The sequence below is a fragment of the Protomyctophum parallelum genome (assembly GCF_964188405.1).
Source record: "Protomyctophum parallelum genome assembly, chromosome: 20".
NCBI classification, from domain to species: domain Eukaryota; kingdom Metazoa; phylum Chordata; class Actinopteri; order Myctophiformes; family Myctophidae; genus Protomyctophum; species Protomyctophum parallelum.
The window spans coordinates 11,613,546-11,671,674 of NC_139718.1; the positions used below are offsets into that span (position 1 = coordinate 11,613,546).

General features: G+C 40.6%; 6 protein-coding genes across 7 annotated transcripts; 1 reads left to right on the forward strand and 5 right to left on the reverse strand.

Moving 5' to 3' along the window:
- Positions 1-10,146: 10,146 nt before the first annotated feature.
- Positions 10,147-17,565, reverse strand: LOC310878026 (jun dimerization protein 2-like). The gene is made up of 4 exons (XM_083792076.1): positions 17,417-17,565; positions 14,528-14,745; positions 14,037-14,141; positions 10,147-11,561 (listed from the first exon to the last, which is right to left on the reverse strand). Exons 1-4 carry the CDS (start codon positions 17,505-17,507, stop codon positions 11,376-11,378), a joined length of 600 nt encoding a protein of 199 aa, XP_083648202.1. The 5' UTR covers positions 17,508-17,565; the 3' UTR covers positions 10,147-11,375.
- Positions 17,566-18,438: 873 nt separating this feature from the next.
- On the reverse strand, positions 18,439-21,880 carry LOC310877640 (protein c-Fos-like; the record flags this gene model as incomplete). Its single annotated transcript, XM_083791589.1, has 5 exons — positions 18,439-18,654; positions 19,281-20,363; positions 20,472-20,579; positions 20,926-21,156; positions 21,776-21,880. The coding sequence occupies 4 exons, from the start codon at positions 21,878-21,880 to the stop codon at positions 19,695-19,697; spliced, it is 1,113 nt and encodes a 370-aa protein (XP_083647715.1). The 3' UTR covers positions 18,439-18,654; positions 19,281-19,694.
- Positions 21,881-22,765: 885 nt separating this feature from the next.
- On the forward strand, positions 22,766-25,111 carry LOC310877942 (transmembrane emp24 domain-containing protein 10-like). The gene is made up of 6 exons (XM_083791954.1): positions 22,766-23,042; positions 23,186-23,306; positions 23,514-23,587; positions 23,839-23,965; positions 24,568-24,718; positions 25,047-25,111. The coding sequence occupies exons 1-5, from the start codon at positions 22,854-22,856 to the stop codon at positions 24,687-24,689; spliced, it is 633 nt and encodes a 210-aa protein (XP_083648080.1). The 5' UTR covers positions 22,766-22,853; the 3' UTR covers positions 24,690-24,718; positions 25,047-25,111.
- Positions 25,112-25,401: 290 nt separating this feature from the next.
- Positions 25,402-33,032, reverse strand: mlh3 (mutL homolog 3 (E. coli)). Of its 2 annotated transcripts, XM_083791950.1 has the most exons (12): positions 29,729-33,032; positions 29,446-29,547; positions 29,218-29,297; positions 28,989-29,093; positions 28,785-28,869; positions 28,615-28,683; positions 28,326-28,434; positions 27,304-27,463; positions 27,161-27,184; positions 26,977-27,055; positions 26,359-26,510; positions 25,402-25,748 (listed from the first exon to the last, which is right to left on the reverse strand). In XM_083791950.1, the coding sequence occupies exons 1-12, from the start codon at positions 32,796-32,798 to the stop codon at positions 25,668-25,670; spliced, it is 4,116 nt and encodes a 1,371-aa protein (XP_083648076.1). In that variant the 5' UTR covers positions 32,799-33,032; the 3' UTR covers positions 25,402-25,667. The 2 variants fall into 2 exon arrangements, with proteins under 2 accessions (XP_083648076.1, XP_083648077.1); XM_083791951.1 differs by lacking the exon at positions 29,446-29,547.
- A 2,325-nt stretch (positions 33,033-35,357) lies between these two features.
- Positions 35,358-36,572, reverse strand: acyp1 (acylphosphatase 1, erythrocyte (common) type). The gene is made up of 3 exons (XM_083791863.1): positions 36,488-36,572; positions 35,999-36,089; positions 35,358-35,700 (listed from the first exon to the last, which is right to left on the reverse strand). The coding sequence occupies exons 1-3, from the start codon at positions 36,535-36,537 to the stop codon at positions 35,485-35,487; spliced, it is 357 nt and encodes a 118-aa protein (XP_083647989.1). The 5' UTR covers positions 36,538-36,572; the 3' UTR covers positions 35,358-35,484.
- A 3,350-nt stretch (positions 36,573-39,922) lies between these two features.
- nek9 (NIMA related kinase 9) lies at positions 39,923-53,522 on the reverse strand. The gene is made up of 23 exons (XM_083791862.1): positions 52,869-53,522; positions 52,238-52,415; positions 52,091-52,146; positions 51,946-52,016; positions 51,651-51,756; positions 50,112-50,243; positions 49,889-49,999; positions 49,433-49,497; positions 48,150-48,200; positions 47,263-47,455; positions 46,341-46,485; positions 45,739-45,939; positions 45,369-45,415; positions 45,035-45,196; positions 44,808-44,916; positions 44,547-44,708; positions 43,995-44,162; positions 43,844-43,897; positions 43,450-43,637; positions 43,067-43,228; positions 42,529-42,633; positions 41,820-41,873; positions 39,923-41,723 (listed from the first exon to the last, which is right to left on the reverse strand). The coding sequence occupies exons 1-23, from the start codon at positions 53,052-53,054 to the stop codon at positions 41,550-41,552; spliced, it is 2,880 nt and encodes a 959-aa protein (XP_083647988.1). The 5' UTR covers positions 53,055-53,522; the 3' UTR covers positions 39,923-41,549.
- Positions 53,523-58,129: the final 4,607 nt, after the last annotated feature.

The window sequence follows — 58,129 nt, forward strand, 5'->3', positions numbered from 1 at the left end:
CCACAGCCCTCCTATGAGACACAGACCGAGTAGAAAAAAATTGCACCATTTTTTCATGATTATTAGTGAGGACCTATTATATGAAGATAGGTTGAAAAGTGGTGAAGTGGTCCTTTAAGTTTAAAGTTAGGCTTAAAGTTGTTTAAAGTTAGGCTTTAAGATTTGCTTTAAAGTGCTCAACGAAAATCATGTTGATTGAGGGCATAGGCCGACATGTTTTAAGGTGTGCTGAATCCATATCTGCTGTATGCTCAGCAAACAATGGCTGCGAAATGCCTCAAAGTCTACCATTTAAAGAGCCCACCACTATTCTGAAAAAAAAAAAAAACATATTTTTGACTGTAGAAACTTGATTCAACTTTGCTTTTATAGGCTAGGTTTTCATAAGGAACACACTGCTATTTTATAGCCTATAGGTTTTCATAGGGAACCCACAGCCATTTTCTGATTTGAGATCAAATTTGAGGGAAGTATAAACGTGTCTAGCAAGACAAGAAAGAAAGAAATAAAATAATGAAATTCATCTCTAGAGCAGTTTGTTTGTTGGTGTTTGCCAAACAATGGGTTGAGACACATTTTGGGTCACAGATCTATTTGCATCTATCACGAGTAAACATTTTTCAGAACTGCATTTTTCAAAAACTGTTGTTTTTCTTGTTGCAATTTGTTTTTCAGTTTGTCTTCTTAAAAAAAGAAAAAAATATATTCTGTAATTCTGTTTTTTTTTTGCCGTTTTTGTTTTTCCTGTTGCCATTTGTTTTTAATTTTGTCTTCTGTAATTCTGGAAATCTGTCGATAATGTTTGAATTGTCAATAAACAAAACAAATAAAAATAAAAACACTACTCCACAATGCCAATTGCCTCAGAAATCAAGGTCACCTATATATAGGGCATGGTACATCTGGAGGTGAGGGGTGGGTGCTGTTGTGAAGGTCAGTGATGGGGTCGGTGCGTAACTGTTGGGAGGGGTGAGGTGGCCCGCTCCAGGTGGATAGAGGGAAGTTGGGGTGAGGGGGATCTGTAAATAGAGGGAGTCCTGGGTTGTCTCTCTCCCCTGTACAGATTTGATAAGCTCCAGCCTCCAGATTATGGGGAATATACTGTACATGTCTAGGCAAGGTTGGAGGAGTGTGGAAGGGAGACCTTTGCTTGGAGCTTTTTAACAGGAATAGAGGGGAGAGGTGAACATGCAGCCCATGTCATGATGACGAGATCCTGTTGTATTCGTATAACCTCCAGGCCCATAAGGGGCCATGTCCCTGCTGCTATCCGACAGACAATTGCTTTCCGCATACACTTAATGCTCTTGGTTTTTGTTCTGGAGTTTTGTAACTAGGGGAACAGCAGCAACGAATGCCTGTATTCATTTCTTACTTCAATTAATAAAACGTGGATCCCAATGATGGATGTCTGTCTTAAATGTGAATGCATGCATCATTAACCTCACCTGATCCCCCATAACTCCAATGGCACAAGCAGTGGACACCTCCTCCGAGCCAAACCAGGTTGATGCTATGATCGAGGGCATCCCAAGGATGAACACTTGGGCGAGAGCAGCCATAAACTGTCCGAGCATCGTCACCCAGAACATGTTGGGTCTCACACGAGAGACCTTGATCCATGTTCCGGCGCAATTCACTGCAGTCGCCACAATCGCAATAACTCGCAGTCCTTTTTTATCAAGAATCCATGTGACAGGAAAAATGAATGGGATATAGGTAAGCATGTATATCATAGACAACCAATCTATGGTGAAAGAGCTGACGCCATAGAATTTCATAAAGATGTTGTTGATTATTCCATACTGGTTCCACTGGAATGCGTTGCACATATAGTATGCGGTGAACAGAAACACAATCACCCATCGCCTCTTGTACAGACGCACGGTGACCGTGGTGACCTGGGAGTCATTCTTAGCCTCTTTTGGTCCCAATTCCAAACCAGTCTTGACATCCTTGTGCTCAACGTCAGCGTTATCTGGCATCTTGAAAATTTTAGGTACTTTTTTTTAAAGGTAGTCTATTAATTAACCAAATTGAGGGAAAAAAAATGTTGTTTAGCAGACTGAAAAATTTACCGCAATAATGTCCAGACTTCAAATCAAGTTGTATCACTTTCATTTAGTTACCTTCCCAGTGGATCACTTGACAGCAGTGTCCTCCTTTTACCTTTGAGTGTCCGGATCATCAGTTTTTTCTATGGCTTGATCCCGTCTGATCCGTGTGAGCACCTTTTATATACTTTACCATAGTCACCTTTTTATCTCTTACTGTACCTGGTTACTCCTGTTTTTCTGGTCTAATGTCACTGTTGGCCTACAGCAAAGAGGAACAATTCAATATTTGTATGACTCAAGACTTTAGGTTAAACTGCTATACAATATTGAATCTTGACTGTATTATTGTAGCAGCACTGCATGTGAAATCCATTTTCTATAAGCATGAATAGAATCAATTGGCCAATGCTGCTATTGACCACTAGTCAATTCTATTATCACAAACGTCACTCAACAACCTTCTTCAAGTCGAAAATAAACTAAACTAAACATTTATTTCTTGCAAAAATACAAAATGCAACATATACGCCTACTGTATATGACATCATATACAAAACGTTATTAAAAAAAGTTGGAGTGCAGTGCCCTGCCTTGTGTCGATCACTGTTACTGTTGTCCAGAAGCGCCACAAAAAGCTCTGGCCAGGCTCTGCCAGACCTGTGCCAGACTAGTGGACCTAATGAGCCTAAGTCCCCTGACCTGTACAGCCAATTGATTGCCATGGCATCCCCACACACACCTGGCCTTTGATTACTTAACCATGCAGTCCACTTTTCACAGTCAGTGAAGTCAGCCGTCTTTCCGGTGATAAAATGGCCACCAACGTAATCAAAAAAGTCAACCAAAGAACAAGATTCCTTTACAGGATCTCCTCACTGGTCAACAAAAACACCTTGAAGACCTTAACAGGAGCCCTCATACAAGGTTTCTTTGACTATGCATGCACCTCCTGGTACCACAGCACCTCAAAGGCCCTTAAAACTAGGCTCCAGACTTCCCAAAACAAACTGGTCAGGCTCCTACTTGGCCTCACCCCCCCGAACCCACCTCACTCCTGCCCACTTTGACAGGCAGGAATGGCTTACGGTTGACGACAGTACAGCATCTTGCAATGGGTCTGGTCCACAATATTCGATACACCACCAAGATACCCATGTACCTGTCTAGATACTTCCTTAATGTTAACGAAGTCCACACCCGCAACACCAGAAGGAGTGCAACGAACCATGTACAACCCAGATTCGGCACAAACAAGGACTAAATTATTTTCGCTCCTATGCCACCAAAATGTGGAACGCCCTACCAACAGCCATTAAGACATGCGAATCCCTTGACTCCTTCAAAACCGCTCTCAAAGGGCACCTACGGACGGCTGCAATTCGAAACTGGCCCCCGTCAAATCTGAATCCCCCCCCACCCCCCCCCCCCTTTCCCCCGCACTGTATATGTTTATTTTCCCTTTTTACCTCCTTCATGATGAATTCCTGTTCCATTCTTTGACTATAGTATATAGAAGTGTCTATTTGTACGTCTCTAAATGTTTTGATGAATTGAACATGGTGGACCCTCTTGTAAAGAAGTGTAATGCTTAATTGGGTCGTCCACTCACAGTTAACAGTCTTTGTATTGAGTTTGTGCTTGAAATGTACTGTAATTCTGCAAACTGTTAATAAATATTTCAATCAATCAAGTTTGCACTATTCTAGATTGGCACTCTTCAGACACAGGCAGATAAGGGACACAGGCAGTCTGTTAAAACGGGCACCATTCTGGTTCCACTGAAAAATCATCCAGTAATTTTTCCCATAGAGATTTAAACAAATATTTATATCAATTATTTAGCCTAGAATCAAGCCATCCAGGATTGTGGTGAATCATGACCTAAAACCATAAAAAAAAAACATAAAACCTTTGATCCTGTGAAAATAAATAATTCAATATTTAATTATACGTATACAATTAATAAATAGCCTACCCTTTGTTTCGCGATTTCTTTTATTAAAATAAATCACAGAATCAAAGGTTTTATTATGGTCATGATTCACGGCATGAAATAATTAATATAATCATAATCGAATATATCGATTCACGCTGGGGACGCTGGGGGTGTGTTCTTCACGTAATCAGTGCCCATGCCCTAGGTGTGGTTGGCGAAAGGGCCTTTCTGTGTGGAGTCTGCATGTTCTCCCTGTGTCCCCTAGCCTAGGGTAGACCCCTCACAAAAAACATGGCCAACCGGGGAAACTCGCCCATGTCAGCTGAAAACGGCTTGGACTCCTCATGCATAGAAGGAAGCACGAGGTCAGTCCATATTCAATTAATAAACGTGGATCCCAATAATACGTAAGTAAACGTGGACAAACAATAAAAAAATGGGGAATGTAATTTTCTTATTTGAGAACAAATGTGAAGAAACTGCTTAAAAATCATATAGGCTATATTGTGTGAAAACTGTCATTTATTGGTGAATAATTCTTCCAACCAACTTTGTCCCATAAAGAAAATGATGCATGGAAAAACTTTACAGAATCATGAAAATAGCAGATCTATAGGCTCAGGTAGTTTACCTTTCTGGGGTTGGGGTGGGTGGGGGGGACCCTTTTCCCCAGTTTCTTTTAGCTGTTATTTGTTTTTGTTTTTCAGTTTGACTTTCTTACTTCAATTAATAAAACGTGGATCCCAATGACGGATGTCTGTCTTAAATGTGAATGCATCATTATAACCTCACCTGATTCCCCATAACTCCAATGGCACAAGCAGTGGACACCTCCTCCGAGCCAAACCAGGTTGATGCTATGATCGAGGGAATCCCAAGGATGAACACTTGGGAGAGAGATCCCGCAAACTGTCCGAGCATCGTCACCCAGAACAGGTTGGGTCTCACGCTGGCGACCTTGATCCATGTTCCAGCGCAATTCACTCCGGTCGCCACAAGCGCAATAACTCGCAGTCCTTTTTTATCGAGAATCCATGTGACAGGAAAAATGAACGGGATATAGGTGAGCATGTATATCATCATCAACCAATCTATGGTGAAAGAGCTGACGCCATAGAATTTCATAAAGATGTTGTTGATTATTCCATACTGGTTCCACTGGAATGCGTTGCACATAGAGTATGCGCTGAACAGAAACACAATCATCCATCGCCTCTTGTACAGACGCGCAGTGACCGTGGAGTCAGTGGTGACCTGGGAGTCATTCTCAGCCTCTTTTGGTCCCAATTCCAAACCATTCTTGACATCCTTGTGCTCAACGTCAGGGTTATCTGGCATCTTGAAATTTGTAGGTACTTTTCTTTTTTAAGGTAGTCTATTAATTAACCAAAAAAAAACTGGTTGTTTTGCAGACTGAAAAATTAACCACAATAATGTCCATGACTTCAAATCAAGTTGTATCACTTTCGTTTAGTTACCTTCCCAGTGGATCACTTGATAGCAGTTTCCTCCTTTTACCTTTGAGTGCCCGGATCATCTGTTTTTTATGGCTTGAACTTTTATATACTTTTTACTATAGTCACCTTTTTATCGCTTGATCCTGGTTACTCCTGTTTTTCTGGTCTAATGACACTGTTGGCCTGCACTTGAGCAAAGAGGAACAATATAAATATTTGTATGACTCAAGAGTCAACACTCAAGAGATGAGGCTTATCCCACCCTCCCAGTGTGGAGGGAAGGTTAAACTGCTACAATCTTGACTCTATTATTGTAGCAGCACTGCACGTGAAATCCATTTTCTATAAGCATGACTAGAATCAATTGGCCAATGCTGCTATTGACCAATTCTATTATCACAAAAGTCACTCAACAACCTTCTTCAAGTCGAAAAGAAACTAAACTAAACATGTATTTCTTGCAAAAATACAAAATGCTACATATGTTGTGATAGCATACGCCTACTGTATATATGACATCATATACAAAACGTTATTAAAAAAGTCATAAACATAAGGGAGCATATGGAAATTCAACTAAATTATAATGTAAATGTAAACTACTGATCAATCAATGTACCACAAAAGGCCACTAAAAAATCTAAGAATAGTTGTGACTATGCCTATGGGCTAGAGAAATCGTGCATGAGAATTTGGTAAGTTTCTTTTTGCAATGGTTTTCAATGGAGTGTTTTGCTCTTTGCTACCATTGCACGGCTTTCCACTCTGTTCCCATTGAAAACCACTGCAGAAAGACAGCCACAGACAGAACAAAGTTAGATTGACTGCACCCTTAGGACATGGTCAGGTCACACATGTGCGACAGGTGAGTGACCATTGCCTGTCGAGGCAAAATTCCTATCATATTGTGCTGAATGTGGACAGTGCAGCATATGACACATGGAAATCAATTGACTGGTTTGTAGTTCTTTTGAGTGGATGTGTTGGTTTGTCACACACAGAGCACTCACTTAGAAAACAGCAGCCAATGACAGTCAAGTAGGGTCATCCACATACGATACTTCTTATCTATTGGTTTACAGATCTAGGTCATATGCGTCTGTATGGTATGCGTGTGTGCAAATTACCGCATACAGTAGGTGGGTTCTAATCTAGATCGGATAAGATTGGTTAATTCAAAATAGAAAATCAGGCTTTCCACAACTACTGCGGAAAGTGATGCGAGATTAGAATGAAAGTGAACAGGAGGAGGATATTTTGTGACCGTGCCCATAGCCTGTTGACCCAGGCTACTATTGACAGTGGGTTATGTGACCCAGACCCTGAATGGCACACTGAACAGCAAAAGAAAGAAAGACATTTCTTCAACTGCCAGTACAGTGTCCAATCTCATGTGGTTGGCCTCCTCTGTGGCCTCCTCTGTGACCTGGAGATAAGTGCTGCTTTATAGACTCTAATGTAATGTGTACAAGTACATACATTTATTTTGTATACTGACTACCACTGCTGTTTTTGTTTGGGTTTTATTGATAAGATTTATTTTAACTTTAGTATTTGGTGGCCATTATTATAGTGCAACTTACTTTTACACATGGTTTATTCTTTGTAACAATTATTGTATTTCCCCCAAAAAGTATTTAAACTCATTACACACTGTTGTATGTCCTATTACAGTGAATATAACCTTGTTTCTTTTGCATAGACACATACAAAACAGAAAAATACAAAACTATGTCACTCCATCTTTAAGCTTTTCCTCTTAAGGTGTGTGTGTATTTCCCCTCCCTTCCTTTTGGCTACAGCCTGCCATCCCGTAGTAGGCCACTCCCTTTCTCATTGCACTTTTAGAGTAGGCCTATATAGTATTTAGAATATATAGATTATATGGCTTATATATTTTTTATATAATAAAAAAATAATCTCTATTCTATGCACAGTGTCCTCTTCTTTGCAGGGGCTTGTTGGGACAGGTCAACACAAGGGATGGTAAGGAAGGCTATAGCTCATAGTTGGAGTTAAACTGGACAGACTGGAGGGGAGGATAAAGAGGAAGCATGCAGGACCCTAACCTAGCTAGTGGGGACATATACTGTACATTCAGCCCCCTGAACCATGACAGACACACGGCATCATGCCTCTCAATATTACGGGTAACTGTTGTGAGACACATTCATTGTTGGTATATTGTCTTAAGTTATTATGCACCGTTTATAGGTTCTACAGTACAGACATTATCCACAGCCACTGTTGAAATCCGGCTGACACTGTACCTAATTAGTGCACTGCTGATAGACTGTAGATAGATACATACATAGGATATCCAAATATTAATTGGTGATGAAAGTATATGAATAGGATATTCACTGGAAATAGTAGGCTACATTTTTACTAAGGCTATTATTAGGCCTATAGCCTATTGAATAATAGTTGCGAGGTCGCAACTAGCCCTCCAAGCAGAACCCAAATGCTACTGAAGTTTCTGACATTTGTTCGACCCAGTGCATTGGGTCCTGTTCCACGTCGTCCATGCCACCTGATTAAAACATTTACTGGCTCATGTTTACATGTTTACCGCCTCCCCGCGCTCTTTGACGATATTCTTCAGTATGAGGCTTTCTGAATATGTAAAGTATAAGTACCCATACATGCCGCTGCGAATATCTCCTGTGGCGCGGAAGCCGTTAAGTATTTTTAATATATGTTTGCCCGATTTGGAAGCTTGGATTCTTCTTTTCCTTCCTTGTTTATTGACACCTCATTGTACCGCCTATCTGGCTAGCTAGTGGCGCTATAGCTATGACACAGCAGATCAGAGGCAGGGACGTAGCCTCACAAGCCAACCGCACACCGGGAGGCGGTACAATAAACGGTAAACAAACAAGAAGAAATAAAGCGACCAAATCGGTCAAACAAAGATTAAAAATACTTAACGGCTTCCGCGCCACAGGAGATATTCGCAGCTGGATGTATAGCTACTTAAAGTTACCGAATTCAGAATAACTCAAGGAAAATAATGGCGTCACATGCCGCGGGTCCTATTTTAGAGAGAATCTCCACTTCCGCATATAGGAATTTCCATACGAAAATACAGTAGTGAGCAGGGACCCAACGTAAAACTCAACAAAATATCAGAAAAGTTTTACGTAGGGTCCCGAAAGGGGCTAGGTCGCAACCTGCAAAATATGTCAGTCAAGATTGGCCATCACCGTTTCAATGGTTTTACCCATTTACTCAGTCGTATATATATATATATATATATATTTGTGTTTTAAGAACACTTAGGCCTATAGCAATTTACCCATTTCAAATTATTTGATATACGCTTCTCACACAAACTATGGCATGCGTGCGTAAAACCGGGCGCATAAAGCCAACAAGCCGTCCACATGCGTATACTTCAAAATCGGTCAACGAATGCCTGAATTCATTTCTTACTTCACATAGCCTAATAAACGTGGAATCGTGGATCCAATGTCTTAAATATGGATGTATCATTATAACCTCACCTGATTCCCAGAAACTCCAATGGAACAAGCAGTGGACACCTCCTCCGAGCCAAACCAGACTGATGCTATGCGCGAGGGCATCCCAAGGATGAACACTTGGGCGAGAGCAGCCATAAACTGTCCGAGCATCGTCACACATAACATGTTGGGTCTCACGCTGGCGACCTTGATCCATGTTCCAGCGCAATTCACTGCGGTCGCCACAAGCGCAATAACTCGCAGACCTTTTTTATCAAGAATCCATATGACAGGAAAAATGAACGCGATATAGGTGGGAAAGTATATCATAGACATCCAATCTATGGCGAAAGAGCTGACGCCATAGAATTTCATAAATATGTTGTTGATTATTCCATACTGGATCCACTGGAATGCGTTGCACAGAGAGTACGCGCTGAACAGAAACACAATCACCCATCGCCTCTTGTACAGAGTGGTGACCGCGGTGGAGTCATTCTGCCCTATGATGCTGGCACTTTCAATTTGTTCCTTGACATCCATTACTGGCATCTTGGAAGTTTTAAGTAGACCGTTTTAGCTATTAATCTTACAATAAAATGCACCACGTATCTCTGTGTGTAGCCTACTGTGTACGTCTGTAGGTCTAAAAATCCACGTAACTCGTTACTCGAGAACCGTTCGCCCCACCGACTTCAAATCTTACACACGTGTTGTTCCACACCAACACACGGAGTTGCAGTGCAATGCCCGGCCTTGTATTGAGTCGATCAGTTACTGTTGTCCAGAACCGCCACAAAAAGCTCTGGCCAGGCTGGCTCTGCCAGACTAGTGGACATAATGAGCCATAAGTCCCCTCACCTGTAGGCTACAGCCAACACACCTGCCCTTTGATTACCAGCCCACTTTTCACAGTCGGTTAAGTTTGCACTATTCTTGGCACTCTTCAGACACAGGCAGACAGACAGACAGACAGACAGATACAGAGATGGGCACAAAAGGGACACAGGCAGGCTGTTAAAACGGGCGGTTCCACTGAAAAATCGTCCATTCATTTTTTCCCACATTTAAAAAAATATTGTATTATATATTATATCAATTATTTTAAGCCTAGAATCAACATAAAACCTTTGATCCTGTGAAAATAAATAATTCAAAAGCAGCACTGTATGTGACATCCATTTTCTAAGCATAAAGTCAATAGAATCAATTAGCCAGTCAACAACATCAACAAGTAGAAAAGAAACTATATACATTTATTTCTTGCAGAAATCCAAAATGCATCACATCTTGTGATAGCTTATACGCCTATATGACATCATATACAAAAAGTATAAAAAAATCATAAACATAACTGGGAGCAAAGATATGGTAACAGGAATAAATTCTACTATAATGTAAACAGTACATACAGTATGTGCATAAATGACGCCTGCGTCATTCAAGATAGACAAAAAACAACTGATCAATCAATGTACCACAAAAGGCCAAAAAAAAAGACTGACTGACTGTATGTCTAATAATAGTTGTGACTGTGCTTATGGGCTAGATAAATTGTGCGTGAAAATTTGGTATGTTTACTGAGTTAGGGTATGGTCACACCTAACTCTGTACCTCTGTCCGTCTTTTTGCAATGGTTTTCAATGCAAACAGAATGTTTTGCTCTTTGCTACCATTACAAGGCTTTTCCGCTCCGTTCCCATTGAAAGCCACTGCAGAAAGACGGCCACAGACAGAACAAAGATAGATGTGACTGCACCCTTAGGACATGGTCACACATCTGCGACAGGTGAATGACCATTGCCCGTCGAGGCAAAATTCCTATCATATCGTGCTGAATGTGGACAGTGCAGAATATGACACACGGAAATCAATTCACTGGTTTGTAGTCCTTTTGAGTGGATGTGGTGGTTGCTCTCACACAAGGGCGCTCACTTAGAAAACAGCAGCCAATGACAGTCAAGTGGGGTCATCCACACTCTTATTTGCTATTGGTTGACATGTCTAGATGTGTCTGTGTGTGCAAATTACCGGATACAGTATGTGGGTTCTAGACCGGAACAGATTTGGTTCATTCAAAATAGAAATCAGGCTTGCCACTTTCCACAACTGCGGAAAGTGACGCAAGATCAGAATGAAATAGCCCGTTGACTCAGCCTACTACTCAGGCTAAATTGACAGTGGGTGAAGTTATGTGACCCTGAATGAGAACCACACTGAACAGCAAAAGAAAGAATGACATTTTTCAACTGCCAGTACAGTGTCTGATCTCATGTGGTTTTAGACCTGTGTTTCAAGGCTGGAGTGCTTACAGTAGCTGGGCCTCCTCTGTGGCCAAGACCTGGAGATAAGTGCTGTTTCTTGACTCTAAACAGAACCTGTGGCGAATTGTCGCACTTTAAAGCCTGATTCATACTATTAGTTGTGTGATGCCATCATATGATGGAGCAAAAATAAAGCATTACTTGGCCTCCAGCTGTTCCAGTAAGGGGTTTACTTCGCTCTCTGGGGTTTTGACGCTGTCCGTCCTGACAATACATGTGGGACGATGGCGGTTAAGCAGGACGATCAACTGCTGTCGCTCGTGCTTCAACTCCTCAATCTGGGCTTTTAGGTCAGAGTTCATCATCTCTAGTCGTTCTGACTCCTAACACATGGCAGAGGAAAATAATTATTGAACCAAAACTGAAGGTAATTACTTGCGCAAGCAGAGTGCGCAAGTACTAGTTTCGCCCAGGACGATGTTCGATGCGTATGCACCGTCACAGCATATGACGTAATGACTACTTGTGCCAGATACGGCAGTGGTGCCAGATTACATACATGTATACATAGGGGCATTACCTTTAATCCTCCCGACACTAAAACATAGCGTCATTACGTCACCATCGAAAACCTATTACACCCCGGCATTGGTTCTTTGAATTCACATCTTTATTACGTCATCATTGAGAGCTAGTTATACGATTTGATTTATACCCTGACGTCATATGCTGCTACGATACATACGCATACGCAAAGTAACCACAGTATACCGCTAATCAACTTACAAATTACATATACATATACATAGAGGCATTTTCTTTAATCCACCCGACACTGATCGACATATACGTCACCAGTATTTGCGCGCTCTGCTTGCAAGTAGGCACTCGTCAGAGTGCAGTTCTAGTTGGTTCAATGTTTGTTTTGTGACGCATTGACAATGAAGCGAAAATTTACGTCATAATGTGTCATTTACGTCATATTGTCTCTTTATTGTTAATGGCGTTTAATGTTTGTGTTTGCACCGTTTGTTTTACATCACCATTACATCACCTAATCAACATGAGTTAGACTTTAAAGGTATATTCAGTGATTTCACTCAAAAAACCTTAGGTTTCGTTTTTGGCTGTGGGACCCAGCCTTTCGTCCAATCAGGATAGAGAGTCAAAAACGAAACCTAAGGTTTTTTGACCCCCAGGGGTTAACTGGGGACAGGGAGGAACTCCTTATATGGCCAGCACACTCTATAGTAGGGAGGATTATCACAACAAAACAAAAAAATAAGTGATATTTGAATTAAGTGAAATCACTGAATATACCTTTAATATATTAGCGGCGAGCGCCCCTCACTTTACACGGGGGTGATCTTTAGAGTAGAGTTGCCTAATGCTCATAGGTGTAATATATCCACTGACCATGGGGATCTGACTGGACCTTTGGGAGACCCAAAGACTGCAGCTTTAGGGCACAGTCACACCTCACTGTCCATATTCGTTCAATAACATCTTTTCATTTGTTTAAAACTGTGCTGTCCTCTCATCTTGAGACTACCTGTTCATGTTTTCACTAATTATCACTGTAGCAGATCCATGATGCAATGATCCATGTGTTATGTCTACGTTATGTCCATGTTATGTGAAATGTTGTTAACTTTTTTTTTTATATATTTTTTTGCGGCTTACGCCTTTTATTGATTTTTTAAGGGACAGATAGTAGGCTGACAGGAAACGGGAGAGAGATGGGGGGATGACATGCGGTAAAGGCCGTGTCGGGTTCGGGAGTCGAACCTGCGGCACACCGCGACTGGATCACCAGTCCGGTGCCCAGACCGTTACGCTACGGCCTGGGCCATGTTGTTAACTTTTGTTGCAGTTTTTGTTTTGTTTTTTGTTTTGCTGTTGTTTTTCGTTTCTTGTTTATCTAGGAATTGTTTTGTCTTGTTTTGTTTTGTCTGGTTGAATTGTTTGTAAAAAAAGTGTCTATGTATGAAGTGTACTTTGTGAATTGCGGACCCCCTTGAAAACGAGATGGTTCCTAATAAAGAAATTTCAGACTGTTATTCTACCTATGAGGACGGATTCTGCCATTACATTTCAATGGAATGGAATGGACTGGAGCGTCTTTTTGCAGGAATCTGCAAATGGCAGCAAACCGCTCCATTCCCATTGAAATGCATTGGCAGAATCCGCTCTCATAGGTAGAATAGATATAGATATAAACGAGACCACATCACCCCAGTTCTGGCCTCTCTCCATTGGCTCCCTGTTAAGTTCAGAATAGATTTTAAGGTGCTTTTATTTGTTTTTAAATCACTTCACGGTCTCTCTCCCTCCTACCTCTCTGACCTAATTGTGCCCTACGTCCCATCTAGAGCATTAAGGTCTGCGGACAAGCTGCTGCTGGTCGAGCTCACGACTAGTAAGAGGAGCAGGGGTGAACGTGCTTTTGCGGCTGCGGGCCCCAAACTCTGGAACATGCTGCCCCTCCATATTTCTGCCGAGTCAATCAGGGCTTTTAAATCCCTCCTCAAAACTCATCTGTTCTCCCTCGCCTTTAACTGCAGCTGATTTACCTGTATATTGATTTCCTGCTCTGTGCTATTGTATGCACTGTTTTATATTTTATTGTCTCTCTTTTCATTGTTTTATATTGCTATGCTCTACTGTCTTGTTTTAATCTGTTCAGCACTTTGGTCAGCTTTGGCTGTGCTATACAAATAAAGTTTGATTTGATTTGATTTGATGTGACCAAGGAGGTACGGGGGGAAAAATACATCAACGGGCAAATAAAAGCTGGTTAAAGAGGATAACAGAGGGAGCAAAATGGGAGCAGAAAGACAAAAATATTAATTTCTCACCTTTTGTAGATAGTCTGTCCTCTCCTTCTTTTTGTTTCGACATCGTGCTGCAGCCACCTTGTTTTTCTCTCGCCTTCGTTTTCTCCTATCTTCCTCCTCATCTCTCTAAAAAGAACAAATAAAATAGTCACAAGATGTAATATATGGGTTGGCTATATGGGTTGGATAAAAAATGTTAGTTGCAATTCTCCCTTTGCCCAGTATGTGGTGCTATTGGTTCATATCAGACATCTCTGACAACAAAGATTTTCACATAAAACAGAATAACTGTCACAGTAGGCCTAGTTTTAATAGCATATTGTCTGTGAAAGACATATGTTATTTGGTATTAACATCAGAAACAATGTTAATATCTACTGTGATTTTTGTTTTGTTTTACAGTTATAATCTTGCAGCCATGCCATTAACCCAGACTTGATTTATATTCCCAGTGTGCAGGCAAGGCTACTCTGCTACATGCACTAGAGGGAGCTACAACAAGCACTCCTCACCTCTGTCTTGATGGCCAGGGGTCTCTTCCCCAACTTGCCCAAGAAGTGCAGAGGGGAAAGCATGGTCCCAAATTCCTGGAGGTCACCAAATTTGAACTGGTCAGTCAGCGTAGTGGCTGAGATTCCAGCCAGGGGACCCAGGCTGGGCAGAGAGCCAGCTGTTACAGATGGATCTGGGATTTGTCCTGGCATCGTGTCAGGCTCGGTCGTGACCACAGCTGGAGGAAAATGGGAAGAAACTTTCAGTAAGGCACTTAAACCAGCAACGTGCCAAATCAAAAAGGTGTGTTTCTGCATGCTCCCCTTTGACTAACGTGTCACTGTCAAAGTTCTGTACTGTGAACAATATTGTTATTAATGTACACCTTTATCTCTATAGCATGCATGTACATGGATTAGACATGGGATTGGAGCCAGGTATAATCGCCCCCTTCAACTTCACTCTGTTAAAGGGCTTAAAGGAGGTTCTTTCCAAGGTACACTCAGTCTTCCTGGCAGTCGGACTGGCCATACTCTAATGAATCGCTGTCCTGTTGTAGGAGCAGCAGGCAGAGGCTGTCTCCCATTAGGCCATTTCATTATTTTTGCCTCTCTTTTTTCTGGAATGGATGTATACTTCCATTTACAGAGATCTTGGCAAGGTTTACCTTTTTTATCCCCAAAGAGGCCCAGACAGAGATGTACAGCACTGCACAAAAGTACACTCAGACAAATTCCCCTATCCCATAGAGGGCTAAAGCTGGTCCTTGCCAAGAAACAACCGTCACCCATGTTTTCCTCCCTGTGAGGCCGGCTCTTCATGTCAGGGAAGGGGAATGTGGCTGCTGGAATAAAGGATAATGGTTCCAAAGCATAATATGCCCTATTTAATACCAATAAATTACTCCTATCTAACAAGTTGAGTTCAGTTCAACAGGCTCTGCTCAAACCTATACACACATAATTATTAATTACAGCGTTTATAGCACCTGCTTAAACTTACACACATTGGCCTACTTTATCTGTGAAATGCCCTAATTTCAAGACACTAATTCCTTATAACCAAGAGGTCCAAGAGTCAGACCAGAGACAGTGAGAAATGTGTGAAAACTAAGAGGTAAACAGGATATAGGAATAAATTATGTTTCCTGTTTCGTAAAAAAATAAATATACATATAATATTATTATTAGTAGTAGTATTAGGTTATAATTAACCATTCGGACGCTTGTGCTACAGTTCAATGTGTTTTTCAAATATCACTTGATACACAACAAAGTCATTTATCTTGATTTCATGTCAGATTTAGTTTTTACTTTACTTAATTGAATTGCTTATAACTCTTAGCTGTAAAACAGTAGCCAAGATTCGATACACCACCAGGTACCATGTACCTGTCTAGATAGCCTACTTCCTTAATGTTAACGAAGTCCACACCCACAACACCAGAGGAAGTGCAACGAACCATGTACAACCCAGATTCGGCACAAACAAGGGACTAAATTATTTTCGCTCCTATGCCACCAAAATGTGGAACGCCCTACCAACAGTCATTAAGACATGCAAATCCCTTGACTCCTTCAAAACCGCTCTCAAAGGGCACCTACGGACGGCTGCAATAAACTGGCCCCTGTCAAATCTGAATCCCCACCGCCCACCCCTTTTCCCCCTCACTGTATATGTTTCTTTTCCCTTTTTACCTCCCTTATGATGAATTCCTGTTCTGTTCTTTGACTATATAGAAGTGTCTATTTGTACGTCTCTAAATGTTTTGATGAATTGAACAAGGTGGACCCTCTTGTAAACAAGTGTAATGCTTAATTGGGTCGTCCACTTACAGTTAACAGTCTTTGTATTGAGTTTGTGCTTTAAATGTATAGGCCTACTGTAATTCTGCAAACTGTTAATAAATATTTCAATCAATAATACAGAATAAAATTATCTGACATAATAACATGTCTTTTTAAAGTTCACCAAAATAAAGGTGAAGCAAACCCAGTGAAATCTTGGTCAAACTGGGGTGGCAGGCGGGAGGAAATATTAAACATTCAAATTAAAAAAATGTAGTCTCTCTCTCTCTCTTTAGCTGATTCTTGATTTTCCCCTAGTCTACTTCGCAAATAATTTCCACCTCAGTATTATCTTAAAAAGTTAAGGACAACGAGTCAACGACAATACGACATACTTAACAGTCCTATAATAAGGATAACAGCACTATTATAACGCGCCAGACTTGAGTCATGGGTCAATTTCAAAGCGGAAGTTTTTCTTCAGTGCTGCATTCATCTGATCTTACGTAACTTTAAATGCTTAAGTCATACTTCGTGTCGCGCCGGTGTCGCGCGCTGAAAATAGCCGATATACAAGCTCACAACACGTCGCACCGCGACGCGTTGTGAGCTTGTAGATCGGCTATTTTCGTCACGCGACACTGGCGAGCGACGAAGTATAGATCGGGCTGTCTTTCCCTGCGAGAGCTGATCTGCAGCCATAAACCCGTCAGAGGCTCTTGTTTCGGGGGATTCTTTTTTTTCCTCCGTGGCTGATCGCATCCCGAAAAGCGACTTCCAAATACCACGACACATAACACATACACGGATAAGAACATTTTGTACAGAATATAGTGTGAGTGAGTCATGCACATGTAACAGCTTGCAAACAAAAGAAAATGCAACACTCCAGCATGCTCCAAGATCAAGAGCTTGTTGTTGCTGTAACGCCGAAAATTCACATAGATCAGATGAATGCACTGAATGCAAAACAAGAGATCGGTCATCGGTGCTGTTTTTAATATGGGGCTCAGTCAGTGGGACCCGTGCATGCGTGCCGTGGCGCGCCAACATGCACTGGGTTTTTCTCAAGATCGCAACTATTTTAGTTGCAGCCAGACAGTTGAAGTTTTTGTCACCGACCTGACTTTGATCCCAGGTGCAACAGATGTCCTCTCTTCTGGTCGGATGAAGAAGGTCGAGAGTAGATTTTAAAAAGTGGAAATCGTTGCATCAGCGCGTTTATAAAATGTGATCCCAGCCTGGGAGGATTTGGGAATGCGGAAATTCGGTTAGTGATGCCAACCAAACGTAAGAGAGAGGGGATGTTAAAGTACAAGAAGAAGTGGGGGCAGAGAAAGAAAGTAGGGAAGTCCTACCGCTCCTCCTCCCATAGAAACACAAAACAAACGCACCCACACAATGTCACGCTAGTCTAGGATGATGAACCATGCAGTGCCAGCTCTGGAAGACATGGAGTGAAGATGTATTTAGACCTACAGTAACTGTTTTAAGCCTCATTGTGCAGAAAATCCCATCATAATAAATTGTTTATAACCTAATTTGATGAGTTGGATTCCAAAAAAGGTAAAAGGGGCAGCCCACAAAGTGCACAGTGAGCACATGCTCATATCTGATCTGAAAGCCAAGGTATAGACATACATTTTATGAAGCTATATGTTCACAATCAGATATGCACTTCTTTGTGTGATGCCTGAAGGACCCCAATTTATACCCCTATATTAACTTACCTCTGAGATAGTGAATACAGTATAAAGACAACTAAATACTCAAGTAAAATTGTAGTCCAGTATTTGAGTAAAATTATTTGTTACCTTCCACCACTGAATGCCTGGTCTGGTGCAACCTTTCCCTCGTAAGCAAGGTAATATGTTATTATTATTTACCTAAATAGACAAATGGTGATAGTTATAAAGCTATATAAAGATGGATATACTGAAAGAAAGATCAATATTTGAATAACCTTTATGGAGGGAGGGGTGCTATGCTGGTTCATTGTCCCTCCACCTATTATACAAGTTTAACAAACAGCATTTGCCTAAAGTTCTAAACCATCTATAATGTAATAGAAGCTATAATGAATATAGCCTTTAACTGAAACTGAGATTGCAAAGGCCAGCATCAAATGCATACATCACTCAGAATGATTTATTGTGATTATTCAGCATAAATAAGCAATCAATGCTCATTTGACATTTTTTTGTTGTAATTTGACAAATAAGTCAAAATCTGAAAGGTAAAAAAATAAATCATCATAAATTACATCTTGATAGATATAGCACTGGATGTTTTCATGGAAAACTCTAAACATTTTAACAATGAGGTAAAACCACAGTCGATGACATTGAGGTATGCATGTACTTAAAGGGTAAGACCACTTTTTTTGAGGTTTGGGTTGTGTAGTTACTTTGCCATGATGCAACTCCAAATGTGGACAAGAAATTAAAAATAACTGCTCCAGTGATTAGAAATTGATAATTCAAAATATGCTCCTCATTGACTTACATTGTATCTAAAACAGCTCTCAAAGTCACTCTTTTAGTATGTAAACAAACACAAACAAAGTTGATTCAGACAATATAGAGCATCACCAAAACTCATGCTGTTTTATTTTTTCATAAAAATGTTTTCTTCCTGTTGATTTTACTATTTGAAGATCTGGATCCAGATCCACGGATCCAGTCCGGGTTTTCTTCCCAATAAAATGGACAAATCAACAGGAAGAAAACATTTTTATGAAAAAATAAAACAGCATGAGTTTTGGTGATGCTCTATATTGTCTGAATCAACATTGTTTGTGTTTGTTTACGTACTAAAAGAGTGACTTTGAGAGCTGTTTTAGCTACAATGTAAGTCAATGAGGAGCAAATTTTGAATTATCAATTTCTAATCACTGGAGCAGTTATTTTTTATTTCTTGTCCACATTTGGAGTTGCATCATGGCAAAGTAACTACACAACCCAAACCTTAAAAAAAGTGGTCTTACCCTTTAACATGGGTTCTTTAACACAACATCCACAAATATCAATATGTTATTGACATCAATACACAAAACCATACTATAACATTAAATTCCACAATACAGCCTAGATCTCATAATAGATCAAATATATAGATATATGAGCTTTGAAAATTATTTGAATTTCTCAGCATGCGATCAAAACCATAACTTATTTCAACCCCATCTGTCAAATTAACTGCCATGCTTTGAGCTACATCGTTCAGTATGTATCAGGAGAAACTTTATACTTTGCTTAGTCTCAAACAAGACATTTCATGAATGTATTCCTTGAAGTGTTACAGCATACTGTGTGGCATATATGATCAATATAATCTCAAAGTTAGGAATCGGAGAGAAAAATAAATCACAGCGATAAGACCAATAGCTTCCCTCTGTAAATTATAAGGCAAGGAGAGTTGGAGAGTTGAGGATATCAACAGATTCAGCCTTGCCGCCTTTATGACTGTCTAATTCCTCTGCAAGGGAGTCCAGTTCGGAACACGAAAATGTGAATACAGACAAGTAACTGCTACAGGTGGGGGTCGAGGTGACCACAGGAGTGCTCAGGGGCTCCAGATCACCTGAAACAGACTTGTATAAGGTCTCCCAGTCCGAAAGCCCGAGAGAGCTGCTCAAGTCTATGTCTGGGACAGACCGGGCTGTCTCCATGGGGGTTTTCTCCTCCACACTGGCTATCAGATTGTCCAGCAAACCCTCCTTCATGTCCAAAGACGGTTCGAGGTCGCAGATGTTGATTTCGGCACTGGCACACAGGAAGATGTTTGAGTTCCCAGAGATGGCCGTGGACGGGTCGCTGGGGATGTCCATGTCCTGGAGTGACGGGGCTTCCTGGGTGCCATCATCTGGAGGCTTGTCATCATCTTGATTAGGCTGAAGCTCTGGGGACCCAGTGGGATCCTGGAACATGGACTCCAGCTCTTCTGGGATTTGACACACAGGTTTGTGTGTAGCGAGGTCGAGGACATACTCGAGCCTCTCTTTCTCTTTAAGGAGGTTGGCTATTTCTGTCTGCAGGTCTGCCCTTTCCGACTCAAGCTCGTCTGTCTCCTTCAAAAAGATTAGTATCCAAATTTAGCCAAAAAGGAAGTATAGCTAGTACAGTTCAGTAATATGAAATGACAAATAACAGCTGAACAAACAGCTTTGTTTACTTACAGCCTGCAGTGTATCGGTGAGCTCTCTCCGTCGGTTGCGACACTTGGCTGCAGCCATTTTATTCCTCTCTCTCCGTATTCTCTTCTTCTCCTCCTCCTCTGGAGAGAGCTGGGAGGTTTAGGAAAAGCATCCAGTCATTACCTTGATAGATCTGGCCATTTTGTATCTGTTGGTCCACCACATTCGCTGCCAATTCACCCTTTGAAGAGTGGCAAAAGCATCTTTCTCTGCAATGCATCTAAAAATAGACCATTGTTGCAGACTTGCTGTGACCTGAATACAAATTGACTGCCTGTGAGGAAGGCACACCACCAGCAAACAGCTCCTGAGGAGCATGCACAGGAAAGTGCCACTGTACACATCAAACTGAGACTATAATACTTCATGTAAATGTGCTCTGTGGCTACAGCAAGCGAAATGCTTCATGATGTGTGAGCTGTGAGCTATAACCTACCTGCTCTGCTTTCCCTTTCCTGGCAGTATTTCTGCCCTTGCTCCCGCCTGCTTTGGGTGTTGCCTGGTGACTGCTCTGTGCTTCATTGGCTTGTTTGCTGCCCACAGACGGGGAGACAGATGTAATGATGGTAGGCTGGACCATCCACTGGAAATCTGGGGTGGAGGAAATCGCAGTAACCGTTGGGACAAAAGGGGCGTCCTGTATGTTCATAATATCTTGGCAGAGGTCCTGAAAAAATAAATACAATATATATATATACAGTATATATATCACGGATCATTTAATCACCAAACTGTTGCTCCACAATAGTGCGCTCATATAAATCCTATACGATAATGACCCATGAATCAACCTGCTAATATGTAAATCACAACTTACAGGAAAGACATGTTGTATAGGCTATATGGATAGCTTAAAAATACATCCATCCCAAAATAGCTTTCTCCGGATCAATATTTGACTTTATCATAGTTTCTGACGTCAACACTGACGCAGAGATGCTGTGGAGTCTCCTGAATGGATTTATTTTTCTCAATGAACCGCTGCATCGACAGTTCGACACGCTACCGTTTGGTCCCAGGACGCTGAAATCACAACAATCCGAGCCGACATTTCCCCCTTACGTCTGTCCGAATCAATCATCCAATACTCAAACAAATAACATTTAGATTGGGTAAAAACTAGGACATTGTCATTTAATCGAATTGCGTATTCCCACTTTCAAGATATACAGCATTTATGTTATTCCGCGTTAATTTAAGACAAAAACAGACCCCATGTGCTACATCGATTTGTATCTCTCATTGATATTTTATTATAATGATCCAAGATTCCAAGCCATCCATACCTTTGCATTGCTCTCCGAGGAGGACGCTGGTGAGCTTGCGTCTGGAGTCTGCTGGCAAGAGTCCCCGACAGGAGATTCAATACTGCAGGTGGAGTCTGTATCCATGTCAGGCGTCAGGTTTTTGGGGTACTAAAGGAATAATGCTATCCTCCTCTTTTGTTAAACAAAATTATGAGGGTCTTTCTCCAGGTATATACCTGGTAACTGGATGACAAGAATGCAAGCCCCTCCTTTTATACTCTGCTAGAATTTTATGAATGAACCGAGGCTGTACCATCTGCAGGGGGGGGGGGGGGGGGGGGGGGTGTCGCATCATCGCATGAATGAAATACAGAAATATAAAAAAAATAGGCCTTCATCCTGAGATGCAAGCATTTTTAGTTTCCTAGGAAATTCTCTGCCGTGTACAGCGCGACCAAACACCATTGGCTATAACAAAACTGCTGAGATCAGATCTGACAGACAGCCCATGACAACAATCAGGTCAGCTTCATTCGAAATTAAGTGTACTATAGTATACAATGAACGTGGGCGTATGAAAAACAAATGGTTTCTACTACCAATTAATAGTTGCTATAACGCCTGTTTTAGTGCACATTATACTCACTTCTACAGACAATTTCGCATGACCATATCATGAGAAGTTATAATACATTAAAAAAGTGAATATGCTTTAAGTGATAAAATTATAATAAAGCAATACAGATTAGTCAGCATCTGAATATTCGTAAATCTAAACACAGTAAGCAACGGCATTTATAGGGCGATTTCGCCACACCTGCTCGTGTGCCATGCAATCAAATTTGGGATATTATCTTAACTTCAGGCATGTTCAATCTAATGTCTGCTTTACGACGCTGCCGCTTGCCCAACAACAGATTTACGAACTAAAGCATGCATGGCAGAGCAGGCAGGCTAGTTACAGCCTATGTGTAGATCTGTTCTTTTTGACAAGCAACACCCACTCATCCTCGTGTGGGCGGTGAAATCACGTGATACAACCCGGAACTGAACTATGTATTAAGACAGCGAGTGTGACACTGCCAACGCGTCTGCTGCTGCTGACAACAATACAGCAATGGACAACATGTCGAGGATGTGTGTGTTGATTTTGATTCCTGTTCTTCTCTTTGACTTTGCGCTTCCCATCACATTCTACCTGCCGGCTAATATTCGGAAATGCGTGCAAGAAGAGATCCACAAAAACGTGCTGGTTACAGGCGAATACGAAATGAGCGAACAGCCAGACACAAGAACCAATCTGAAGGTAACACGTCGCTCACCCAGTGCAGTATCTCAGTGTACCCTAATGAAATCTTGGATTATTAACTGATCGCCGTTGTACATGTTATGTGTGCATGTCAACAGATTGTCGTTTCCAGATAACTAAACAGCTGTTCTCTCCTCCAGATCACAGATTCGGCTGGCCACACTTTGTATTCCAAGGAGGGCGCCTCAAAGGGAAAATTTGCCTTTACAACAGAGGATTATGACATGTTTGAGGTTTGCTTTGAAAGTAAATCTCAAATGGGTGGGTTTAACTTCATATTTGTTTGTGTTTGAGCACTTAATGTGATTCAAATGGCACTGTATAGTTCACTTCACAAATGTGCACAAAATAAACATTTTCTATTTGTGTGTGTTGTGGCCCATTGGAGAATAGAGATGAGGCTACTACTAGAACGTATGCCTACTAATTTCCTGTGTTGTAACTAATTACATAATTTCGTGGCATCAGGCACAGTAAAACCTCCAGACCAACTGGTCAATTTGGACATGAAGCATGGAGTGGAGGCCAAGAACTATGAGGCGGTAAGGGCGAATTGAGAAATTATAGAAAAAATAGAACGCTTGCACTGTAAATCAGTGCAATACAATACAGCACTTTATCATTGGAGCCCTACAGTGTGCGAGCATTTTGTTATTTCTATAATTAAAAAAAAAAATCCTGAACTGACCTCACTCAGCACCTGGGCTGTGCATGTCTGTCTTTTTGGTCATTCTATAATCTATTAACATCTGGCATAATTAATTGAACTCTTCTCTTGTTACATCTTTATCAGATTGCAAAAGTAGAGAAGCTGAAGCCCCTGGAGGTGGAGCTGAGACGTCTTGAGGATTTGTCAGAGTCGGTCGTGAATGACTTTGCCTATATGAAGAAGCGAGAGGAAGAGATGCGAGATACAAACGGTGTGGTTCTTAACATGCCCAATGGCATCAGGTTCAATAATAAATTAAAAACAGATGTAGATTATCATCGTTGCTTGAACACAGGGGTCCTGAGTGGCAAATGCCAGATGGTAGTTTATTACATAGTTCATACCCAACCCTTATTTACAGACTACAAGAAAGTTCTGGTTATCAATTTAATTGAATGGATCAATGTTGGTCAATAAGCAGCAATACTAGTGGTCATCAATGTAATTGAATGTATCAACGTTACCGTCAAGCAGCAATACTGCTGTGATTCCCCACCAGTGTGGGTGAGTTGGTTAAAAATGCCAGCTATTCTGTGAACAATTGAAAGTCACTCTTTACTGCAGTATGTTCTAGTTCCTTTACGCCTGGATAAACGCCAGGGTCTGTAATTATTGTAATGCCCATACTTGTATATTAGTTTTATGTATGACAGTAAACCTACAACTTAAATGGTCAGAGGGGGAAAAGAAAGACATGGTCTTCATTTGGAATCAAACTGGGGATGTAAATATGTAGTTAACACACTATACAGTCATCTAGTGGTGGCCCAAGGTTTACTGATATTAAGGTGTCAATTTCTGTCTGTCTTACAGAATCCACCAACATTCGAGTGCTGTACTTTAGCGTCTTCTCTATGTGCTGCTTGATTGGTCTGGCGACATGGCAAGTTTTCTATCTGAGAACATTCTTCAAGGCAAAGAAGTTGATCGAGTGAGATTGATAACCAAGTCGACTGGAGATTCGGTAAACATTTTACTGGACAATTTGAGGCACACCTTTCTATTTTTCAGACCACCCACCCCCTTTAACAACTTTCAACCTGGTGTCCCTATTTATGGCATGTGATAATTATTTGTACAAATTAAATTAATAGTGAAAATAGCTAATCTACAGGCTCAGGATGTGTAGCAATGCAACACGTGAGCTTGTAAATTAGCTATTTTAGCCATTTCTGAAATGCATTTTAAGTGGTTAAAAAAAGAAAACCAATGTAATTTATTGCAATGGTTGCCCGTTTTATTCCAGTGAAGTTGTACTATTATTTAATTAATGCATTTTCTTTTACTTAAAGGCAAGTGTATGCTCAACACAGTGACAATTCTCCTGTTGTACAATGGCAAGAATAATCTGTAATTTTTAGGGCTGTCAATCGATTAAAATATTTAATCTGATTAATCGCATGATTGTCCATAGTTAACTGATTAATCGCAAATTAATCGCATATTTCTTATCCGTTGTTGGCCAATGGTACCATTACGAGAGATAACAGGCCATGTTGATCAAAATAACATGTTTTCTAATTGTGTAGACTTAAATTAACTTAAGTAATGCAGCTGTTTAACAATTATTCAACTCAATTCAATGGTCTCTCAACCATTTTGTCAAACTTCACAGTGTGTTAATCGCGCGTTAAAAAAAATAGTGCCGTTAAAAGGATTGTGAGTTAACTAGTTAATAGTGCGTTAACTTTGACAGCCCTAGTAATTTTGTATATCTACCAAGTTTGTCAATACTTCAATAATTTCCAGTTATACGTGTAAAATAAGATTCACATTGATTAAAAAATATTCCTAAATATGTGCCAGTCTGAGTCGTCTAAATCACAAGGAAAGTAGAGATTTTAACAAGTTGTCTCATTTAATGAAGGAAATTTAATAAGTTAAATCTTGACCAGACAGTATACAAATATATACTAAAAATGTTCTTTCATTCCATAAAGTTCCCACGCTCTACACATCCTTCTCAATTTTAGGAGGTTTGGTTTTGGTAATTCCTGTGGGGATAAAGAATACATAGTTTTGACTAAGTGTTACATGTGTTATCTTTTGCACAGACTGAGACAAACTTTGCTGTGGATATTGCAACTTAACCTGACGCTGCCAGATGAGGGCGGTATTGGGTAACCATGTATCCCAACACAGCATTCATCTGGGATCTCTCAGACAGTTGAGCTGACAAAAATCCGTTCCGTACCGGACCAATCAGCGTGAGCTAAGGGCGGGACATGGGCGAAACCGGATGTGAAGCTATATAGACACGTCAATATGATTGGTTGTGTTTGCACGCCCACACGGTGATAGACAGACGGTCCCATCCAATCATCTACCAAGTATCTTGAAAAAAAGGAACAGCCCCGTCATCGAATTTGCTGCCGCGATCCCAGATCCCAATAAGCTGTGAAACAAATTTGTGTAGCAAGCTTCTTGGATCTGGCAGCGTCAGGTTAATTGCAACTATCTGTGTGCCAAAAACAGGCAGTCTACAACAAAACACATTTTAAGCTTGTAGATAAGCTATTTTTGTTGAACTATCAGGCCTAGTTTACTACTCCCTTTAGAGAGAGAATCAGAGTTACTGAGTGAGGTCTTTTCTGTGTGATGTACCTTTTGGTCGTTGTCCAAGTGGAGGACGTCCACCAGGGGGACGATGGACGGACGACCATGTGCACACTGGAAAGGCAACTGGCAGGAGGACAAGGATCCTATCAGGCTGCAACACTCGTCTTTACTCAGACTGTGGTTGAATTTGATAGCACCTGTTCCAATACGCAAGCATAGCAACTGGTTGTATCAATATATGTACACAAGATTGACACAGTGTAATTTCACTACATAAAAGATTCATTGAGTGCTAGTTTGTGGTCTTAAAACTGAAATGAGTTCACAATAGGTTATCAAGATTGAGATTCAGGGTTTTCAATTTATGCTGAAAATAAGGTTTGTGATTAACATAAGCTTAAGAGAACATTTTGTTCTACAAAAGAAATTACATCCAGTAGCTAGGTGCATTTTGTGTGTGTGTGGTTCAATAATCAAAAATCACGTATTGATTTGTGGAAATTTTGTTGAACAAAGGTAACATAAGCGCTACTTATTTTCTTAATGAATCCTAAACTGAATGCAAATTCACTAGCATCTCATGGTGGGAGTAACTTCCATTTAGCCTACAATAAGACATACCCGTAGTAGCTATTGGAGGATAGCGAAGTATGTGAAACCTACCGTGGCATGCCAGAGAGGCGAGGACTTTCAGGACCGTGAGCGGCAGTGTTCCCCTCACTCTGCCAGTTGAGCGGAGAAACTAAGAGAAATAGGCCAAAGAATTACCCATATCTGATCGATAGACATTTCTCCTCACATTAAGTTAAGTAATTAAGAGTTAAGTGAGTAAAGAGAAATGACTCACCTCAGTCTGCTCTTGAAAATACTCCTAAAGGGAATTTTTTAGAGTGAAATTTTAAAAGACAATACATTTGTTAGGCCAGCCGCCATATCATGATTGACTGATAAAACACCCTTTAGCCAGAGGCTTGTATGTGACTGACTTACCTCAACTATGGACTTGATGATGGACGGTCTCCCTCGTTTGAGTTCATTGCTCTCTTTCTCTATGAAACACAGTGGGACCTTCCCCACTAGCACCCGTGGACCCCCGTTCTCTGTAAAGTCCACCTCCAGGCCTAGCCTTCTCAAACAGGACTGAAAAGACCTAGAAACACATAGACAATACATAACACAGAAGATTCATTCAGCACAGCACAGTGCACATCAGTGACATCTGCTGGTGAAATTGATAGATTTAGCGTACATAAGTTTGAATTTCTTTGTGAGAAAGTTGAATTTGTAATGTTTGAAATAATGTATGTAAGTTAGCAGGTCTGATTCTGTAGGCTAGGTTTCAATTTCTTTGCTCTTCAAAGAAAGCTTGGTTGATTGACCGACCAACAAGGAGTATCACATTTTTAGAAGTCTACAACTGCTCTCAGACTCATAGAACCCTGGCATTCAACGCCCCTGACCGATCAAATGGTTATAGCTTACAGATAGTTCAGTTAGAAACACCTGTGATCACGGTACTTATTTGGTGCCTTCAAGAGATTTATTTTTAATATAAATTAATGATTATGAATAGTTATTATGGGTGGTCAAGTTTACATATACGGTTTAATTTTCTTTCGTTAGAGATTGTTACGTTTAGGCAAAATAATCAATAAGCTAAAGTAAATAGACATTTCTAGGAGACATTTCCTTGTGCAGCTGATCATTCAGTTTGAGAGATTGATCAGCCTTTTGTGATGTCATACTGCTTCTGCTATATGTGTAAAAACCCACAATAAGATATTATTGATAAGGTAATAAATTTAATTTACATACAATAGGTATGTTTTCTAGAATAAAACCCCTATGATTAGTGCACAGCAATGACTAGGATATAAAAGCTAAAAGAAAGTCCCAAAAAATGTAATCAGTCTCAGATTTTACCATTACTTTACTACAGATATTATGAGTAGATTCTTCCCTCTCCTTTAAGCTATATTATATTTTCTATGATTGGCATGTTTGTCACAAACCTGAGCAGTCTCAGCTCCTCCGCTGTTACACTGATCTCTAATGGTGGCAGAATGTTTGACGAACACAGACGTTTCTCCCCCGGTGCCTCTGGGTCATCCTCATAGGAATCTACAGTAAACCACAGTCAGATCTAATTTATTGTCACATCACAGATTGACATGTGTAAAACAGTGGGTTTGTCGTTTTGACGACCAAGTTACGACTTGATACAGCTAGGACAACAGCAGCAGTGTGACTGTCCACCGTTGTTGACATCAACAACCCATGGTCTGTGTTCTTCTTTTTTACCTGCGACTAGATTCTCAAGTCGAACCCTCTCGTGGGCCGCATGTTGATCCACCAACACCAGAAGATTTCCTAAAGTTCAATGGATATGAATTTTGAGCACATCTTTAAATGTACTGAACATAAAGTGTGGGCGAACAGTTGATGATGCATTTTGAATAACATAAACGTACCCTCACGTTCACCGTTTGTTGCAGGCCCTTGGTCTCTTGTATCGATTAGACAAGCAAGGAACTTCTGATCAACTTGATTAATAACCTACATGGCAATGGAACCATCATGGCAACAGACTTTAGTGTTTGTAACAAAATGTTTTTTTTGAGCCAGAGCTTTAAAAAGAGAAATGTAGAGAAATGTACTTGGAAGTTCAAACTTGCCTTCATTGAGTGCACCATAGCCTTAGAGAAGCGATATGGAAACAGGATGTTGTGAATTTTCACTGCCAATCCATCAGCTTGTTCACTTGATATATCAACACCAACCTAGAGAAACAATGACCCATGTTACATTTATTTAATGATTATGCCCATTGAAAAGCACTATCATTTAAATAAATTATGCAATAACATTGGAAAGACAAAAAGACAAAAGCAAGATTTTTTTTACCATAGGAGGTCGGACGAACACAGGATTATTCCATTCTGAGTACATTGAGGAAAGCGAGTTCACAGTCTGAGCATCATCCTCTGAGAAGACAACATAAAAACATTACAAATACATGAAACATTCACATGTAAATATGTATTCACGTACTAGAGTGTGTGTGTGTGCACGGCTGGCCCTAACAGTATACCATGTACTGTAATTCTGATCCAATACTCTTGCTAAGTGTACCTCTGTTGTCAGGCCCTGTACTAATCACTCTTTCTGCCCTGGATTTAGGAAGGAAGGGAAACACTAGATCCATCTGAAAAGGGTAACACCTGTATTCCATCCCTACAATGCAGGAAAGAGAGCAAGGAAGAGACACACATGCACTTACTAACATTCACCGCAAAAAAACTATATCCACTGTGTAGGTTCAGGTTGGCAATCATTCTTCTATAGCCATTTCCTGTTACCATCAAGTCTACTGTCTCTGTAAGCACAAACAAACTAGAAGCAAAGCATCACTTACCTGTTTTAGAGATGACACTGACCGCCATGTTGGTGATGTCTGATGTGCAGCGCACCTGCGTCTCTTCCGTCGATGGGTCCTCATATCGGCTGAGACCGGTCACTTTGTTAACATAGACTGTTTTCCCTACAGAATCATCATAATGATGCAGCCAGTCTCCCCATGCTGTGAGCTCTTCTTTCTCAGCCAACTGAGGACTTGCATCGCAGTTTGTGACACACTTGTTGTTGCCATCTTGGATATTGTCGTCTGCATTCATGAAACAAACATCATTCACTGGTGTGCTTTGAGTGACACCGGTCTTCTGTCTCTGTTTAAATTGACAGAATTTTGATGCCAAGGATGCTCCACTGTCTCTCTTCTGATCCGTGATTGGCTTTAGCCTGGTCAACATAGAAAGAGACAGGGGGCTTTTTAACTCTCTCTGTTGTTCTTGTGTGTCTGTGATATGACTCTCCTGTTCCTCTTCCTGGCTGACTGGATTACTCTGGGGTTTCAAATGCAAATTGTCTGTCTGTGGCACGGCGGGATGAGTTATTAAGATACTACAATTAGCCTCCTCAGAGGATGGTTTCCGTTCAGTTGACTTTCCATATATTCTTCTGAACTGATCCAGACTCAAACTGCAACTTGTTACACACTCAGCCTTCGATGCCATACCACAGACTTGATCATTGTTGTTGCCATCATGGATATTGTCATCTGCAATCCTGAAACAAACATTCTTCTCAGATGTGGTACCTGCATTATGTTTGAGGGCACTTTGTTTGACATTGGTCTTTTGTTGTCGTTTTAAATTACAGAGTTTTGCTGCTAAGGATGCTTTACTTTGTCTCTTCCGATCTGAGATTGGATTTATCCTGGTGAACATAGAAAGAGACATGTGGCTTTTTGAGTCTCTCTGTTTTTCTTGTGTCTCTGTAATATCACTCTCCTGTACCTCTTCCTGGCTGACTGGAACACACTGTAGATTCAAAGGGAAGTTGTCTGTCTGTGACACTCTGGCATGAGATAGTAAGCCACTGCATTTAGCCTCCTCAGAGGATGGTTTCAGTTCAGTAAACTTTCCATATATTCTTCTGAACTGGTCCAGAGACCCTGGGTCTTTAGATAAAGACAACCTTTGACCCAATGTAACCTTTGGTATCTCGGAGGTCATGCCAGGTGGAAGGTCCTCACAAACTTGTTGAGCTTGACTATGATTTGTGCCTTCTATAAGGGAGAATTTGCGTTTTGATGGGAAGGAATTTTCCATTCTTTCCAATGCTGAAATGTGCTGATGAAATCGTGGTCTACTGTACTGGCCCTGGTCCCGAGCCTGCAGAATATCATGCACATATGGATCTGATAAACTGATCTTTTTGTGATCTACTGAAGTTTGTCCATGTCCATTTGTGTTCTGACAATGATGTCGAACTTGTGTGAAAGAGCTTGAATTGGGTTGAATTTCCTGCGTGACAATATTGTTTATCATCATCAGTCGGTCTTTATTTATTTTCTGCTGTTCACTTTGCTGTGCCCTGCTGACTGAACTAGGCATGCATTCAATACTTTGTGACTCTTCCCTCTTGTCATGGGAATTTGACATATCGATGTTAGTAATGTTATTGTCAGTTAGTGTGACTAAATCGTACTGCATCCCTTCTTGGCTAGTTTCATCTGATTTTGACGCACATTCCTTGTCTATATAACTATGATCTTCATGTTTCCTTTCCAGATCCCTCAACAGGATGCTTTCTGCTCCAAGCCTTCCTTCATCAACCTCTACTTTGGGCTCGATTTCACCATATGTCAGGCCGATGTTGTTTTCAAGAACAGAGACTTCCTCACATTTGCGATGAACAAGTACAGATGCTACTGTCCTCCGAATATTGCATTCCAATGGGGACTCTGCTAAAGTTGCTTGGATGCCTTGGTCACCATTGTCATGCTCCTCTTGTTCTGTGCCTGCTATCCCAAACAGTTTTGGAGCTGTATATTCCAAATCCTCTGGTGATAGCTCACTCACCAAGTTCTCTCTGCTGAGGAATATTTTCACTGCCTCTTCGATGCAGAGTGAAACACCATCCCAGTCTTTGAATTCAATGAGAGTTTTGGAAGGCTCAAGGCAAATGTCATACTCTGAGTAGGGGCATTTGATGTCGAGTACATACATACCACATTGCAAATCATGGCCTCTTGTGTGCTTAGGACTCCTGGTAGACGACTGCACATCTGGACTGTCATTCTTTTTAGTTGAACTCCTCACTTTGCGAAGAACAACATTCAGCAGTTTGTGGATCCGTGTTTTAAGGAGGAGCCTGCCATTTACATATAAGTACTGAACACTGTTGTTGTAATGGCCCTCTCTTCCTATGTAACCGCTCACTTCAAACTGTCCACGAGTGTAGCTGATTTCTCCAAGTCTCTGTGCTCGCCCTAAGCCGTGTATTTGAACAAACCTGTTATAGGTGTCTCTAGCTTTGGACAGCTGCACCACCATGGCTCCAGTGCAGTCATTCTTCAGTGTGAAGGAGACAGAAGGGTGCATGAGGGAGATGGCCTCCACGCGCTGCCTGATCCGCTCACCTTCCAGGACAGGGTCCATCCTCTTCCTTCTGACTGGCATGTTGTGGAAGAAGTTACAAATCACAGTGGTGGTCCCACAAGAGGGTCGAGTGGCGTCAGCCTCGAACACATCTAGCCCCTTGCCATCCTTGAAGACCTTCACGTGTGTTTTCACGGACCGTTTGGTCCGTGATGATATTTCAACAAGCGTGGCAAGGGAGGCTATACTGGCAACCGCCTCACCTCTGAATCCATAGAATCTGAGGTTATCCAGGTCTTCCACAGAAGAGCATTTGCTGGTGAAGTATCGGTTTCCAACCTGCTCCATATCCTCCAGGTCCATCCCAGAACCGTTGTCAATCACCTGGACTTTGAATGCCTCCAGGTCCATCCTCACGCCCACGCATGTCGCCCCTGCATCAATGCTGTTGAGAAGAAGCTCTTCAACGCATTGCTGAAGCGAGCAAATAGCGACCCCGGAACGAAGTTTCCCCTGTACCTCTTTAGACAGACGCTTAATCATTGTTCAGATCAGATGGAAGTAATGTCCTCGATCTCAGTCAAAAGGGTCCCTGGCTGTCTCCTTTTTCGTAACGTAACGTTACCCAACCGACAGAACTGTTTTGGTCGTCAGTGGTGTTGGACAGATCAAAATGGCAAAACATTTCGGTTGAGCTACTGCGGGTGACCACGTCCAAAGTAGTTGTATGATCATGAATTTTACTATTTTCTACAACGTTTAACGAACCATCCTGCATGCCCACGGTGCTCCAGTGTTTACCTTCCGTTCTAGGTTAGTAGTAGGTTCTACTTCTACAGTTGAAAGACAAAAACAACTTGTTAGCTTAAGACGCTACAGTTAGCAAGCACTGCCACCTTCTGGCGTGGAGTGGTCAACGATGACACCAGTCAGCCATTTAATCCGAGTTCACATTTTTATTGATTTAAATTAAAAGGACATAGGTTGAATGTAAAAAGAAAAAGGAAACTACTTTCAGCCTGGGGTCCTTATTTGGGGAATTATGTGTGAAAATAGTTCATATAGTTTGGCTATTTTCACTATGAATGTTTTTCTTTGTCATTGTAAATTTGCTCATAATGTGAAAGTTGTCCTCTGCATTTAACTGTCCTATTCTAACTGTATGAGCAGTGGCTACTATTGTACACTGCCGCTGGGGAGCATTTATGGGTTAAGTGTCTTCCTCACCGATACTTTGACACAGACTTTGTGTTGAGTTGTGCTTGAAATGTACTGTAATTCTGCAAACTGTTAATAAATATTTCAATCAAAATCAATCAATCAAAGACTGTGCAGGCCCTGCTGGATCAACTTCGTTTCCTTTGTTATGTGGACATGTAGAGCCCTTTGAGACTAAAATTAATTAAGCACTAATAAAGTTCTATTCTTTAACATTAAGAACTAATACAACTTATATTCTTTAAAAATGCCTATTATGCCTCCAAAGGCCTTTTATGCCTGTATGTAAATTTAAAGCACTTAAAATATATGAATGGTTTTTCTCAGTGGAGTGCGAGACCCAAAATCCAGTATACGTATACAAAATAAATAAAATGCTACCATATTTTGGGATTTTTTTCTAAACTATTCTGAATATGTTTGACATAATCGTAGACAAATGCAAGTATTATGGAAAGGCTACAAGATTAAATCTAATAACTTTGTCATGTCTATAAAAAACCCCCAAAAAACCTAATAAAAAGGCTACAAGATTAAGGTGTTTGGAGCACAGGATCAACCTGCTGTGACATACGGTGACAGCATCATGCTGGACAGCCAGCCTGTGTCTGCTGTCTCTTTGTTGCTACGGCAATGTACATTTTGCACAGAAAAGACATTTTGCTAGAAGGACAATAAAGTCAGTAAGGTAAAGAATGTTCACCATTCAGCTGGACAATGATCCCAAAGCTCAGTCAAAGTCCTAAACTCTATCCTATTAGGACATTCTGCACATGTTCGCCTCAGAATAGGGACGGTAGGATTACTATAGTACTGGTTCCCAAACACTGTGTCGAGACCTATTTGTGGGTCGCAGACACATTTTTATGGGTTGGTTAAGTAAATATCCATTTATTTTTGTTTCCCTCAAGATTTTCTAAATGAACATTGTACAAAAAAAGAAATTCCAAAGAAATTCCATAAAGAATGTCCATCCATCGCCCAGGCGGTGGCGTCTGGGTACCCGACTGGTAATCCAGTCGCAGTGTGCCGCGGGTTCGACTCCCGAGCCCGACACGGCCTTTACTGCATGTCATCCCCCCATCTCTCTCCCGTTTCCTGTCAGCCTACTGTCTGTCCCTTCAAAAACCAATAAAAGGCGTAAGCCGCAAAAACATATGTTAGAAAAAAAAAAAAAAAAAGGCCATCCATCCATCTTCAACCGCTTATCCGTAGTCGGGTCACGGGGGCAACAGCTCCACCAGAGAACTCCAGACCTTTTCCAGAGCAACATTAGTAACTTCATCCTGGGGTGAGTCGATGTGATCCCTCCATCTGCGCCTTGGTCTGACCGGGGGTCTCCTCCCAGTAGGAAGGTGCCTAAAGGACCTCCCTAGTAGGAGACGCCCGAGAGGCATCCTAACCAGATGCCCAAAGTCCCGAACCACCTAAGCCTGCTCCTTTCCAGGCGAAGAATCAGCGACTCTACTCCGAGTCGTTCTCGCGTGACTGAACTTCTCACCCTATCTCTAAGGGAGATGTCAGCCACCCATCGAAGAAAACTCAATTCGGAAACCAAACTAGTGAAAATAGCAGATCTAGGCTACAAGCTCACAATGTGTCGCATCATTACGCGTTGTGAGCTTGTAGATCTTCTATTTTCACCGCTATTTATTAACCAGTCCTAGCATCCCGATTCCGGGGCAAACATTCACAGAAAATAGTAGATAATAGCTATACAAGCTCACGTCACAAGGCGAGCTTGCCTTGTAGATTGGCTATTTTTTACAAAGAGATTTGATGTAGATGGAAAAAACGAGCTGACCAAGTATAGAGCCCAAAAATGATGCATTTATTGATGTATTATTGCATTTAATTATATTGAATTATATTTATCCCCCCCCCCCCTTTCATTTTGGCTATTAGCCTACCGTATATTTAGGCTACTATAAGAACCATAACAGTCAGCAAATGTGATACAGTACATTCCATTCAATAAAAAAGAATAAATAAAAATAAATAAATAATACATCTAGCGAACTATTTTAAAGGTTGAATGATCAAGAGCTTGAATTTTCTTTTCATTCTTGAACTCTGCCTTTGTGATTTTTGAGCTTGGGCTCCCAGTGGATTTCAGCCATTCCTGCATCTGTTTCACCTTACAGCTTGGGCCTTGCATCTGCCCTTGAACGGTCCCCTCGTCCGTATTTTGCACCCAGCCAACCAAGCCTAGCTTTTTCGCTTCTGCCTAAAAAAATCAAACAAAGTGAATTAGACATAAAGATCATGACAGATGGACTTTTTCTGTCCTTTTTTCTGCTGAATTAAAGATGTCCCAATGACAAGTCAAAGATCTACAATCATATTTTAGTCCTGCTTTAACTCAATATAACGTGTGTGTGTGTGTGTGTGTGTGTGTGTGTGTGTGTGTGTGTGTGTGTGTGTGTGTGTGTGTGTGTGTGTGTGTGTGTGTGTGTGTGTGTGTGAGTGAGAGAGAGAGAGAGAGAGAGAGAGAGAGAGAGTGAGAGAGAGATAAGATAACTCACATGTGTGAATTTTCGGAAGAAGACCCCTTGCACTCTACCAAATATTTCATAATCTACTGAAATTAGGTCTTCCTCACAGGACATAATGGACCTAAAAAAAAGAACAACACAAAAACATGAATGATGTGTTTTTGCTGCTGGTGATATTATAATAATAGTGAGTGACAGTGTTATAAAAACTAATATCTGACCTAACAACCATGCACTGCACACAGCACAGGCTTAGCCCTAGAATCAATGGCTGTGACATACATCACATGTGTCATTGGAATACATACATGAAATGTATGTCATTGTAATATCACAGCCATAATCTAGGGCTAAACACAGGCTATGCTATGCAGTTTACATTAGCCATTAGCCGCCCCCTATATCAAATGACTCGAGTATACTGTATAGATCACTTCAAAAGCATCCCGAGCTAAAGAAAAATGACTTTGTATTAATTCATGAAACGATTATATTTCGCTACATAAAACAAATCCTTACCTAAATGTGAGGAGTAAGAACAGAGTAGTAAACTGTGTAATGATGACCATCCAGATCTTTCTGTCACTCTGACACTTCTGTTTGAAACATACGGGACTCTGCTACCGGAAGTGATACGTAGACCAATCAGAAGACGGCTTTAAAACGCCTTGTCTCTAGGCAACGAACGTCAACAACACAGGTTGCAGACGCAGTTCATAAGCAAGCAAGATTTATTTGTTATTCGGCACATTGCAATTAACAAAAACAAGTTTTGGTATTTTTTTCCTAATGAAAAACATTGGATTCCGTTTAACAGTGGACATGCAAGCTGAATTGTACAACTGAGAACAAGTGTCAGAGGGAGAGCTCAGAGCTGTAAGTAGATGAGAGACACTGCAATTGAATGGCTATTGCTAGCTACAAACTACCTACTTGAATATCTGTGACACAATTGTGAATGTATCTATAAGTTGACATAACTAACAACATTAATCACTTACAGCAAGCCATGTCACGTTATATAACGATATGTTATACTTTAGCTATTGAAAAATAGCAGATCTACAAGCTCATATTGCAGCACCAAGTGCCAAGCTATGAGCTTGTAGATCTGCTATTTTTGAAAAATTATATAAATGTGGCGTAAATCTTGGAATATATATTCTTTCAGAGCGAACATTTTTAACCCCGAACCCCATTTTCAGATGGGGTCGGCGGCTAATTACATATTTTTTTGGGGTCCTTGACATGAAATATTGAGCACCACTGATATAGAAACATAGGTAGGCCTATTTCAGAAAACTATCATGATTTAGAAGACATTTTTTAATTTTGACGTCAGGTTTTTAAGTGGGTTAAAACTTATTTTCTTTTGTAATAGGAGTGTTCCTGGAAAAACTCCAGCAGTCCCCAGAGTCCAAATAGGGCTCAAGTATCTCCTACCAATCCATGGAGCACCAGGGCAGCTTCATCTCGGATAACAGACACCAAGAGATGATGGGAAGTAAAAAATGGCAGCAACAGCAAACAGATGAGAGGTCTGATCAGTCACATTCTAGTCGTCAAAGGCAGCACAACTCCGTAAGACAAGTTTCCACAGAGGTACCAGTTCATAAAGCACACAGAGTAGACATGCCATTTCCAGTGAAGCCTGTTTACCACAGAAGAACTCTCTGCCTCGGAACACAAGGCTCACTCAATCCACATCAATTAGTAAAACCCTCTCCACAGCCAAGAGGTAACAATGAGTACAGTGGCAAAACCTGCAACAAAAAGCCCTTGGAATGTCCTTTATTGTCCAAACAAGGAGAGCTTCTTTCAAATTACAGAGATGTCCCTATATCCCAGCAGCCAAAAAGAGACTTGCACAGGTTGTCTACTGAAGAAGAAATACTTAACACAAAGGTTATGATGTACGAGAAGCTATGCCGAATTGGGGGTAAATTGAGAGAAAATGTCCAAAGGGAGAGAGCTGCCTCAGGTGAGGATATAATGAGTCAGAGGCACAATAGCGGACAACGAGAGCAGGACAAGGGAAGGCAGAAAGTGACGATGGCACCTCCTGCTGAAAGAAGGAGTAGAGAATCAGTCAGAGGCACAGAGATGTCCAGATATGAAAAGACACCAGAGATGTCCCGATATGAAAAGACACCAGAGATGTCCAGATATGAAAAGACACCAGAGGACTTGAGACGGCAGGGAAAGAAGGAGCAAGTGGAAAGGAACGGAGATAGGAATAAGAGTGTGCGTGAAGAAGAGTGGAACAGACGAGGAGGCAGAACAGAAGAGAGGGTTACTGTGAAGAAGCAACAGCCAACAAGAGACAGGAGAGCTGAAGAGGAAAGGGAAACAAAGCGCAGAGATGCGGAAGAACAGAACAGAAAAAGTAGTAGGGGGAAAGAAAAAAGTGAGGTAGGGGAAGGAACGAGAGATAATTCACACAGTGGAAGACAGAAAACAAAAGGCAGAGGACAAGCTGAGAGGATATCAGAGGAAGACGAGGAGGACACCAAGTTGAATGAGAGGAATCAGGACAGGTCACGGTACCACACCAACAGAGACGAGGTGGAGCACAGCCTCAGAGAGAGACCAGACACGTCCAAGCAACTTGTGCTTGTCCCTTGCGAAATCTGCAGTAGAAAGTTTATGGCTGAACGATTACAGAAGCACCTGACAGTCTGCAAAAAGCTTCAACAGTCTCAACGCAAAGTTTATGACATGTACAGTGCCAGGGCCAAGGGAACACAAAATGAGGAGTTCTTGAAGACCAACACAAGAAGCAAGACGCCAGAGGTATTGTTAGGCCAAGAAACTTTCAGCTGCAGTTATTGAACATACTGTATTACACTTTCTTTATATAGGCTATTATATATCATTTATTTAACCAGTGTAATACCACATTGAGATTTCAATCACTTTTCAAAGGGGGCCTGGCCAAGAAGGCAGCATAGACACTACATAATAGGGTCAAATTTAAAAACATATAATTTGTTTTCCATTTAATTCATGCCTTTTCAAAGGAAAAGCTCAACATTCAATCTTGATTCTTTTCCAGATGAAGAGCAAGCGGAGACAGAACCATCAGACCATGACCCAGATGACCCCCGACTACGTAGTCTACGTGACCTGCCCTCACTGTACACGCCGGTTTGCCCCAAACGCAGCAGAACGACACATCCCAATGTGCCAGAACATCAAATGTCGCCCCCCACCTCCCCGTTGTCGCAAATAGTGTTTTCGGTTATACATTTATCATTAATATGGTAAAGTTCAGTTAATTTAAGTTATGAACGCGCATTTTTTGTTTTTTATTTTGCCCCACATTCTTCTTTGGTGTGTTGTGTAACTTGTGTATGCCTCCATCAGCAATATTATTATTGTTATTATAGTCCGTTTGTCCATCTGTCTGTTTGTCTGGCCAGCCGGCAACCATGTCCCTAACGCAATGTCAGAAACACACACCTTGTGGAAATCATATATTTGGTGCAAATGTCTACTTTGACTCAAGGCTGAACTGATTAGAAGTAGTGAGTGGCCAAACGTTAAAGGTCAAGGTCACTGTGACTTCATGTCTGTTCCAATCTTGTGAAAGGCGATGTCTCCGGAACACGTCGAGGGAATTTCATTACACAACTAGTTGGTGCATGGAGGCATACACAACCATGATGTGGTATTACTAGTTTAGAAGCTATTTTAAGGTCAATATTGAATAGTACTATAGTTAATTTGTATTACATTAGTATCTTGCAATTGTCTACATCGCTGTAGTTTTGTCTATTAATGTTTCATGGTTATGTGTAATGTTCTGTTTGACTTCTGCGAACACCTGTTCATCCTGTACATTAAGTCAAATTCCTAGTACGCTATACTGTATATGCAAACACATCTGGCAAATGGCAATAAAGACATTTCTGATTGTGAACAACAATCAATGAATTTGACGCAAATGTGGGTTTTTTTATTTGTTTTTAATGAAAGCATAAAATAGCATAAAAGAACAATAAAATAATTTCTTTGAAATGGCGATCATTATAGACAACTGCAACATATACTCAATATTTGGTTTAAAAGGAAATGCTGAGGCTGAAAACAAACAGTAAAAAAAACATCCATACCGGTACATTGCCATACTTGCACTATATAGTTTTTTGTTTAAATGGGATAATGCACTTTGACCATGAATACATTTGCATTGTACTGAATGGAAACATTGCCAGAGTTCTAGTGTCTGGTATTACAGCTGTGAACCAAGACATGATAGCTTATAAAATACTGTTTCAAATTTATGTTTGATGTTTACACTCAAGCCTAAAACCAAATAAGACACTGAAAATTACACATGTGATTAATACTATGGTTTCACAAATGATGCAAAAAGGCCATACACATTTTTCAGAAACATACACAGGTACCAAAGACAAATAAAATTGTAAAAAACGTCCACACAGTACAGAAATATGGTTGACTACAATATACCATGTCTCACAAGGCACCATTTAGCACAGTCTAAGCATTATTTAAGTGTTCATACAACCATGTCACCAAGAAGACATAATTGATTTAAAACACTAATTAAGAATTTAAGGCAATGATAAAATGTGTCAGAAATTAGTCAGTAGTCTTATGCTTCACGTAAACGCCTTTTGTAAATATAGCAACATGCAAAAACGTTAATATTGGCAAAGGAAAGTTAAAATATGGCTTTGTATCGAAATAAGCTATATTTAATATCAATACAAGATGGTTTGTAAGTCTATACTGTATTTGGCATTTTGACTCATCACATTAATTGTAAATCTAAAATAAAGTGATTAAAAAGGTAATATTTTCACATGACGGCATTGACATGAATAATTAGATAAATGTGAACATTTTGTCGGTCACCCAAGCTTTTGTCATTCTTATAGTATGATACATTATTCTTATTTCAAGAGCCGAATATAATAAACCTACTCTGTATTAGCCTATATATATTAGTAAAAATGCTTCCCCTGCTATTTTGATATCCTGTTAAATTCACATTGCTAAGTAACACTAGTCAGATTGCCTGTCGCAGGTGTCAGGGTCACTTTAATTAATGTTGAATCCAGCCAACATCTGTCTGTGAAAACTACTGCATAGCCAGATCACTGCACCCATTTCTATAGTGTACAAACGTGACATACGTAAAAGTATTGTCTTACATATTTAAATAAAACATCATGCATTGAGTGTGTATGGTGTAACGCATTGTGAGTGGACATTAGCCTACCTTGTGTTAAGTAATATTTGAGTACTAAGTTCTGCACCTCATCTCCGACATCCCTAAAACATGACAACTTAGGGCTAATTTATACTGTGCTTCATGGCACTACCTTGTCACTCGGCGAAAACAACGGATTCTCAATAGGAAAAAACATGCGTTGTTATTCAAATCTGTCATTTTTGTCAAGCTACACGGCCATTCCGTATAAATTAGCCTTTAGTCCTGCCCAGACTGAAGCCCAGTCTCCACCACCCAACAGGCATATCCTGTGTGGTTTGACACGTGCAAAGAGCTCTGTCTTCTTCTTCAGTGATCAGAACATCTGCAGGTTTAAGCTCACGGACTAGCCCCTGCCGATCTGCCCCCATGGTTTGTAAATCCCCCTCCTCTTCCTCCACCATCATCAAGCGCACGACCCGAGCGGTACAGCCCGTTACTGTCCGATTCTCTCAGCGTTAGATTGCCAATGGCTGCCCAGAGCCTCTCGTTTTCCTTGAGTTGGTCATTTACCTGTTCAGAGCAAAAACACACATTCTATTGTCATACAGATAACACAAAATAGGTCAAATACGGCATTATAGTGGCATTTGAGAATGAACATCCCACCTGCTTCTCAAGCATCTGAATCTTGACTTCTTGACAACTGATTGTTTCTCGCAGCTGTAAATCAATAAGGCATAAACCTGTTAACTCAAACGTACTAGTTTGGGTGTTTACGTGTACACAATACACATGTCTCCTTTTAAACAAAACGCCTGTGGTCTCCGAGGCTACATACAAGCAAACACCAAAACCAGTGTTTGTGTGTGTGTGTGTGTGTGTGTGTGTGTGTGTGTGTGTGTGTGTGTGTGTGTGTGTGTGTGTGTGTGTGTGTGTGTGTGTGTGTGTGTGTGTGTGTGTGTGTGTGTGTGCATGCATGGCTCACTGTCAGAGAGAACTCTTATGAACGGTCACAGTACATAGTCATTATAAACGTTAACATTTTCATCTTTTAAATTTTATTCAAATTAAGTTCATCCCATGTAGTATAAGCATGATTATTACCTGTTTTGTTACATGTAGATATGTGTTTAATATACTGTCCAGACAGAGTACCAAACAAGCTGACAAACCGTAGCATTTTTCCATGATAAACTCTGCCATTGTTCAGACACTCGGAACAACCAGGCTTTTCACTCAAGATCGGTCAGAGTGCAGCCTGGATGCTCCCAGAGAGCAGTGTGTGCGCGAGCGTGTGTGTGTGTGTGTGTGTGTGTGTGTGTGTGTGTGTGTGTGTGTGTGTGTGTGTGTGTGTGTGTGTGCGTGTGCAACAGACCTGTGCTACGACACTGCTTGCTTTACAGCAAGACATGGATTCTCCTTTCCTACAGCCTCCAGTCTCCTCCAACCCATTGACCTTGTCACATTCCATCCGTTTAGTCTGTGAACAAACCCATGGATTAAGTGGAGAAATTAAACATTCTTAATCTTAACCCATTTAGGCCTGACGTCGAAATAATTAAAGAATATATGTTTAAAGTACAGAATGGGTTAATGCAAGTTGCACAGCCTACTGCAGTGGATGTGAGACATGGCCAAAGTATTTTTGGAGGTCCCCAGCCGACCCCTGGACTACTGTAACATATGGTGATTTCAATAAATGAAATGAAATATAGAACACTAGTATTATGGAAACATGTTTCTTTTACTGGTCTGATATAGTTGTCCAATTTACCTGTCTAGACTTAAGTTCAGACCTTCTTATCCAAATGTATTTATAAAATACTGACAGCTATACATGCAAAAGATTAAGGGTTACAATGTCATCTAGAAGATGAGAACATTATAAAAAACACCATGTGTGTTAATATTACAGAGAGGCCTTTGTCAATGGAAGCTGCTGCGGCTGCAGCAGCCTTCAGTTCCTGTAGCTCATCATAGGGAAGAGTCACACTGTCTTTGAATGAAGACAGCGGGTCTTTTGTGAAGCCGCGGGAATCCACAGGCATAGGTATGAACTCTGCATCTTGAAGTTCCTGGCAGGGAGAAACAGTGGACGATAGGCAGAGGTTAGAGACCATTATTCACATGGTGACATTCTACATACATCTATCATACTCAGCCAGGTGGTAACGTTTCCCCACGAGTGTGACATAAAGAGCAAAATGCCAGGTGTCAGAATCTGGCCAATTATTTCCCTGTGGATTGAATGAAGCTTTCCAATCTGGCAATATTCTGTGGTTATAGGGCAACGCACCTTTCTAAGCCAGAGGGGACAGGAGCTGTCCCCGGTCTGGTTTCCCAGTGACATCATAGAGGTGCCCCTGCGGAGGCCCTCGGTGTCAGCCTCCATTGTGCCCCCTAGAACCCGGTCACGACACGCTGTTGCTGCGCCCGGCTCCATGTCCATATCCACCGTGGATGTAGACGCTTCCTGGCCTGCTCCTGAATTATACGGAACCAGACATGTGCGAGCGGACGCGCGTGCGCGTCACACACACACACACACACACACACACACACACACACACACACACACACACACACACACACACAAATGCAGACTAAACTCAGAAGATTATTTAGCTCACAGAGAGAAGAATTTGCAGCAATACACAAAGTGGTGCTCATTGAAAATAATTTGCAATTACCTATTGAAAGGTTGCTACTGTTAGAGCGAATGGTCTTAGAGTTGAGAACTTTCTCTGTAAAGGGGAACAAAGGCAACTGTTTTTATTAAACAATAAGCTGCTAGCTGTGGCCAGCTTTCTGCAGTAGGGGCGAGTGGAGGTGATGTCTTACCCATTATGATAATGGTGTGCCATGCACGACACGAGAGGTCTGGAACATAATGAAGAGAACCAAAGATGGGCCTGGGTAATGCAGGGCAAACCTCTGAGCCAAAGCCTTTGTCAGCGGGCATCCCCAGGCGGCCATTTCCTGCATTTCCCCAGGCGAAGATCTGATTGTCTGCAAGGATGACACAGAAATAACTCGTATTGATCCAAAGACACTACTGTCACAGGGCCAAAATTATACCAAAAGAAACGAAACGATTATACCAAACTAAACACATTTTAACCTAGGGGAACCCTCACAGATTTCGGCCGCCTGATGACGGAAGTTATTTCCCAGACCGGATCAGAATCAGAGACTGATATTAACCATGTCAGAGTGTACTGCATTGTTGCTCTGGACTCTGGAGGCTACAGGGCCATCCATAGGACAATACAGTATTGAGAAACTTGTGTTGACCATTTTATCAATTTCATTGTTGCAAGTTTGTGTTAGCACACACACTAAAAGGTTGACATCGCCCCTCACAAAAAGAAAATAACATTATATCTATCTAACCCTCGATGGCTGCAATGGTGAAGCCGTCTCCACAGGACACTTTGGTCACGACCTTCCCTCCAAACGGTCCCACCAGGACCTGGACACACTGGTGTTTCTTGAAGTCCTTCACTCCCAGCTGGCCAAACTTGTTACAGCCGAAGGTGATCAGTCGACCCCGTTCTGAAAGGCCAAAGATCATCTGGAATTATTATTCATCACATCATAATGTGAGATAAAATATGTACTTTCCGAAAATAAAGAGACTCTCTTTTGCAATACCGTCGATAGCGGCAGTATGGCTCTTCCCCGGAGAGATGGCGAGAATCTTGAACCGGGCTAGTTGCTTTACCAAGGTCAGTGTGGTGGTATACGGGATCGCCTGGAAGCTCTGATGAAGCAGAAACATGTGTTTTAAGAATTGACTATTCTGACTTAATTGTTCATGGTTGTGACATGAATCTCTCTTAAAGAGATGGATTGATTGTAATTATTATATGACAAAGTACCTCTCCGGGGTGGTTCTTGAGGCCAGATATACCCTGGTTCAGGCCAAGCTTGTTGAATTCATTGTTCCCACAGGCCAAAACTTTCCCGGCCTCTGTCAAAAAGAAGGTTCCATCACTGCTGCATGACACAGAGGAAATGATGGCTCCTTTAGGGAGCTCCACCTTGACGGAAAAATGTTGACGGAACGTAGGACATCATAATGTAGAAAGAACAAATGTGATTAATATTGTCTTGGCTACACGTTTTTTCCTCTTTCTTTTTTCTATTTTTCTTTTCTTTTTTCCAATAAACATTATATAGCAACATAATAGCAATATGAACATGGTCTCTTACTTGCATCGGAGAAGAGAAATCATCCTCACATTCCAGGCCAAGACGCCCTGTGGCAGGAGATCATAGAAATCATTAAAAGTAGACCACCAACAGTCTGTGGGTCAGAACTTTCATTGTGCATCAAAAGGAATGAACACTGGCTCCATCTGCTGGTCAGTGCCAGTACCACAAAAACAGTGAGTTTGACAATCATTTGAAATCTGCAATTGTACATGCCGTTTTAATCACTTAAGTGAATATCTCATTTACAAGCTCATAGATCTGCTATTTGGGGTCATTTAAAAAATGTTTTAGATATATTTGGAATATTCTTGACTATAATAACATGCCCAAAATAGGGACTGCGGAAACAGCCCTGTCTGCTTTGTACCATGTTCTCCACAGCCCCAGGAGTATATATCTCCACTGTGAGTCAGGACCACCACGTGGTTGTCTCCACACGACACCCAGCGAACAGGCCGCTCCTCAAAGAACTCCAGAAGGACGGGCTTCAGAACCTCCATGCCCTCCTCATTCTCCACTCCGATGCAGCCATAGTAGTCTGATCCGAACATGTACATCTGACCCTCATCTGCAAACACACACACACACACACACACACACACACACACACACACACACACACACACACACACACACACACACACACACACACACACACACACTAGCCTTGTTTGATCAAATAAGATTGAACTCATTTTGCTGTATTTGCAGCTAGTGCTAGAATAAAGACTCCAGGGATAAGACAACACGGAAGTGTGTGTAGCCTGTAGTTTCATCGGCCCATGAGAATAAGGCTTAATTTATATATTGTTGTTTTGCAAGATAAAAAGCTATTTAGCAACCAAATATACCCTATTCATTCACCAGGGTCCCCCAGGGGAATATATTCAGTCCCCTAGCAGTAAAGAAATATTACTACTACACCTTTCTAATATTTTGTTGTCTACTTTGGTCACCATTCAGACTCACCAGTGACACAGGCTGTGAAATCAGCCCCGCAGGCCACCTGTTGGATGGCCTTCCCCTGCAGCTTCTCCACCTTCCTTGGCTGCCGGTACGAGGCCTGGTCTCCGTGACCTAGCTGGCCCACCATCTTGGTCCCTCCTTGGACATTCTGACAACAGAGAGCAGAGCAGGAGTTTGTACGATCAGTTTGTCATTCTATTTATACCAATGGTTCTCAAATATTTTCAAGGACCCCACAAATTGATATGTATGCCTCAGCCCCCGAACATTTTCATGAATGTTCGAAAATAGCTCAAATAACTGATCTACAAGCTCACAACGTGTCGCATCTTTGAGCTTGTAGACTGGCTATTTTCGCTATTTGCAAGAAGTTGTTAACCGTTGTAAACCCCTCAAGGAACCCTTTGGGTCCCAAGAACCACTCATTTATACCACCATACTAGCACTTATCCGTGTATATCTATCTCCCTGCTTTTAATGGTTAATGATGGTTGTATAATTGTGCCGAGCAGGGAGAAAAATATAGCAGAGCCAAACGCCAAGATAAAATGTTATACAGTATGCAGTATAGTATAGTATAGTATAGTATAGTATAGTATAGTATAGTATAGTATAGTATAGTATAGTATAGTATAGTATATACTATATAGTTCTTATTTTACACATGTTTCATGATAACTACTTTTTATGTATGTGATGTATTGCCATGCTATGGATTAAGAGCGTCTGCTAAATGCCTGGATTAAGAGCGTTTGCTAAATGCCTGGATTAAGAGCATCTGCTAAATGCCTGGATTAAGAGCGTCTGCTAAATGCCTGGATTAAGAGCGTCTGCTTAATGCCTAAATTGTAAATTGTAATTGTATAATAAATATTTGTTCAATCTATTTGTGAGATATCTGACTGAAATGGGTCAATTCACTCACAGCCCAGGTGTAGAGCTCTTTTTCCACTGTAACCACTGCAAAGTGGCTCTCTCCAGCACACACATGCTGGGCAATGCTTCCCCCTTTGAACGAGTCCATTTTCTGTGGGGTGAACTTCCCCCCGCCCCAGAAGTACACCTCCCTGGAGCGGGTGGTCACCACTGCAACAGGGCTCTCTGTCGCTGTGCTCAGCCTAAAATGCAAAAAGAACATTTCCCATAAAGAAACAAAACACAACACAGTGTAAATGTTGACTAGTTAACAGTGTTGGGGAAGTTATTTTCAAAATGAAATATATTACATATTACTTTAAAAATACATAATCTGTAAGTAATGTGTTATATTACTACATTATTCCCTCAAAACAGCCTCAAATTAAGTGCAAAGGGACTAGACTTATTAAATGGAAGAGAGTAGGCTATATGGATTATCAATACCACAATAATGTTGTTAGTATTACAATGCTATTTTAGAAGCCTACAGTTCATGTCATGATGAAACACACATATTGGTTGCAAATGGTAGACAAATGAATTCATTACAAGCTTACAAAGTATAAATAAGTGATTCTGAAAGCAATGTGTTACTTCTTACTTGTTATACTGGTATTAACAATAATAAATTACACAGTTTGTAAAAGTAATGATATACTAATGCAAGACATGTTACTGTTACTAATCACTCAATCTGTCAGCACCACTGCCCGAAACATGTAGTATTGTTGTTAGTAGAAATAAACACAGAAGCACCCGGGAGGAAGTGGACTAAGAAAAGCCCTAACTCAGAAGCAAAAATACTGAATGGGTTCCCAGATTGTGTTATTATTATATAAAGTGTTGCAACTGATTATCCTCAACACTGACGGTCCAATGTAAAAGTCAACTTACTTTGGTTTCTTCATTGCAGAATTAAGCAAGGCAACTCGTTCCTCTAGCTCCCTGCATGAGGGATTGATGACAGACAATCAGCATGTCAACATTATCAATTGCAATTTCACTACATTTTCACAGTTAATATGATTGTCTAAATCACATGAGGGATTGAAAACCTATTAAAAGGTAGTTTAAGTGTTATTTTAAAGTTTCAACCTCATGTCTCATTCAGATAGTAATCATTTCTGTAGTAGTGCGTGTTCAGTAATAGGGGGTCTCCCTGTCTCTCCAGCTCTGTAAAGGGCCACTTCACCACTTTTCATATAATTGGTCCTCACTAATGTTCATGATAAAATTATTCAGTTTAGTTTGACTTTATTTTGATCCAGCACCCAGCCTATAGGTATTTATGTGCGTGTCCTTTTTGACTGTTTGTTCAGCCTCCCCTACTACATGATAAAATACCACACATTATTTCTACTCAGTCTGTGTCTCATAGGAGGCCTGTGGGCAGTTCAGAAACCCGCCCACCAGTGACATCATCGTAAGGCAGTTTTTTTTATAAACATTCATTTTTTTAAATTTAGATTTAGATTTTTATTATCGTGAGAACGATGGCTTCCATTATCGTATTGCAACTTTTCAGGAATAGAAAGCCTGCAGTTTTGAATAGCTTGGATTTCCCATCGATGATGTTACTGGTGGACGGGTGCCCACAGCACTCCCATGAATGAGACAGACAGAGTAGAAAACAATTGTGGCATTTTATCATGAACATTCGTGAGGACCAATTTTATGTGGTCCTTAATGAACAGAAAATAACTGTTCAGGCGGATTGCCAATTTCATCCAATCGTTTGAGTGTACATATTTATCAGCTTAAATTTGATAGAGTTCGAGTTCCAATTTTGTCTGCTCATTTCTTTGTGTCATTACTTCCAATGTCACTTGTTTATCCTGTATCCTGGATATTGGATAAGTTCTCCCTCCTGATTCGATGCTGAGCGAGCCGCTAGGCCGACTGAGCAACATTCAAATTATGTCCCGATATGGACAGAATCGTAACTCATATCCCCCCAAGTCCCACGAGACGACCGACGAGACGTCAATCTTTTGCCATTTTGGGAGCACTTATTTTAACATAAACATATCACTTACTATCGACCAAGATGAAATAATGTGCAATGAGCTTCAGTGATTTGGTACAACCAGTGTACAAACACTCATGTAAAGTGTGAATATTCTGCAGTGCAGCTTGCCATTATGTTAACCACATTCTCTCCCTGGCAACCAACTTACTGTTTGCAGGAGGAAATGATCGGCTGGTCCAGAATTTCATCCGATGTGGGTCTCTGCACAGGATCCTGGGAGATGAATCCATCAGTCACTTTAGTCGGGGTGCAACAGTTCAACCAACTAATTATTAAAATATAATCTATGAAATATAGAATTTTCATAAATAGCAAGCTACAAGCTCACACAACGTTGTGAGCTTGAAGATTGGCTATTTCCCCCATATTTGCCCTTTTTGCACCATCATACTACGGCATATAAAATTGTGGTTAATTGTTTGGTTCTCTGGTTTCTGGTATTGGTATCTCCAATAAACATGCTTATTGATTATTAAATTAAACACTTGTTAGGTTAACTTTTGTGAAGCATTATGTTAAACATCAGCATTAGCTCATGGCATGCATTGGGCCATTCATTTCTCTAAAGTCTGATAGAGGACATTTGCCCTTTCTCTTCACTCACTTGATCTAGGCACTTATATACCAGCTTGATAAGTTCAGCAGAATAAACGTTAGAGTCCACTTCCATAGTCCAGTTGCCTTGGACTATTTTCACACACAGGTTTAGAGGATTCTGGATGGACACAAACAGGACAATGTTAACGTTATAACAATGCCAACAATAATTTTGACGTGATTCTATGAAATTGTCTGTCTCAAACTCTACTAACAAATAACAAACCTACCGTGGCATCAAATGTTCTCGTTAGAGCCATGATTTCAAAGATGACACAGCCCATGGCCCAGATGTCTGATTTGAAGTTGTACTTCACACCCTGGCACAGTTCAGGTGACATGTAATATGGGGTTCCCACACACTAAGAAGACAAAGAGAAAGCAAAAATAATAATTAAGCAAATTCACTGCAGCCTCATATAGTCCCTCTGACTTGCTCTGTTGTGGTCCTCATCAGACCAGAATAGCACCAAGCCGAGGTCACAGCAGACAATTAGAAACAGACACTTCTAATAATATGTCTCCCATCAGATGGTGTTTCTACATAATATGGTCGTGATTTAGCCTGGTTCAACCACTCCCCCTTGAAACCGTAGGGGTGTCACAATTCTCCAAATCCAAGATTCAATTTTACTTTCAACTTTAACTTTGTAAACTGCAGAAATAAGAAGAGTTCTCATCCTGGTGGCTTTTTACAGGACAGTAAACTGAAGCTGTATCCAGTATCCTTCTGCCATCTAGTGGCTCTTCTTTTAACTGCAGTGTGCACAGTGCACATCAAATAACAACCATTATTCAAGCTCTTGATACTAGCAATTTGACTCAGTTTGATGGATAATTATCAATTTCAATAGATTTTCATGACATCCCTATGGTATAACAATTAAACTGTGCAACAATCACTTAGCCCTTCACATTATACTAAACAACTTGTACCTTGTGACATCACGCCTCGTGAGTCGTGACACGTCAAACCACCATATATGGTGACGCTCCATATATGGCCGACGCTCCATATATGGCCGACGCTCCATATATGGCCGTCTCCATTTATGAAGATCACGACACTGACCTCATCAAACCCTGGATAGCCGTACACGGAGAAGACTGGATCATCACCTAGATCTGCATGTAGCCAGCCAGCAACTCTACATCTGACCTCAAACCTCAAACTCTTAGATCTCCATATATGGAGCTGACCTGTTCTGACATTTGATTCCATATTCTGATCTGACCTCATCAAACCCTGTACACTCAAGACACACTCCATATATGGCCAGTACAGAATTCATTCCATAATATGTTGATCTGACCCCCCATGCCAAAGCGCCAGCGACAGTTTGTTTGATTGATTGATAACCCATTCCACATGTTTTATTGTGTATACTTAAATTATCTTTTTAATACAAAATTAAATTAAATTAAAAGATAAATATGTTTGTACAGGGGTACAAACATATGTGGGTGCAGGGGTTCAGTGTCATGCTCTATGGCTGCCATGTTCGTTGTATGTGTCGTGCTATATAAATGTTCCATTTACCATTTTAATGGTAGTGGCAAAGTGGCAAACGTTCTGCAAAAAAAGCAGATCTGAAAACTCACAATCATGATAGAACATTTTCGCTACTTGACATTCAATGAATTTACAGTATATAGGGCTTGAGTGGATAAGCCCACACACAGCTCTGCGCCTGACGTCCTAACAACAACAACAAAAATGACTTATTTTCCTTGCTAATATGGGCATTGGGCAACAAATAAAAACGTACTGTCTCAGCCATGGCAAACTGGGAGTCGAGCTTCTTTGCAAGTCCATAATCACCCAACTTGATGAGGTCAGTCTTTGTCAAGAAGATATTGAGCGTTTTGATATCCCTATGAGATAAGGGAAAGGGAAGGGACAGAAAACATAGTGGTACCACTGCCAGGCCAAAATACTGTGGGCTAAGTCACAAAATAATCAGTCAGCTATCCTAACAACAACATAAGAACTAACACAACTATAAACATTACCATAATAATATAATAAAAGTATATTAAAAGTCCAAACTTAAAGCAGTTTACCTGTGCAGGATCCCAGCCTTGTGAATGTGGGCCACGGCTGAAACAATCTGATACAGGTACCATATGACCGCCTGAGAACAATAAGATCAATGATGAAGACATATTGTATTACCAAGCATTGATGTGTAAAACACCTACAACATACCTCCTCAGAGAAAAGCACTCCCTTCTGTTGGGTGATCTTTTCATACAGATTTCCTCCTGAAAGGGAGCAGTCATACAATAATTATGACACTTGTGTGAACCAACGTTCAAACCAATCGGTCAAATAAAGCCGAGATATGTTTCATACCATTGCAATATTCTAACTCGATGAGTAGGGTGTTCTTATCCATGAAGTGGTTGAAGTAGGCTATGATGTTGTTGTGTTGGAGGATGGACAGGATGCTTATTTCGTTCATAACATCTCTGCGCTCCTTCTCCGAAAGGCAGTTCAGATCCACCTCTTTCCAAACCACCAGAGAGTTGTCCTGGGAACATCACATAGAAGGAATGTCTGATATTTGTATAGTAATAATAGACTAGTAGTGCACACGTGTACTGTAAATCATCACCATCAATGTATCCAAGTGTAACCCACAGTGTACAAATTAGTGCACTCTCAGAGTTAAGATTACAATTAGGATTTCACTGTGTAGCCTACATACAGCCAGCCTGTCTGTCTTTCCATTGAAGGGAGGTATTGAGGGTGTCATTTATCTCGCTCTGACACAAGAATGTCTCACAAGGTTATGGAACAGAAAGCCACTGTAGTTGTCAGAAGCAAAATCAGTCACAATAACACATGACATTCTTATTTGGAAAATAATAGAACTTTATTATCCAACCACAGCTAGAAAAATCACAGTGGCCTGATTTACAATATACAGTAGCCTATTTCGTGATACAGATCATTATGACTGATCAAACTGAATTATTCGTACCTCTGTTCTCCTGTAAAGGGTCGCTTCCCCAAACGACCCTCTCCCAAGAATCCGGATAGGAATGTAATGCAACTTTTCCTCTTCGCCGCTGTAAGTAGCAGGCGTGGATCGTCCACTGGCGACCGAATCACTACCCAAATCTGAATTTAGCGACGCATAATGTCTCTCATAATCCTCAAGTGACATTTCTGCATAAACTCTGCAACACTGGTTATGATAAACAAGGCCTAAATGGCAACTATTCTTGAAAACAACAGCAACACTATTAGTCGCATACACGCGTGTATAAAAATGTCAATTCTATTCAGTAAAATCGCTGTTTTCTATGACATAAGCACAGCATAATGCGTTCAAGTCTCACGAAGAACAATAAAAGTAACCGTAACAGTTACAATGTTGCCACCGCACTTTAGGAAGTCGCATGCAGACCATTCGAGCTCATCCCGTTCGAAACATTAACATTGTTTATACGCAAAATAATAAGCCCTGTGTACTGTCACGTACTGACAACGCAAACCCAGATAAAGTTACTGCTGACAGAAATAGACAAATAGTGGTTTAACTAGATTACGTTGACTTTTCTGACCGCACAGATACCAAGTTTAACGCAAGAACGTTACAGTGAAAGTCCACCGCAGTACAAGAAAGACTCCATCTTTTCTATTTCCATGCACAGACCCGGAAACACTCAGATTACACTGCATCATAATTATGCATGTAAACTTCATCAGCAGGAGAGCGTTCATATTTTGTCTGACGAATTTCGTTTACATTGTACAAAACAAATTAATTAATTATTTGAATTAGCCAAATAATTAAGTGTGGTTAAAATATAGTTTATTGCTGTCCATGGCAGTATGATGTATGAATACTTAAGTAAACCAAATTGTTGAACAATTTCTATAAGAAGGGTGGCGAATAGGAATAGTGTAAACCATTCTCGGGTCCATGGTAACCCCAGGGCGCAGGGGCCAGGGGTCCTTGAGAGGTTTATTGGTTCCATGAGGTCCCCAGCGGATGATATCTGCTAAACCAGTGGTGGAAAGTATACTCCTTTAAAAAAATCTACTGTTATACTGTTATAAAGTAGGCTATAGCAGAGGCCATCAATATGTATATACATGGTCTTGTGCATGGCACATTTTAGATTTTCTTTATTTACACATGCTATTAACCATAAATAATACAGATTACAGTTTCACTGTAAACAGTCCTAATTCTGAGCCAAATATTAGACCAAGAACACCATCGAACCAAATCTAAAACATCTTTATATAGCTCATGTATATGTTGTTATTATTATTATTATTATTTCCTTGACATTTCCCATGATGAAGTCAATATAATTTATTAAAAAATACCAGCTTGAAAAAAGTAAGGGGTGCATAAAATTCATGGGGATTTAAGGGTGCATGTTTGGTTAAGCTAGAAATTAAGGGGTTTTGATCATCTTCACATGCATGGTTTAGAGATGAGAAAACCCTCCAAACCTCAAAAATCAACTAAATTACCTCTACAACATAGCCTACTTTAAATTGTACTAAGTTAAATTGTACTAAATATTTCTTCCTTCCATTTTATGTCCCACATATACCATCACCTATATATGCAGTTGTGTGCTAGTGGTCCCCGAAATACATGAAACAAATAATACAAATAATAACTACTTTTATAATGTTTATTTGCACAAACATTATTATTATTTTGTTATATGATTGTCACAAAGGAGGACATCCCAAAATAACAAGAAACATTCCAATGGAAATGGCAAGGAATCTCTTGCAAGTCAGAATAAAAAAAAAAAATCCTTCCCCTTCCCTTTCTTTTAACACTTTCTCTGTGTCTCTGTCCTCCCATCTCTTCAATTTGATTCGGTATAGTTCCTTCCTCAACTCTTTCTTCTCATCTTTCACCTTTTCAGTCCACATAAAGTATCCTCCTGAGTCCTTCCGTGTCTCTGTTGTGATGAACAAAAGCCTGCATGGGTCAGAGTGGGTCAGGTTTGCATGGTGACATCTGCTAATTGTCCTGGTGGGCCTGCCTCCCTCGTACTTTCAATACCAGTCCCTCCGTGGGCATCTATTGCTGGGAGGTCACTGGCAGCTGGCACTTTACACTATCTTTATGGCTTACGACATGGTTATTTACCCCCTACCCTGCCCCATACCGCCCCTCGGCTCTACCAAGGAGTCCAATGTTGAGGAATTGGCACACTTCAGTGATTCATGAACTAATGTATCGCTTGCCTTACATGCATGGATCTGACTGAGGCTGATACTCTCCTTTAAAAAAAATCTACTGTTGGTTTATAAAGTATAGCTGAATGTTAGTCTCCAGGTTTCCTTCAGAATATGTATGACACTTATTTACTACAACACTGGCAAATGATAGGAGTCCATATAGGTTTTTAAATGTTTTATTTGCAACAACCTATACCAAACTCCATTTGAACTCTCAGAGTTACAGATCTGTTATGGTCATTCAGGGCTATATAGCTCTTTAAGTGGTAATATTATTGTCTACTCATTTTCTGTCTGTGGCAAAACAAAATATATATTTTGACAAAAATGTCCATAAACCAGCAAGCATGCATGGCGATGACCCTGTAGGCTATACATTAATCTCAGGTCACACATCTGTAGGTCTGCTTTATGAAATAAAATGTAGAGAAGCTATACTGTATAACTATTTTTGCTTGTTTTGTTGAGTTTTTTATTATTATTAATTTATTGTGCTGCATTGTAGGCATAACTTTTTATTTTCTATCTATTTTGTTTGAGCTTATCTCTTATCTCATTTTTATTCGATTTAAATGTCCTTAATTTCATACAGTTTTTTTCTTTTCTTTTGGATCTTATAATGTTAAAAAAGCACTTAGAATTGCCTTGTTCTTAAACTTGCCTCTATCAAACTCCTTAAATTAAAATAGCCTTTTTGGAGTAGTGCACACAGATCTTCAGTGTAGATTGATTTATTTGTGACGTATGAGAGTGTACAAATGGACCCTTGTCTATTTGGTTCCATTTGTACACTCTCAGAGAAGTGAAGACTCAGGAGTTTACTGTGCATGAATTCCATTAAACCTTTATTTTGTGTTGGTAGGCCTAATGATTATAGGCCTATTTTGGATTAACTTTGAAGCACAATCAGTTAAGCTTCAACTCAGTTTGAATGTGTCTAGATCACTGCTGCTATAGCCTAAAGTTGACAAACACCCATATAGTGGTTAGCCTATAGTGAGCAACTGGTTCTAGTCAAATAAAACGTTGACATGCTGCTGTGCGTGTAAATATTACAACTCTTTAATTGTGGCACATGGGTGGCACAGTGGGGAAAAGTAGCCACTGATCAGATGGGCAATTACTCCAATAAACTTGTTAGTGGGATTCAATAAACCAAAGTGCTTTGTGATTATATTACACTTACACTTATATTACACGACCAATGGAACTATTGTCATTCTATTCAGACGCAAAATGAGGAGCAATAGGAGCCCATAAATTAACATCACAATGAGCGTTCACGTGTCTTACCACCGTAACGTCTCACATTTGCAAATAATGACAAGACAAACAACAAAAAGCTACATGACTGTAAAGAAAGGGGAACATTTTAACCAGATGCCCAGCAATAAATAACAGAACAGTGTATCCCCAGCAGAGCGCGCGCATTAGCATTTTTAAGAGCCCTGCGCTGCAGGGGTTCTATGAGGCCGGAGCGTGTTGTGTGTTTGCGCTGGAAGAGAGCTCGTGCAATTGTTTCGCACAGCATCTGCATAATGGTTCACTCACTCACTGGTGAAAGTTTTTTTTAAATGAAAATGTAAATGATATGTGTGTGTGTGCTGGACGTGTAGCTATAAAAGTCTGGGCACATCGGCAGTGTGACAGAGAGGAGCGAAAGCACACTGCATGCAGGACTCGACCTCACTCACTGTTTCTTTCGTTTTCACAAGAAATTAAGATGCAGTTTTACAATTTACCAAATAATATCATGAAGCAAACAGCTTTTTCTGTTGATGATATATTGGACCCCGCAAAATTTACACAAAGACAACGATGGACAACGGCAGTCGAACTGGCAATGGCATCAGGTAAATAGCAATAATGCAATAGGTGTATTTTTCTGTTTCATGGAGTGACCCGTTCCTTAATTACTATCACTTCCAAAATGCAGAAAAGCCAGTTTTCTATTTTTATTGGCACCAACATAGCCTGGCAAGTGGCCTACTCAAGAAGATCATGAATGGGCTATGGGCCAGAGGATTGATTTATTAATATTATAGTAGCTTAATGCATGAATATGCATGTTTATCACTTTAATATTGCAGCATGGTAAAGGTGGGGCTGTAGCTGTACCTGTATATATGTTTTGTATTCATCAAAATCTTCAAAGTGACAATGCTGTCAAAACAATTGTATATACTGGAGCAAAAAAAGAGCCTACAATATTTGCCTCTGAAAGTATAAGTATAAAGTAGCCTATCAAAAAGTAGGCCTACTACAGAATTGTACTTAAGTAGGCTACAGCTAGTGCTACTCTTTTACAGTTAGATTTTTTTTTAATCTACATTGTTGAGGGCATAAGAATCAATTAACACAACCACTGCTACTGTACATTACTTGAAGCCGCATATAACCTGATGTAGACCTGGACAAAACGTGAAATGTTAGTTTGTCCCATCTTTAACACAATATACATTTTATTTCTTATAGGTGCAGCTCCAAGTCAGAAAGATGAACCATGCATATCCGGCACCAAACGTCACAGTTCAGAAGAAGATGTGCCCTCGGAAAAGGCTTCCTCCAAATGCTGCAGAAATGTTGAAAGATCATCTGCCAAGATTCGTCGGATCCGCACAGCATTCTCATTGGAACAGCTCCGAATGCTGGAGTACAGTTTCCAGAACTGTCACTACCTGTCTGTGATCGATCGCATTACAATTGCCTCTACCTTAAACCTTTCTGAGACCCAAGTCAAGATATGGTTCCAGAACAGACGCACAAAGTGGAAGAAAGACGGGGGGAAAGAGTCACCGGAACCAGAACTGTACCAATACGACTTCACACATTCATCACTTCCAGTCATCTACTCACCATCAATCTTGTCTTATAATCATCTTTACTGTCAACAGCGCTCACCAATTCAGCGGCTTGCATCATCATTGGGACCTTATCACCATTTAGGCTACTGAGCATGATTCTCTTACCATAATGACTGAGGAAAAAACAATGTAACATGGAAAAAAGTGTATATTTATT

Excerpts from the sequence above, each read along its gene's own strand:
- nek9 (XM_083791862.1), bottom strand. The coding sequence starts at position 53,054 with ATGTCACTTGAGGATTATGAGAGACATTATGCGTCGCTAAATTCAGAT. Across the intron at positions 45,940-46,340 it reads TTTCACAGCCTGTGTCACTG|ATGAGGGTCAGATGTACATG; the intron begins GTGAGTCTGAAT and ends GTGTGTTTGCAG. Across the intron at positions 45,197-45,368 it reads ATTTCTCTTCTCCGATGCAA|GTGGAGCTCCCTAAAGGAGC; the intron begins GTAAGAGACCAT and ends TTTTCCGTCAAG.
- LOC310877942 (XM_083791954.1), top strand. The coding sequence starts at position 22,854 with ATGGACAACATGTCGAGGATGTGTGTGTTGATTTTGATTCCTGTTCTT. Across the intron at positions 23,307-23,513 it reads TGAAAGTAAATCTCAAATGG|GCACAGTAAAACCTCCAGAC; the intron begins GTGGGTTTAACT and ends TCGTGGCATCAG. Across the intron at positions 23,588-23,838 it reads AGGCCAAGAACTATGAGGCG|ATTGCAAAAGTAGAGAAGCT; the intron begins GTAAGGGCGAAT and ends CATCTTTATCAG.
- mlh3 (XM_083791950.1), bottom strand. The coding sequence starts at position 32,798 with ATGATTAAGCGTCTGTCTAAAGAGGTACAGGGGAAACTTCGTTCCGGG. Across the intron at positions 28,870-28,988 it reads CTATGGTGCACTCAATGAAG|GTTATTAATCAAGTTGATCA; the intron begins GCAAGTTTGAAC and ends ATTGCCATGTAG. Across the intron at positions 25,749-26,358 it reads ACTTGGACAACGACCAAAAG|GAATTACCAAAACCAAACCT; the intron begins GTACATCACACA and ends TTATCCCCACAG.
- LOC310878026 (XM_083792076.1), bottom strand. The coding sequence starts at position 17,507 with ATGCAACGATTTCCACTTTTTAAAATCTACTCTCGACCTTCTTCATCC. Across the intron at positions 14,142-14,527 it reads CCCTGGCCATCAAGACAGAG|AGAGATGAGGAGGAAGATAG; the intron begins GTGAGGAGTGCT and ends TGTTCTTTTTAG. Across the intron at positions 11,562-14,036 it reads GGACAGACTATCTACAAAAG|GAGTCAGAACGACTAGAGAT; the intron begins GTGAGAAATTAA and ends GCCATGTGTTAG.
- acyp1 (XM_083791863.1), bottom strand. The coding sequence starts at position 36,537 with ATGGTCATCATTACACAGTTTACTACTCTGTTCTTACTCCTCACATTT. Across the intron at positions 36,090-36,487 it reads TTCTTACTCCTCACATTTAG|GTCCATTATGTCCTGTGAGG; the intron begins GTAAGGATTTGT and ends TCTTTTTTTTAG. Across the intron at positions 35,701-35,998 it reads TCTTCCGAAAATTCACACAT|GCAGAAGCGAAAAAGCTAGG; the intron begins GTGAGTTATCTT and ends TGATTTTTTTAG.